Source organism: Zea mays, chromosome 1, assembly GCF_902167145.1.
Source record: "Zea mays cultivar B73 chromosome 1, Zm-B73-REFERENCE-NAM-5.0, whole genome shotgun sequence".
NCBI lineage: Eukaryota > Viridiplantae > Streptophyta > Magnoliopsida > Poales > Poaceae > Zea > Zea mays.
The window spans coordinates 185,687,938-185,760,026 of NC_050096.1; the positions used below are offsets into that span (position 1 = coordinate 185,687,938).

The 72,089-nt window shown below is 45.7% G+C and overlaps 2 protein-coding genes and 1 long non-coding RNA gene across 3 annotated transcripts in view; all 3 read left to right on the forward strand.

Moving 5' to 3' along the window:
- Window positions 1–8,884: 8,884 nt before the first annotated feature.
- On the forward strand, window positions 8,885–40,914 carry LOC103645104 (formin-like protein 16). The gene is made up of 7 exons (XM_020542828.1): window positions 8,885–8,891; window positions 9,674–9,892; window positions 10,476–10,528; window positions 12,284–12,600; window positions 12,685–13,079; window positions 13,166–13,397; window positions 40,633–40,914. Exons 1-5 carry the CDS (start codon window positions 8,885–8,887, stop codon window positions 12,758–12,760), a joined length of 672 nt encoding a protein of 223 aa, XP_020398417.1. The 3' UTR covers window positions 12,761–13,079; window positions 13,166–13,397; window positions 40,633–40,914.
- A 26,001-nt stretch (window positions 40,915–66,915) lies between these two features.
- Window positions 66,916–68,433, forward strand: LOC109943708 (phosphatidylinositol/phosphatidylcholine transfer protein SFH6). Its single transcript, XM_020547205.2, has 4 exons — window positions 66,916–67,008; window positions 67,097–67,196; window positions 67,360–67,624; window positions 68,323–68,433. The coding sequence occupies exons 1-4, from the start codon at window positions 67,001–67,003 to the stop codon at window positions 68,337–68,339; spliced, it is 390 nt and encodes a 129-aa protein (XP_020402794.1). The 5' UTR covers window positions 66,916–67,000; the 3' UTR covers window positions 68,340–68,433.
- Window positions 68,434–71,984: 3,551 nt separating this feature from the next.
- Window positions 71,985–72,089, forward strand: part of LOC109943473 (uncharacterized) — a 2,034-nt gene continuing 1,929 nt past the window's right edge. The window contains exon 1 of the long non-coding RNA XR_002266282.2: window positions 71,985–72,089. This exon is cut by the window's right edge and continues 843 nt beyond it. This is a non-coding gene — a long non-coding RNA (uncharacterized lncRNA).

Below are 72,089 nucleotides of genomic sequence, written 5' to 3' on the forward strand. Positions count from 1 at the left end.
CAATGGCAAGAAAACAAGAGTAGAAAAAATCAAGGGTTATATAGCAATATTATGGATTAGAAAACAACTACAATATAACATCGTCCTTACCGATCTAGTCGAAAACTTAACACTATAGAACTATCCTATCAACCTAACTAAGAAGTCTGGTAATTGATCCAAGGGATCCAAAACGAAACTTCTTGCAGGGTGGGGATAAGACAGAGAATGAGGCATCTTCAATAGCTTCAAAAGGGTTCCTTCAGGCGAACTTCGCTTCAAGTTCTGCAACCAAAATTTATCATCTTGTAGTGCTTCTAAGCAGAGTCTTCTGATAGACCAAAAATCAGACTAGAAGATTTGAAAATAAAAAGAGATGAGTTTTGATATAAAGTAAGTTTTTTTATGGAGGAAAATATATCAAGCTTTGAAAGACTGATTGGGCTTTCCATTTCTAACTAATCTAGCGACATACGGTCACATTGCCTCTGATACCACTTCTGTCACACCCGTTTCCAAGGGGGCAGAGCCGGGTGCATAGCATATGTGTGTCAGGATCTATTTCCACACATATGTTGAAGTCACAAGTGTAATATATCAAAAGAACATTGCATAAAAGCGTAAATAACGATTATATTAACATATTACACTTCGAACAGACATAATGTCTTAACCTTTATTCATCAAAGTACAGCAAAACATGGACATCCATCCATAGGAAGATGACCGGGGGTATCACTAGACTAGCATCCATGGAGCTCAGCATCATAACTTCATCTGCAAACTTCTGATCAAAATTAAGCAAGGGTGAGCTCACTTATGGTCAGGGCTCAGCAAGTGGGGGAAAATAATGCAAGTTTAACAAGGTGAGGCCAAGGTTGAGCAGTAAGCATTTTAGTTGGTCAACATTTTATTAACAACACATGTCTTACTAATAAGTGTGAATCCCAAGTATTCCCATTAAACAAAGGTATAAGAGTATATCAAAAACACTTAAGTGAAACCACTTAAGCAAACCATTGGCAAATCATCGTATCTCGATCTATTTCCATCTTCAAGTTCAATTATTATGTGAGGAGTCCAGGCTGCTCATAACCGTGAGCACGGCTGATATATCAGTTTTACACTCTGCAGAGATGGTACAACTTTACCCAGAAGCCGTGTATCCCCTCTAGCCTGGGTCGGCCAAAACCCGTAAACACTTCCGAGGTGAATGGCTAGGGATCCACTATGAGGCTTTCACAGAATACACTTAATACAAAGCAACCTGCTAAGGTTTCTAAGTCGATGGTGGAGGCCCTCTGGGTGAGGTACCTTAGCCAAGAATACGTCCCCATGTAACGTGAGCTGCCACCACTATCGCTCCCCCTCTTGCCCATATTTCAAGTAAGGTTGCTAGGCACTAAGCATATAAAGCTAATTACCAAAGCCAGAGCCATGATAGCACTCGTGGTTGCACTGTTTTCCCGGGTGGTCACTCCATATTCCAATTATCACAATATGATCTTGCTTAATCATCGGATTAACAACAATAATGTAACTTATTATTTGGAACATTGATATCATCAGTTGGAGTAACATCATAAATCTAGAGTTGTAGCAATAGCATAGCTACTTGATTAGATCAAAACCCAGGTTAACAAGGAATAAGGTTGGAAAGGTTAGGTGTATCTGAATAGGTAACCCATCAAATTATGCATATATATCTAAGAATAAACTTTATTAAATGTATTGTTTGGGATCAAACACAGTATGCAGAGGGAGAAGTCCACTTGCCTTGCTTATTGAAAATTTGAGGTTCTTCCACAGAATAGCACTTGATTCTCAACTATTAGATCAATCACTGAATATCACACAAACAAATAAGAAGAAACAAACACCACTCAATAACATACAACATTCACCATACGTAAAGCTAAAAGAAAGCCTAACGAAAAGAGCGTTCGCTTTTCGAAAACATTACACACAAGGGTTATAATAAAAAGGTATTATTTTCAAAAATGTGTGATCTATACTTTATAAAACAAGACATGAGCTTATAAATATCTTAATTAAAATATACAAATATTAGGTTCACCAATTTAATCTTTTATAAAACGGCGTATGTGATATGTCTAAGATTAAGGGTTTATAGGATGATAAAACACGTTATAACAATATTAAAACCAATTAACCTTTTAGAAAAGATATACGTTATATCTAAGGTTAATGAGTTACGAAACACATTATTAAACATTAATTTATGAAGCATTATGAAACAATTATAGAATATTGTTAACCAATCCCTTATGACAAATTAAGATATAAGTCTAAATAGGTTTTATGTGAAAAAATCATTATTATTAAACACCTATTTATGGAAAGCTATGATATATGCCTTAAATAAACTTTTATGCAAAAGACAATGAACAAACAACTATATTTTATTTTTATTAGAAAGTACATGTCCTATATTCTTTATTAAGAAAGCTATATACAAAACAATATATAAACTAACATTTTACTTATTATTAAAGAACATGAACGATAATTTCATTAGTTTATTCTTTAGGAAAAACTAAGTGATATATATATAAATAATATGGACTAAGTTTGATTAAACGATTAATTAAGCCTATATAACCAGTTGTGAATAATTTGAAATATAAATCTAATTAACTAGATTATGAGAGAACATAATTACTCTATTACTTATCTTTACCTTTAGTTTAGGAACATGTGACCCACATATTTAAAATGAATACTATATTCATCGGTATATTATTAACTATCATTTTAGTTATGATGGTGTGAGCACTTAATTAAGCGATTTTATCATTATTATAAAATTCTATTCTTTAAGTTTTCTCCTTTCTTTTCTAAATAGAAATTATACGTATAACTAAAAATTGTTTATTTATAATTCTTCTAACATTAATATTCTAAGAATTAATTGTAAATTACTAATTGGACTTTTAATAACATATTCATGGTTATTATGACATAAACAAGTATTTTACTAATTCTAAGTAATTAAGTGTTATACTTACATTTATCATGACTAGAAAAAACTATATTTTTATCTGACTAAACATATGTGGCCTAGGTGTAATGACTTAGCCAATTCTATAGAAATAAACTAATTATTACCTAATTATTTATACTATGAATAATGATCTCATTTTAGTTTTATCTTTTCTTTCTAAAAAATTGTCATTAATACTCAGAGATCAAAACATCTAATAATACATTAAACCACTGTTTATACTATAATATTTGTATTGGTATGAATTCTATACCACTTACTAATTATATGTTAAGAGAAGCTTTTCTTATCTGTTTAGTGGGTTTAAATGAACTTATGCATATAAACTTTTAGATAAATTCTCAAATTCGTCATAAACAAAATTAACTAAGATATTACTTATCTATTGTTTTCATCACTAACACATGGTCTACCAATATCACGTCTACTACAATTCACTAATTCATCGCACATATACTTAAAATCAATACACATATGAACTCCAAATCACAATATTCCAAAACACAAGTAATTACCAAATTCATGAATTAATTCAAACTGTGATTTGGGAGTTAATAAAACATTTGGGTTGCATTCAACCTTGCGACGAACGGCGAACGGGGCTTGGGCGCGCGTCTAGACGAAGGTTCGGCACGGCAGGTGGCGTTGCTTTAGCGAGCTGGGCACGAACGTGGCGAGGGTGTGGTGCAGGCGGAAGAACGGACATTGGCTGCTCGGCTTCGGGTGCGTGCGACACTGCTCCTCGCCGCGGGATGGCACAGTTTCGGATCCTAGCGTGGCAGGGGCGCGGTCGGCCTGGTGTCGCGGCGCTCGGTCAGGTGGCGCGGCTAGGGAAAGTTGGGCCCCTAGTGGGCCGGCTAGGGTTAGGTTAGGTTAGTTTTTTTCTTTTCTAATTCTTTTCTAATTTCAAAATAGAATTTTAAATAATCCTAAAATTCATAATGTTTAAACCAAAACTATTTATAAATAAAATATTTATTTTTGGGACTAATAATTATATTTTTAATTTACTAGGATTTGCATTTAAGAAGAAATGATATTCAATATCCAAAATTAATTATGAGCAATCGAAAAATCATTCCAAATGCAAATAAATAACAAACACTTAAAAGAAAATTCATTATCATAAATACCAGTAATAACTAAATGTATTATTTTTTTATTTAATAATTTTTATAGTGTTACACACTAATTATGCTGCATGGTATAGATATTTATGCATTGTGGTACAACGCGAAAAAAATTTGTTTCCTACTACATGCGCACATATTTAGGACGACAAGAATGTGCGTTGAAAGAAAATAGATTGACATGCATGGAAACAAAAAATCTGATTTAAATACTTAATTTTCTCCATAAATATAAGATCTTTTCTCCATAAATATCTTTAGAACCAGTTTATGATATACGATGAGACTAATTATTCTACACGTCGAAGATATTTATGCAATGCGACACACTGTGTGCAAAATCTGTTTACTATTACATGCACACTGTCGGGGACCATAATTAGGGGTACCCTCAAGACGCCTAATTCTCAGCTGGTAACCCCCATCAGCATAAAGCTGCAGAGGCCTGATGGGAGCGATTAAGTCAGGGATCAGTCCATACGAGCGACTCGATCATGCCTCGCCCGAGCCTAGCCTCGGACAAGGGCAGCCGACCCCGAGGGATTTCCGTCTCGCCCGAGGCCCCCCTTTAACGGCGGACACATATCCGGCTCGCCCGAGGCCTTGCCTTCGCTAAGAAGCAACCCTGACTAAATCGCCGCGCCGACCGACCGAGTCGCAGGAGCATTTAACGTAAAGGTGGCCTGACACCTTTATCCTGACGCGCCCCCCCCCCCCCCGGCAGAGCCGAAGTGACCGCCGTCACTTCGCCGCTCCACTGACCGGTCTGACAGAAGGACAGCGTCGCCTGCGCCACTCCGACTGCAGTGCCACTTGACAGAGTGAGACTGACAGGCAGTCAGGCCCTGCCAAAGGCGCCATAGGAAACTCCGCTCCGCCCGACCCAGGGCTCGGACTCGGGCTAAGCCCCGGAAGACGGCGAACTCCGCTCCGCCCGACCCAGGGCTCGGACTCGGGCTAAGCCCCGGAAGACGGCGAACTCCGCTCCGCCCGACCCAGGGCTCGGACTCGGGCTAAGCCCCGGAAGACGGCGAACTCCGCTCCGCCCGGCCCAGGGCTCGGACTCGGGCTAAGCCCCGGAAGACGGCGAACTCCGCTCCGCCCGACCCAGGGCTCGGACTCGGGCTAAGCCCCGGAAGACGGCGAACTCCGCTCCGCCCGGCCCAGGGCTCGGACTCGGGCTAAGCCCCGGAAGACGGCGAACTCCGCTCCGCCCGACCCAGGGCTCGGACTCGGGCTAAGCACCGGAAGACGGCGAACTCCGCTCCGCCCGACCCAGGGCTCGGACTCGGGCTCAGCCCCAGAAGACGGCGAACTCCGCTTCGCCCGACCCAGGGCTCGGACTCCGCCCTGGCCTCTGCCGAACGACTTCCGCCTCGCCCGACCCAGGAGCTCGGGCTCGGCCTCGGCCATGGAAGACAGACTCGACCTCGGCTTCGGAGGAGCCTCCACGTCGCCCGACCTAGGGCACAGGCCCGCCACGTCAACAGGAAGCGCCATCATCACCCTACCCCGAGCCGACTCGGGCCGCAGAGAACAAGACCGGTGTCCCATCTGGCTAGCTCCGCCAGATAGGCAATGATGGCGCCCCGCAAGCCCTGTGACGACGGCGGCTCTCAGCTCTCTTACGGAAGCAGGGGGACGTCAGCAAGGACTCAACCGCTCCGACAGCTGTCCCTCCGCCAGGCTCCGTTGCTCCTCCGACAGCCACGACATCACACCAGCAGGGTGCCAAGATCTCTCCGGCTGCCTCATTGGCATGTACTTAGGGCGCTAGCTCTCCCCCGCTAGACATGTAGCACTCTGCTACACTCCCATTGTACACCTGGATCCTCTCCTTACGCCTATAAAAGGAAGGACCAGGGCCCTCTTAGAGAGGGTTGGCCGCGCGGGAACGAGGACGAGACAGGCGCTCTCTTGGGGCCGCTCGCTTCCCTCACCCGCGTGGACGCTTGTAACCCCCTACTGCAAGCGCACCCGACCTGGGCGCGGGACGAACACGAAGGCCGCGGGATTTCCACCTCTCTCACGCCCGTCTCTGGCCACCTCGCTTCCCCCTTCGCGCTCGCCCACGCGCTCGACCCATCTGGGCTGGGGCACGCGGCACACTCACTCGTCGGCTTAGGGACCCCCCCGGTCTCGAAACGCCGACACACACAAATTTAGGATGACAAAAATGTGAGTTAAAAGGAAATGAATTGATATGCATGGAAACAAAAATATGATTTTCAATGTTTTATTTTGTACATAAATATAGGATCTCTCCAACAGCCATGCAGTTGGGCTCGTTAGAACCAGTTTATGATATATACTGATACTAATTATGCTACATGTCAAAGATATTTATGCATTGCAGTACATTACACAAAATTTAACAAACATTTACATAAAATGTGAATAGAAATATCATAAAAGCCTATTGATGTAACACTCTAGGTGTTTATATTCTGGTCGACAACGAGTATGGATTTAAGCGCGGGATATCAGTAAATAAAATGTACACTAAGTTCTAATTATCTTCGTCTATCACGATTTTTATATCGTGTCTGTCTCCATCTGTCTAAATTGTCCTAATTTATTTTTCATAATTCAGACTTTAGTAATCTTCCGAAACATTGAATCCAATATCGTTTGGGTTGAGCCATCGACGTCTTACCCAAACTCTAATCCTTGAAATCGGATCTGGTTCCTTAAACTTCGTTTGAAATTCTTTCACGCCTGCGTTGCACGTGTCTCTCTGTGTCCTGGCATCGTGGCGCATGGCAGGTGCTAACCGGTGTCTGGACAGCGCACAACCTCTCGCCACGTGAACGATGTGTGACGTCGCTTCTGAAAGGATCACAATTTCGATGCCGCATTGATCTCGCATATTTATTTAGCTAAATGTCGAGTCTTGTGCCTGTTTAAAATTTATGGATTAAGAGAACATGAATTTGGAATCCTGACTCACTCTTGTGATTTTTGACCCGAGTAAATTTTATTAGAAGCTCAGCGACAAGAGTGTTGATGCGAGATTAAATTGGATCAAGATAATTAGAGCCGATATTGAGTATTTTATAATTAATCTGTTTCCCTGTTTAGACCGCGGATAAATTGTCGGGGTTTGAATCGAATCAAATTAAGCACAATCTTAATATATCGACCCCGATGTCATTTGGTTTGATCATTGACATCTCGTCTAAACACTACTATCACCGACCCATATTGTGGCGGTCCAATTCTATTATACCATGTTCATACCGTAGTTCAGAGTTAGTATTTTTATGCTCTTTTGTTTAAAAAGAGAAGAACAAATAAGGAAAAGTCCATTTTTGCTTCATCCACCGTGTAACCCTCTCCCTTATCTCTTTATTGCTTTACTAGGTATGTACCCGTGCGTTGCGATGGAAGTAAAAAATTTGTATGAAACATAGATATGGAACGACAAACATGACTATAATATGTGCTAGGTAGATGATGTCTAGTGTGTTGTTCCTTCGTGTTCCATTTTCTATGTCACCAAGCATTGTATTTTTTCGCTTCCCTGTATAGCAGAAGTAGACAAATTTGTAATTGATTGAAAGGTAAACCCATAACAATGCAATCTTATAACTTGAGTATTTACAACAGCGATCAACAACTTAAACCTGCAATTTAGTTGGTCGTAAGCAAGAATGCGGCTCTTATAGCTAACTATGCAGTTCTCCACCATGGGCACCGCGACAACCTTGAACATGCCATCCTAATGGTTATCCTTGCTCAAATTTCAGATACTAAACTGCTCACATAAACTTCTTGATTGAATTTTGAGTCCGTCAAATAATCTCCCAATTAAGTCCATCATCCTGAACAACACGAAATGGAGAAGTTGCACATTTTTGCACAGTTAACACAAAAAAAGTCAGCAGAAGGAAAGAAGGGCGAATGCTAAATTGAGAAGCGAGAGTAACAAGAGGACCTGCGTGACATGTTCGTCTGTGTCAAGGTCGAAAGTGAATCAGGGCTCAGATGTCCAATCTAGGCAAGGCTCTGATTCTATTCATATCTAACGCACCGCGTCTTCCCCTGCAGCGACACATTAGTGCTGCTAAGCGACCGGATATGGACCGCAACCTACAAATCGGAGCAGTTAAGCGACCATAAGCATTCATGTGCTCGATGAAATGCTAATGGGCACAGCCCCGCGCGAGGAGAGCTCTGAGCAGCTCGGACTGTAGTCCAGATGACCGCTCAAGTGTTGTCTCGACCTTCACGACGACGAGCACGCCCACGAGACGCTCCTCACTTCGTGTTGGATCAGTGGGAGGGGGGCTCACCTTGACCTGGGTCAGATCTGTTACCGCGGCGCGCGTCGCCTCCAGACAGCCGCTCGAGTGCTGGCTCGACCTCCACGACGACGAGCACGCCCACGAGATGCTCAGCACTTCGTGTCGGATCAGGGAGAGGGAGGCTCACCTTGACCTGGGACGAAGCAACAACCTGCTCTCCTGTGTTGCACGGCGTTGTCCACGCGAGGGAGTCAGGCGGTGACAGAGGAGAAGGGACACGTTGCATGGGGAACCGTGCGACCGACAACCTGAATGTTCTCGTAGCGGCAGGGGTGGGGCAGAGGGGCATCACCATGGCTGCTGGATCGGGCGGCGGCAACCCTAGACGGAGAAGTGTTTGCTGGGATGCAAGCGCGAGGAAGTGCAGGGGACGCTGACATTAAGGGCCCACTTGTCATGGCCGGGGTGGGCATAACGAGGTGCGAGGAAGAGCCGCTTCGTCGATGGAAGGTGAGTGCCGGGATTGGAAAGGGATTGCGGGGGCAATGGAGTTGATTGCGGGGCGGCCGCGGACGTGGGAATGAGACCGTTGATGGCGGCGATGAAAGCGCGACCACCATCCGGGATCGGAGCGGAGGATGTCGGGGGTGGGAGGCAGAACCGTGCACTATACCGGTGTGGACGCCTACGCTCTGCTCTTAAGAAGTAGTAGAGATATGAGGATAGAAGGGGATGAGGCTGCGTCAGATGGCGGTGTGGGGGCGCGACATGCGGTTGCGTTCTGACGCTGCGTGAGCGCGACATGCGGGAAGGGCGAGCCCCACAAGGCAAGGCTGACGATGCATGCAGGGAGGGCGGAGCGGCATTGGGCATGCGCGGAGGCAACTTTCGTAGGGGAGGCGGGGGCACGAGAATGGTCTACACTATTGTATTAATAGTTAGTAGAGATTATTTTTATAATTATATGCCGCCTGCGCTGCTACACCGCCGGCTGCCCCCTCGTGCCTGTTTGTTTCGGCTTTTCGCAGCTTCTGGCCACCAAAAGCTGCTGCGAACTGCCAAACACTCAGCTTTTCAGCCAGCTTCTATAAAATTCGTTGGGGGTAAAAACCATTCAAAATCAACATAAACATATACTCGGTTGAGTCGTCGCAATAGTAGTAATCCGTCACTTTATACATCCTGAGCTTCATGGACAACTTTATCTTTCTCCGCACGTAATTTTAATGATACTTAGTTTCTCTACACAGATAAATTCTCTCTGCAGCTAAATTCTCGAAAAAGTTGGTAAGAAAAAAAGCCGAAACAGGCCTCGCGTGCTCGATTCCCATCTCCCCCTCCCTGCGCACAGCCGCACACCACCAACACCATTCACCAGACGCCGCCGCCGCCGCCGCCCCTCATCCCTGTCCCGTCCCGCGCGCGGCCGCCGCCCCTCATCCCTGTCCCGTCCCGCGCGCGGCCGCCGCATCCGTCCGGGCCTCCTCGTCTCCCCAGCCCCGCTGCCGCCGGTGAGCTACGCCTCCTCCTCGCTTTCTCCTCCATTTCCTTCCTTCCTGTGCTGTTTGGCGCCTCCTTCTCTCTTTATCGCTGGATTCGGCGCTGAAAATTCGATGGAGGGAAACGCCTTGGCTCTCGGGATGCCCGCGGATGCTACTTGTGCGTGCATGCGTTGCAACTCTGGCACCGATTCCGTTCCTTCCTTGCGGCGGCGGCGGAAAAACAGGAGCTTCTCCATCCTTCCCTTCGTTCGTGCTCTTCTTCTTGTTATTCCGTTTATCGGTCTGGCGCAGAAAGAAACAAGAGATGAGATCTAGTCTGCTACCGGAGTCCCCGTACGTACCCAGTGCTCCGCGGCTTCGGCAGGGGTGCTGCTGGCTGCAGACGCTGATCTGTATCCACCGGCCACCGCCGTTCGTGTTTCTCCATGTAAACGGTGGAGGATTTTGTGTCTGTTGGCTGCTGCTTCCAATGCGCTCCACGAGAGACGAGACCCTCTCTGCCAGTTCCCTTGTGTTTCAAAACATAGCTCGAGTTCAAATTGCTTATTTAGTTTCTTTTTTCTCTTCTTACTTATTGACAACTTGTTCACAGGGTTCATCAGCAGAAGCTGCTTGCTCCGCCGCCGCCCTCTTCCTCCTCTACTGGTACGCTCGCTCACTTGCATCGGTTTCTTCTCTTCCCACGCTTCTATTCAGAGCATAACAGTTGCTAATCCCCTTGTTGCGCTAGCTTAATCTTAGATTTTGCTTCGGGGTTCGGCTAAATTTCGTCGGATGGATATTGATGCCAGCGCCAGCGTCATGTGCCAGCTGCTGAGCCCCGAGGGAGACCCTCTAGGCTCTACGCTCACGAGGAAGACAGAAGAAGCAAAGCGACGTCCTCCTCCCCTGCTGCACAGAGTGGGCTGGGGCCACGGTTGCAGGCGCGAGAAGAAAGCAGTGTCCGTCAGTAGCAGCGGTGGAGGTGCTCCGCGGTCCTAGTTCAGTAGTTCTCCCCCTCCGGCGGTGGCAGCGGTCGGGTCTGCGTCGCGGCGGCGGAAAGCAGCCCCCCTGAGCCCGGAGCCGTCCTTCTGAAGCTCGGCGGCGGCGAGATCTGAGTTCGGTCGCGCGGAGAGGAGGTTTCGCTGTGCCGGCGTGGTGCTCCCGGAGCCGCGCGTGGAGGCGGCGCCTTTGCGCATTGCCGTTCCGTCCATCCCGTCCCTGCAAGCTCTAAGGCTTCCGAAGAATTGAAACCGGGTTCTTGGGGGCGCGACATGCGGTTGCGTTCTGACGCTACGTGAGCGCGACATGCGGGGAGGGCGAGCCCCACAAGGCAAGGCTGACGATGCATGCAGGGAGGGCGGGGCGACACTGGGCATGCGCGGAGGCAACTTTCGTAGGGGAGGCGGGGGCACGAGGATGGTCTACACATAGTCTTAATAGTTAGTAGAGATCTCTTTTTGTTGCTCACGTTTCTGGAGGCTATTCATTTTCCTTCGTTCACCACCATACCCAACCTCTTCTTCTCGATCCTTCTACCTCTCTCACATTCGGTGCTCAGGATGCCAGCCCTAGGGCTCGCCAACTTCATCTCCCTGCTCCAGCCGCTCCCTCCAGACTGCTCAACCGCTTGCTGGATTGCGCAAAGGTGTCAAAAGAGCTGCTGATAAATACAAGATGTCAGCTCAAAAGGCTAATGTCTCACCAGCCCCTAAGCAGTCCTGTCCCGCGCAGCATTCAGCACCTCCTTCTCCAGTTCAAGTTTTAGCTTCAGCAGCACCAGCGTCAGCAACAGCATCATCAGCAGCAGTGCAGCACCAGCTTCTCCAGTTCCTGCACACACAGCATCAGATTCTCCAGAAGCACCAGTTTCTGTTTGTCCTTCTGTTTTTTCTCTCCCAGCACCAGCTTGTACTGCTGTAGTTCCAGCACCACCACATTCTCCTCCTGCTCCTGTTACCTCAGCACCAGCTTCTCCCCTGCACCTTCTGCAGCAGCTCCAGATACTAAAGATGAACCAGTACGTTTTTTATCCGCAATGACAAAATATTAGTAACAATAATATTAACTTGGTAACAATTGTATTTTTCACTAGTTTTGCTTCTCTAAATATAATAATATGTCAGTAATTTTGGCTCAGTTCATTTTGGCAGTAGCAATTAATATTTTTAATATTTAATGTCAAACTTCAGTAACAATGTTTTTAAATCAGTAAAAGTTTCCCATTTTATTAGTTTTGTCTATTAATATCTCAGTAATATTTTTCATAGTTCACTTTGACAGTAATAATTAATGTTTTTTCTAGTGAGGTGCCATAGTGTGACAAATAAAAGCTAGAAATCAACATTCAGTAATTATCCATTAAACTCATTTTGATACAGTGTATTTTTCAGTAATTATTGTTTCTTTTTATGTTAACAGTTGCAAGATAAAACAGTTGAAGAAAGTACAGATGTTGTGACTGGAAACATATCTGGTTTTCCTGCCAGCCAATTTGATCATAGTGCATGGGCATACAAGGGTGCCATGGTCAGGAATATGCCAGATGACCCGTCCCAGTCACAACATCTCGTTCAAGAAGATTTAGTTGATGTATTTGACATTTTGGATGACCTGAAGAATGACCCTGTACAGCGTGATTTGTTGAAAGAAGTCGAGAAACACGATGTAAAGAATGTTTCTACATTTGGTTCTACTGAAAGGAGCATCCCCCTGTCCCAAGGTTTCACGATGCCCCGGTACGTGTGCCAGTAATAATCAGTAATTTTATTCTTTTAATATTGTATAATAGTATTCAGTAATAACCAATTCTATGTCAGCAGGTTGTACCTGATGACACTGACATTCAGTACACACCTCCTCAGCCACGAGCGACACGTTCTCAAGCTCAACCTCTGAAATCTTCGCTCCGTACCAATGAGACTAGGCAGATTAGGAAAGGCCAGAAGAAGCTCAAGAAGTCGCCTAAGAAAGTCTCCCAAGATGTTGAGCTTGATGACAATGGTTTCCCCATCATCGACTTTGCTGCTCTAGACCGTTTTGATCCTCCTCCACATCTTGCCGTGGATGTTGAGAGTTATGGTGGACCAGCTGCCTCAGGTTGATATGGTGGACTCGTGTCACTATTCAGACCTGAATGGCGTCGCAAAGTGGCTGCAAAGCAGGCAGCTTTGAGGATGGTGGCAGAAATTCTTGAGAAGAGGATTGCTCACCCACAGTAATATCTTGCAATCACGGTACATTTTTTTGAGCTTATACTTCCACCCACTCACATCCATTTTGTTTATGTCCATTCAAAACCAGGTTGACATACTTTACATATGTTGAAAAGTTCCTTCCTGAGGATGATCCAGAAGATGTGATTGCTTTGGAGTACAACCTAATTGGCAGTAAGCAGATTTATGAAGCATGTGCAGATGGCGAAATGAGAAGCAATGACCAAGTGTACTACTACACCATCTGCATAGCTAATGAAGACAAGCTCTTCAGGACCGAAGCTGCCGATTACAGAATTTTCCTTCCTACCAATCTGTCAGTAAGTAGTAGCATTTTTGATTTTTATAGTATGCAATATGCATTAGTTTTTTATACCTTTTTTTCTTTCTAAATTCTTCATTTATCAATATCTTTTCAGCACCAGCTACTATGTACAGTACAACAGGGCATGTCTTGCCCTTCTACTCATTGCCCTGCAGCCCTATATGGCCAGGCAGTAGGCACTTGAGGAGTTCTACCAACTCCATTGACTTTGCTAGAAAGAGACAAAGATAGGAGCTAAGCAATTACTCAACAATTCTTCCCCTAATTGTGATGCTCCTTCTTGATCTCCTCCACTCCCACCTTGTTCCTCAATTCCTGGAGCCAAAGACGCCCAAGGGGCTTGGTGAGAAGGTCACCGTCTCACCGAGCTGTCGAGCCGTCTCGACATACTCGATCTTGATCCGTGCTTCCTCAATGCAGCCCCTGATGAAATGGAACTTGGTGTCGATGTGCTTGCTGCAGTGGAGGATGGGGTTCTTTGCCAAAGAAATGGCAGACTTGTTGTCCACCAGCAGGACCGGCGCCCGGAGCTCTTCTCCGGTGAGCTCCTTGAGCAGTCGCGCCAGCCAAACTCTCTAGCAACAAGCTGTGGCGGTGGCAATATACTATGCCTCGTAGGTGGAGAGTGCCACCACCTTCTGCTTCTGGGATTACCATGAAATTGCGCACAATCTGAGGAAGAAGATGATGCTCGTCGTGCTGCGCCGCCCGTCGACATCTCCTGCCATCTCGCTGTCGCTGTACCCTGTCAGCTCCAGTCGTCCGCCTCCTCTCTTCGGATACACAAGCCCATGCTCGATCGTCCCTGCAATATAGCGGAGAAGGCGCTTGATCGCGGCGAGGTGGTCCTCCTGCGGATCCTCCATGAACCGGCTCAGATAGCCGATGGCATAGCCGATGTTCGACCGCGTGTGCGCTAGATAGAGCAAACCGTCAACGATGCTGCGGTAGCTCGTCGCGTTCACCCTTGGTGTCGGTCTGTCCTTTGACAGCTTGAGCTTCTCCTCCATTGGGGACAAGCACGACTTGCAGCCGCCCATCCCGCTGCGCTCTAGCAGTTTCACGACGTAGGCACTCTGCCGCAGGGTGATGGAGCGCGCCGTCTGCTCCACCTCGATACCAAGGTAGTAGCTGAGCAATCCTAGATCACTCATCTTGAACAACGCCGTCATCTCCCTCTTGAATTCGTCGATGAGCCGCTGCCTGGAGCCGGTGATGATCAAATCATCGACATACACGCCAACAATCAGGTTCCCCTACTTCGTCTTCCTGATGTAGAGCGTGTGCTCCGTCGCGCACTTAGAGAAGCCGAGGGACACCAGGCTCTCGGCGAGCTTGGTGTTCCAGGCGCGCGGTGCTTGCCGTAGGCCGTAGAGCGCCTTCCGCAGGCGGAGCACCTTATGCTCCTCGCCGGCGACGATGAATCCCGACGGCTGCTGCACGTAGACCTCCTCCTTGAGATCCCTGTTCAGGAATGCGGACTTTACATCCATTTGATGCACTTCCCACTCCTCGGTGGCCGCCAGTGCTAGCAGGAGGCGCACAGACTCCATGCGCGCCACCAGAGCAAAGACCTCCTCGAAGTCGACTCCTTTCTACACGTAGCCTTTCGTCACCAGCAAGCAAAGCACCATGCGAAGAAGCCATTGGGCCCCATAACCCCTGCAACACCGAGCGGAAACCAATATTTCCTTCTGTTGGTTGACGATTATAGTCGATACATGTGGATTGCTCTCCTTCCCTCAAAGGACAGAGCAGCGACTGCAACTAAGAGGATACAGGCAGCTGCAGAAAGAAAGAGTGGTGAAAAACTAGGAGCTTTGCACACTGACAGAGGAGGGGAATTCACAGCTGGAGAATTCACTGATTATTTTGAAGAGCTTGGTGTGCAACGGCAGATCACTGCACCTTACTGTCCCCAGCAGAATGGTGTAGTTGAGCGCCGAAATCAGTCTGTTGTGGCCACAGCTCGCTGCATGCTCAAGGCCAAATCTCTACCAGGAATGTTTTGGGGGGAGGCAGTGAATGCAGCGGTGTACCTCCTGAATCGGTCCACATCCAAAAGCACTGGAGGCAAGACCCCATATCTGCTTTGGGCCAGAAGCCCTCCACTAGTACATCATCTGCGCACCTTTGGCTGTCTGGCACATGTCAAGGTCACAACACCAAATCTCAGGAAACTAAATGACAGGAGCAGACCCATGATCTTTGTGGGATATGAACCAGGATCAATGGCGTACAGAGTGTATGATCCTTCTCACAATCTAATACATATAAGTCGTGATGTTATTTTTGATGAAGGTACATAATGGAAATGGGGAGAAGAGCAGGCCATGAATGATGATTTCTATATAGAGTTCATGGAATCAGGAGGGGTTGGGACACAGCAGCAGATGGATGCTCCACTGTCTGGTCCAACGGCAAGTCCGCAGTGCAGAGGAGGCACTGGAACATTCCCTGCAGCATCACCACCTGCACACCATCAGAATTCAGGAAGTCCTTCACATTCAGCTCCACCGGGTGGAACTCACGGGATGTCTGGTTCAGGGTCAGGTAACTCAGTCTCATCACCAGCATCGCCGGAACGATTCACATCCCCATCACCGCCACAAATTGCAGAAGAGGACCTCGACACAGACCATGGTTCAGAGGTACCACTTCGGTTTCGCCGTCTAACCAATATACTTGGGCCTACCGAAGTACCAGGTCTGGTAGAAAGGGAGCTCCATGAAGAACTCTTATTAGTTGAGAATGAAGAACCTGCAAGCTTTGTGCAAGCTGAGAAAGAGGAGGCTTGGAGACGAGCCATGCTGGAAGAGATCACATCTATTTAAGAAAATGAAACCTGGAAGTTGGTTGATCCCCCTGTTGGATATCAGCCAATTGGATTAAAATGGGTTTTTAAACTCAAGAAAGATGCTGCTGGAAGAATAGTGAAGCACAAGGCTAGATTAGTAGCAAAGCGCTATGTAGCTGGAATTGATTTCGATAAAGTCTTTGCACCAGTGGCTCATCTGGATTCAGTTCGTTTTTTTACTTGCACTTGCTGCACAGGAAGGTTGGAAGGCACATCATATGGATGTAAAATCAGCATTCTTGAATGGAATTCCACATGAAGAGGTCTATGTAGTGCAGCCACTAGGTTTTATTGTAGATGGCCAGGAGCACAAAGTTTATAGATTAAGGAAGGCTCTGCATGGGCTTCGCCAAGCGCCAAGAGCATGGAATAAAAAGCTTGATGCAACACTGAAGCAGCTGGGGTTCAGCCAGAGTCCATTGGAACATGGACTGTACACTAAAGGAACTGGTCAAGCACGAGTTCTAGTTGGAGTGTATGTGGATGACCTGATCATTGTTGGAGGAAACAAAGAAGTGATCAGTAACTTCAAGAATCAGATTTCATGGAAACGTTTGTGGAAATCCTGGGCTCCCCCAAAATGCAAGTTCTTTCTCTGGCTGGCGATAAGGAATAAGTGTTGGACTGCTGATAGATTAAGGAGGAGAGGGCTGCAACACCCGGTTGTTTGTGTTCTTTGTGACCAAGAGCAGGAAACAGTGCAACATCTTCTGTGTACTTGCAGTTTTGCCAGGCAATTTTGACATGCTATTCTTGTTCCCTTGTGTCTTGGGGATCTCATTCCTGCTGTTCATGAAATCTCATTTGCTGATTGGTGGAGGAAGGTGCTTAAGAAGGTGCCCAAAAACAGAAAGAAAGGCTTCAACAGTCTCATTATCTTGGGGTCTTGGTGCCTATGGCTGACTAGGAACAAAGCTGTTTTTGATGGTGTAAACCCTTCCCTGTGTTTTGTTAAAAGCTTATTTCTGAATGAGTTAAGTTGTTGGGAGAGGGCTGGGGCTAAACAGCTAGCAAGTTTTGGTCTTCCTGCTATTATGAGTAGGGTCTAGATTGTGGTCAAATGTTCTGTTTGCCCTACGGGCATTGTACTTTGGTCCTCTTGGACCTTTTTCCTCTCTTAATATAATGACGTGCAGTCCTCCTGCGCGTTCGAGAAAAAAAAACTTCAAGAATCAGATGAAGGACCAGTTCAGGATGAGCGATCTTGGATTACTGAGTTTCTATCTGGGAATAGAAGTTCACCAGGCCTAGGGAACTATAAGTCTGAGCCAAGCTGCATTTGCATCACAGATTGTTGAGAAAGCTGGGCTGGTGGGGTGTAACCCATGTGCTACACCCATGGAGCCTAGGCTTAAGCTGAGCTGAAATAGCACAGAACCACTGGTAGATGAAACTGCCTATAGGAGTCTTGTGGGGAGTCTGAGGTATTTCGTAAACACAAGGCCAGATCTTGGTTTTTGAGTTGGATATGTGAGTCGCTTCCTTGAAAGGCCTACTGAGGAACAACTGTTGGCAGTGAAACGGATCATCAGATATGTAGCAGGAACACTACACCATGGGTGTCAGTATGGAAGGGAGAGCAACTGGAAACTGTTGTATGGGTTCAGTGATAGTGATCTGGCCAATGGCGTCGATGATAGAAAGAGCACCGCTGGAGCAATGTTCTTTCTTGGTCAGAGTCCAATCAGCTGGATATCTCAGAAGCAGAGAGTTGTAGCTCTTTCCTCCTGCGAGAACGAATATATAGTGGCAGCCACAGCCGCTTGCCAGAGCATCTGACTGAAACGGCTGCTGAGTGATCTCAGAAATGCAGCAGCTGAAACTATTGATCTTAAGGTGGATAATAAGTCTACATTGGCCCTCATCAAAAACCCTGTCTTTCATGATAGAAGCAAGCATATTCAGACAAGGTACCACTTCATTAGAAAAGCTGCAGAGAATGGTGATGTCAAACTAGATTACATCTGCACAGGAGGGCAACTCGCGGATGTTCTGACGAAACCATTTCCACGTGATCGTTTTCAGATGGTGCGAACACAAATTGGCATGAGTGATTTTGGAGCATAAGCTTAGGGGTAGAATTGTTAGCAATTAACCTTGTGCTCCTTCAGTCTTTCTGTCAGGGCCTAAGGAGGCCCACGGAGGGGCTGCTGGCAGTAGCAGCAGCCATGGGCCCTCCAAGGGGGATTAGATAAGGATAGTTAGAGATAAGATTAGAAGATTAGTTGAGATTATTTAGGAGATTAGTTGAGATTATCTAGGAAGGTTATCAGTTAGTAGTTTGTTGAGAGTTTTTAGGAGAGTTTTAAGGAGATAAGGATCTCTAGCTAGATAGGGGCAACCAACTGGCCTATTTATGTAATCAATGGATGAGAAATAAAGCAGACAAGAATTAGAAGGAAAAAAAACCCTTCTTGCTCGGCCGTGGGCAGAGGCCCCCGGCCAGCGCCCTGTGAACAGTAACCGCGAGTACTGTTCACGCATGAACAGTACCGCCCCACCTCCACCAGCAGCTCCAACCATCAAATTCCCTCTCCAATCCCTCACCGATCTAGCGACCATAACATTTGGTATCGGCTAGCTTGGGTTTTGATCTGATCCCATGGCTTCTACTGCCAATTTCGCGGCGTCATCCTGGCAACCGGCGTCCCCATCTCCATGGACTGTGCCGTATGTCACCTTCGTCACGCCGTCCTGGCAACCGACGTCCCCATCTCTATGGGCAGCGTCGTATGCCACCTTTGTCACGCCATCCTGGCAACCGGCGTCCCCATCTCTATGGGCAACATCGCCTGTCAATTTTATCACCACATCCTGGACGCCGGCGTGCCCATCTCCAGGGACAACGCCAAATTTTGTCACATCTTCGTTGACGACGTCTCCGTCCCCATGGGCGACCCCACTAGGGGCAGCCACAACTCAGCAATCACCAGCTCCATCAATGGGGGACTTGTGGACCAACATAAGGGCTGATCTCGCAAAGATGCAAGCCACACTCCAGAAGGTTGAGCAAGGGCTGCTGCAAATCAAGGTAGCAGTGCAACATGAGCACCACCACCTGGCGTTGTCCGCACGCCTCCAGACGTCGGCGGCTGTGGGCATACAAGCTGCTGCTCGTGGCTTCCTTGCACGACGGAGAGTGCGGGAGATGCGCCGGCAGATGCTCGAGGCGGCCTTGGTGACGGTTGACCTCGGCACACGGGGGCGCGACCTCGCCCTGTCGGACGGCCATCAGCAGTGGCACCGGGCCGCTATCTCCAAGTGCGAGCATGGTACATATCCCACGGGCGACAAACTTAAACTCTACGGTAGCGGCAGTAAGGAAGGCACTCCCCTCGTCATCGGCAAGGGCGCACTATTCAGCGCCACCACATTCCGCTACCGGCCGCCACGAGGGCGCCTCCGATGGTTATTGTTGCGACCTATTCCAGGTGCCCGTCCATATGCTCCCCTTTCGTCTAGATGGCGTCCATGGGATCCAGGTGGCTGCACACGTGCAAGTCCAATGCGCGGAGGGTGTCCGCCTTATCTTATGGGGTGAAAAAAATTTCAGATTCGGAATAATTAGATAAGTCGAGATGTAAAAGACTTATCTTCTAGGTGTCTGGTTTTGGGTCAAGTAGACTCGGTCTTTGAGCACCTGTCATGCTGCAGCTCGAGGACGAGCTGCTTGTCCAGAAGGGGTGTAGTGTCAGGGCCTAAGGAGGCCCACGGAGGGGCTGCAGTAGCAGCAGCCATGGGCCCTCCAAGGGGGATTAGATAAGGATAGTTAGAGATAAGATTAGAAGATTAGTTGAGATTATTTAGGAGATTAGTTGAGATTATCTAGGAAGGTTATCAGTTAGTAGTTTGTTGAGAGTTTTTAGGAGAGTTTTAAGGAGATAAGGATCTCTAGCTAGATAGGGGCAACCAACTGGCCTATTTATGTAATCAATGGATGAGAAATAAAGCAGACAAGAATTAAAAGGGAGAAACCCTCTTCTTGCTCGGCCGTGGGCAGAGGCCCCCGGCCGGTGTTCCTGTCCATCGATACCCCTCTCTAATCCCTCATCGATCTAGCGACCATAACACTTTCCATTCCTTGTTTTCAGTTCAGTTAGTGTGTCCAGTAATTAGAACGCAGGAACGCACGAGGCCACGACTTGTGTGGAAGTCGTGCCATAATGTGAGGCGAGATTCGCTCGTCGCGTCCGAGTCGCTGGGCATGAACGGGAGACACGTTCTACGGCCATGGGGATGGACGTGGTCATCGGTGGAACGTGAGAAGCGCTCATGCGCATGTATTTTCCTTTGCTATATATATGAAATAAAAAAGAAAACGCGGTGGTCGTTGTTGCCGCACCAAAACTTTCTCTGTGTCCACTTCGTGTTCCAGTTCGCTTGGGTGATCACCCAGGCCGTCGTCGGTGCAAGTCGCCGGAGCAACGCTGTTAGGCTTGAGCACGAACGCGGCGTGACCGACAAGCTCGGTGAGGTGGAGCACGATGAGCGAGACGGGACCTCAACGCCTCCAGTAGGTCGATCAGCGGCGCCGATGGGCATGCCGCCGGGGAGCGCCAGCCCTAGCATCATGGGCCCGATCATGTACTTGAACCCGATCTCGTCCGTCACCAGCGCCGCGATGACGACGACAAAGGAACCCTCCGACAACAGTGACCCCGTCGGCGGGCGCTTGTACGCGATGTACTGACCCGCCGCGCGCGCCGCGCGCGAAGCCCACGAAGAGCACGAACGCCACAAATGAGGCCAGGATCTGTGTCGTGAACGCCACCGACTTCGCCTCGCAGACCAGGATGACCCCCGCTCGGTGCACGCACGGAGGAACCATGAGGTGACGTCGGTGAGCGCGATGCGGCCGAGGTGGGTATTGAGGAGGTCAAGGTCGGAGAGCGCGTCAGCGATCACGGGGAACAACGACAAGGACAGCCGGACGACGAGTTCCGTGACGAGGGAGGAGCCATGCAGGTCCTCGTGTTGTCGTAGCACGTCACATCCAGCGGTTTCACTTTCACCGTCGGCTCCAGCCCACCCGACGACAGGTTCGCCACCGCCGCCATTGATGGTTTTGATGTTAGTTAGAATTAGATGGTAAGTATTGGGCACACTAGCTAGGCAGCGTCTTGGATCTTTCTTGGCGTTGCTCTGTTTGTGGTGGCTCTGCTCTTAGATGTGGATGTAGAGGGACAATAGAGCGCCACCCCCTCCAAAGCTCTTCATGAACAACAAGGCCTGTTCATGAGGAGGCTTCACGTCTCCTGTGCCTGAGAGGCCCGCCGGTTCAAGAAGAGGCACACAGCGACACAGTCGTCCACCGTGGACGTCGGGTACTTACGCTGCCACGTTTGGACCGCACGCTTCCCATCCCTGAAATAGGAGTTCTGAACAATTCATCTACTCTACTCTAGTACTAGCTTGATAGCTTATGTCTGACAGGAAATCAAATGGAAAAAACCCCTACGTGACAGCATAAAGATGGAGCGATTAACCAAATCTCTTCTCCTTTCCAACAAACACTGTCAGACTCCAACAAGGATTGCATTTACATCACACAAATATATAATGCTGCTGTTTCATCACACCACCACACCCATCTTGATCTACCATATCCTGAGGCACCTTCTTCCCACACACACCTCCTACCTACTCCCTACCCACACATGCCAAAAGTCCAATGCGCACTATCAAGTCCCATCTTGGACAGACATCATACACCTTAGAGAATAATAACATTAGTAGCCCTGCAAACCAGTTGGAAACAGCCATCAGCAATTCAGCACATGGTGATACGATCATAACGACAAAAGATGCAAACAAGTTATAGCTCAAACATCATGTAGCAATATTGAATACATGAACAATTACAACTGAATGGGGGCTAACACCAAAAATCCCCAAAAAAAGCAAAAGCAAAATTATATCACACGACTGAACTATGGTAGTGCAGTTAAGATCAAGGAGAGACAGAGAATGGTGAACTGTTTCAGAGCATAGCTGATGCTTCATGTTTCTTAGCTTCTTTTTCCTTGGTACCTTAAATAAGTCCTAGTAATTTGTAAATTAATGTAACTTTGCAACAACCTGAGTTACTAGCCTATGTTTCTATGTAATTCCTATCCACAACCGTATTAATATGAAGAAGTTCCCCTCCCATTTTACCCATTTAAAAATATGGTATGGATATCTTTGATTTTTTTAATTATACCAAAAGCACACCAAAAATGAAATTACCAGAATCTGAGCGCAAATTAGATCCTATTTCTGAACATTTTGTGTAGGTACACTTCATATGAACAGTAAAGTTTTCTACATCCTTAAATCCTGCTAATGTAGTTTTCAGTTTTGTCCATTTATTACAATATCCTGTTTCTGAACATTTTTTGTTCCCCATTATGATGTCCAGAGTTGCCTATTTCTGAACAAAACTAGCCATTATTAAGAATTATTCAGAAATCAGAACCAGTGCTATAGTTGTCTACTTGTTCAGGTTTCCTAACACACGAGTGTTCCGTCGTGTGACAGATTAATCGAGGAGGCTTACGCGGCCTGTTGCTACTGCATGAGGAACCCGTGGTGCTGCAACGGACGATCCGGTACGTGCAGGCGGACAATTTTGGCAACTTCAACCTGAACCCGAACGGTTGTCCCTCGTTCGAGTTCCATGGCCGATCTGTGTTCAACCTGAATCATCTTTTTTAAATAAAATTTCAGTAGGGGCAAGCTCCTCCTGTTTTCCTTCGAAAAAGGAAAACAGTCAAGGTGGTGAGTGAATTTTGCTGTGTCACTGATGAGTGATAACTACCTTGATTTGATACATACTTGGTTACGTGACTTGCCAAAAAGTATGTGTCGGAAAACTTTGTACCCGCTGCGTAGCTCAAGTGAAGGTGCAACTGTTGAAGGAAGACAACAACACAGGAGGTTTGGGTTCTACAACTACTGTCTTAAATGTCATAAGGTTGCCAAAGAAGATCACCTCGGGCATTAGGATGTTATTATCCCTATTGCGTGGCACAAGGGAAAGTTGGTAGCATGGGTGACTGGCAAAAAGACTTGGTCTAACATATTTCATAATATTCAGGTAATTCTATACTTTAGACACTAAGTAGTAGTAAAACAAGACACCATAAAAGTGAATTTAATTGTTTTTACATGCTTACCTGTGATGCACACTTGCAGGGTCTTATGAGTTTCCGTTTTTCTATCGGTCGTCCAATCCTCCCGCACCAACCAAAAGGTTGTAGATGCACATCATGCAAGGATTTGATGTCTACTGAACAACTTTATGGTTGCTTAATCTCCTATTGCTCAATTAACTGCTGGGTGAGCTGGCTGTTCTGTTTGCAACATTACGATAATGCTTAGTAATGTTTAAATTTCTGCTAACTGATACACTACGATAATGCTTGCAAGATGAAGGGAGAGGGCGGTGAATTTGCTGAGGTGCAGGTCGCTGAGACACTGCTGACAACGGACTTCGAATGTTCTACATATGTTGTCTGCCTCACTTGCAGCAACACTTTCTCAAGCTCTGAGAATTCAGTGTGTCAAGTGAGACAGACAACATATGTAGAACACTCGAAGTCCGTTGCCAGCAGTGTCTCAGCGACCCGCACCTCAGCAAATTCACCGCCCCCTCCCTCCATCTTGCAAGCATTACCGTAGTGTATCACATAGCAGAAATTTAAACATAACTAAGCATTATCGTAATGTTGCAAACAGAACAGCTAGCTCACCCAACAGTTAATTGAGTAGTAGGAGATTAAGCAACCATAAAGCTGTTTAGTAGACATCAAATCCTTGCATGATGTGCATCTACAATCTTTTGGCTGGTGCAGGAGGAATGAGCGATCGATAGAAGAACGGAAACTCATAAGACCCTACAAGTGTGCATCACAGGTAAGCATGTAAAAACAATTGAATCCTCTTTTATGGTGCCTTGTTTTACTAATACTTAGTGTCTAAAGTATATGATTACCTGAATATCATGAAAGCTGCTAGACCAAGTCTCTTTGCCAATCACCCATGCTACCAACTTTCCCTTGTGCCACGCAAAAGGGATAATAACATCTTGATGCCTAAGGTGCTCTTCTTTGGCAACCTTATGACACTTAAGGCAGTAGCTGTAGAACCCAAACTTCCCTGCATTGTTGTCTTCCTCCAACAGTCGCACCTTCACTTGAGCTACGCAGGGGATACAAAGTTTTTCAACACATAATTTTTGGCAGGACACACAACCAAGTATGTATCAAATCAAGGTAGTCAACATTCATCAGTTAGCAAAATTCATATTCACTACCTTGACCATTTTCCTTTTTTTTGAAGGAAAACAAGAGTGGTTTGCCCCTACTGAAATTTTACTAAAAAAACATGATTCAGATTGAACACAGATTGACCATGGAACTCGAACGAGGGCCAACCGTTCGGGTTCAGGTTGAAGTTGCCAAGATTGTCCGCCTGCACGTACCAGATCGTCCGCTGCAGCACCATGGGTTCCTGATGCAGTAGCAACAGGCCGCGTAAGCCTCCTCGATTAATCTGTCACACGACGGAACACTCGTGTGTTACGAAACATGAACAAGTAGACAACTATAGCACTGGTTTTGATTTGTGTATAATTCTTAATAATGACTATTTTTTTTCAGAAATAGGCAACTCTGGACACCATGATAGTGAACAAAAATGTTCATAAATAGGATATTGCAAAAAATGATCAAAACTGGAAACTATATGAGCATGATTCAAGAACGTAGAAAACTTTACCGCTCCATATGAAGTGTACCTACACAAAATGTTAAGAAACATGATCTGACAAGAAATGACCAAGAACTAAAAACTATGAAAAATAACTCTAAAATTATTCAAATGTACAACAGACAGAATTTCGAAAGAAATGGGAAGGCGAAATGGACAAATTTGGTCAAGAATTCCTCCCATAAGCAAACAAAATGCAGGGGAGCAAGGATTGAAGAATCCAGAAAACTCTACTCTTCCATATGAGCTTTACCTACATGATTTCAAAATTCCAACCACAGAAGTGGGTAATCTTGGCACAAATTTGATCCCAAGGGAATGTTATCATCAGTCATCACAAAAGCTCTAGTTTTGAATACACATTGTAGTGGGAACAAGGTGTTCAGAAACAGATAACTCTGTCACACGACGGAACACTGTGTGTAAGAAAATCTGAACAAGTAGACAACTATAACACTGGTTTTGATTTCTAAACAATTCTTAATAATGGCTAGTTTTGTTCAGAAACAGACAACTCTGGACATCATGATGGGGAACAAAAATGTTCAGAAACAAGATATTGCAAGAAATGACCAAGAACTGAAAACTACATTAACAGGATTCAAGAACCTAGAAAACTCTACTGCTCCATATGAAATTCAAAAATCCAACCAGAAAAGTGGGTAATCTTGGCACAAATTTGATCCCGAGGGAATGTAATCATCAATCATCACAAAAGCTAGTTTTGAATACACATTGTAATGGGAACAAGATGTTCACAAACAGGCAATCAACATTGATTGTGATCAACCAAGAGATACTGAATCAAATGTACAACACACCGTTATCTGACAAGATCAACATATGACAAACAATAACCATTGTTGAGTAAGTTCTCAAGAAGGCACGTAAATTTTAGGTCTCCGAATGGGATGGGAAGGTAAGAAGTACTAATTTGGTTCAACATTCTTCCGTAAAGCATACCAAAGTGCAGGGAAGCAAGGATTCAAGAACCCGGAACCCTACTGCTCCCTACATAAGAGACCCACACGACTTCAAAATTTGCCTGGAAACTTTTTTTTGAGAAAGAATTTGCCTGGAAACGGACACGTACAAGAAACACAATCATCACATTTTTGCAGTTCTTGTAAAACCGACACAGACAATAAACATCCAGCGTTAGTGCTCCAAAAAGGCAAAACCCCTGCTCCCGCCCAAATCAACGCAAGGAGAGCCAAGGAATGTGGACGGCGAGCTCACTAGAGTTGAAGGCCGAAGGACCGGCGGGGCGGGTCTCGGTGTGACGGCCTCGACCATCCAATGCATCATCGTGCTCTGGTTGTCGAAGTCGTCGACGGAGACGCTCGAGTGCTAGAACCAGAACCTACTGCGGTTGGCGCGGAGGAGGCGGTTGGAGACGTGGCGCAGGAAGACGTAGCCGGCGTGCCCCGGGCCGATGGGCTTCCACAGGATGGGGTCCAGACCCCACTCGCCGTATCCCCCTGGACGACGCGGTGGCCGCTGTGCCCCGACGGCGCCGGGTGGGCGAGACCGCGAGGTACCGGCCGTAGGTGGCGCTGTGGAGGAGGACGTAGGTGGTGCTGTCATGGAGGATCCGCTGCACCTGCCACACCGCGTGCACCGACCTGTGGCGGCGCCAGCGTAGGGACACACCCACCCCGTCCTCGTCGGCGTGGAAGTACCCACCGTGCACCTCGCTCCGCAGCCGCACGTACGCCCGCTCCGGGAACTGCTGCAGCGTGTCATGCACCTGTGCAGCAGCGGCGACGACTATCTGGCGGCGAGCGGAGGCTTCTCTATTACCTGCTTGCTGCTGTGAGGCAGAGCAAGTTCGTTGGACGGTTACGCTTAGGCAACAGGGCAAGGGACGCCGAGGCTGGGGCAAGGAATTTCAAGGCGGTGGGCTCGGTTGGAGTTAAATTCTCTCAGAGGAACTTTACTTCTCTCAGAGTTAAATTCCTTTCATTCCCTGAATGTATGAAAAGGAAGGTGCGAACCACAACCACATCTACTATCCAAATCGTTGAAGCACACGATGCTTTTAGCAATTTTGAAGTTTTTTTTTCGAAAAACGCAGGAGAACTGCGCCTCATTATATTAAGAAGCAATTTTGAAGTTGTGAAACACCTATGTCAATTCAAGCACTGCAATAAGGCAACGAACCTACTACCAAAAACAGAAGGCTTGTTGAGTTTTCTGAACCTATCGCAACAAAGGAAGTATAGTCATTCCTCATCTCATTCTAACAGAAGCAACAACATGTTCGGTTTTCTGAAGATATGAACTGTGATGTTGTTGACAAAAGTCTCACTTTCCCTATTCCTCTACATTGCATCAACATTGGGCTGCTGCAACGCCGAAGCACCTGAATTCACAAGATGACAACATAGAGTTAGGCACTAACAACATATGCATTGTGGCACAACAATTACAAGGGTAAAAAAGACATTCGACAACAAAGTCAACACACTGGCTGGCAAGTGACAAACACAACTGGATTCAAGGGTAACAAGGAAAAACTGTGATACTGATACAGTTCAGTGACAAGATCAATAGGTTGACAATTAACTGGCAGCTTCAGTAACAACGGAGGAACACGGATCATCAAGTCTCATTAGTTGGCGTCTTCGTGCAAAATGACTAGGCAAGAATGCAAGAACCATGAGCTGCGTGTCTGAAGCATCCCGATCCTTTGGGACTCAAATGTGATACAATTACTAGTCCTAGGAGGCTAGTAAACACATTCATTTCTTCAAATAGTAAAGAGTCTCGAATAATAGTTATTACAATACCAAAATACAAGCTCTAGCGAGCTTGGAAACATAGCACAGTGGAAGATCATCTAGCCCAAGCCACAGACAGACTGGGTGCATACACAACCCCCTTCTAGTCGAACATAGCAGAAAAGAAGTCTTCAGCTGCCGAAAAACATAGATAAATCTGGGTGAATACACTAGGTATTCCGCAGCCCATCCCGCCTGTAAAGAGAGAGAGGCCTATATGGTACATGCTTGGTATGGTGGAGATGAAGTCACTCATTTCTTTTTCAGAGAAAGGCGATACTTGATGTTTTACCCAAAAGAGAGGAGAAGCACATTTTCACACTCGACCACCACTGAGCTTCCCGCTCCCGTGGCTTAGTTTTTATTTCCAAAAACACCCACACACTTTCCCTTTTACGAAGATCAAAACACTAATTGCCATACCACACTAGACTCGTCCATACCAGTGGACACAGACTATTCGAATAAGTTTCAAACTTTACGCAGAGGTGTACACTTTACCCACTAGTCTGGCTCTGCGGTCTCATGGCCAATGAGACCCGAATTCGAAACTCTTTCCTTCCTTTCACGTCCTTACCTTAATGATTATACCGGAAGGAGTCAGGCCACCACCATGCCCAAACCGGACAAAACATTCCCCTTCCTTATCCTCCCGGTGCTCCCCAGCCATCATAACCTTGAGGGTTTGGACCGTACAAGTTCAGATTTAGTGACTGTCCATACAGTCTCGAGTGGTTGTACTTGTCATGAGTACAAGTAGTGAAGGATGACAAATCGGTCCTTATATGAGGGGACGATCCTTCATGCTCACACCTAACCCGGCTGAGCCAACACTTGAGGCCCTCCCCTAAACCAGGGAGTCCCTGATCATCCCACTCAGTTGGTGATAAGGGTGAATACCCTTCATCATACACTTCTTTGAAAACATTTCTCTTTTTAGAAAAACCACTATTGCCTCGACCCACGTTTTTGTACCCAAAAGATATTCTTTAATGCAGACTATCACTCGTCTCACAATGCATAGATTCCAACCCGTATTCCTGGCTTAGGCAGTGGTAGAAAGAGTAGGTAATTTATGCATCAAGGGAAGAATAAACTTGCCTTCGTCGAAGTTCTCTTGGCACGAAAGATCTATTTCCGGGAGGTCGGGCTCCTGCCCTTCTTCCGGAGCTACAATTTCCGGAGGGTCGGACCCTTCTCCGCCTTGCAAAAACAGGCAATAACAATACATCAAACATTTTTGGCTAATATAGTGTGTCAAGTTCTAAGTATTATTATTTTGTGACTTAAAGAATTTTTAGTGCATAAAATATCAACATATATACATATATGTGAAAATAGGAAAAGGAAAAAGAGAGGGGATTCTCGGTTAGCTGGGCCGGGGGGGATTTCGGCCCAGCGGCGGGCACGCAGCGCCGCGGGCGAGCTAGTCCAGACGGCCCACGAGGAGGGGAGACGGCGCGGGCGGACGCCGCGGGCGCGGACCCACGCGTCAGAGAAAGGGGGAGGGCCGATGGCGTCGGCCGGCTGACGGGGGGGGGGGGGGTCGGGGAAAATCGACCGCCGACGAGGTTCCGCGTCGGTTCTCCGCCGTGGTTCCGGTTCTCAAGGGTCGGGGAGGTGGGCTAGCGCGGCTAGACCCAGGCGAACACGGCGGCGGGACAAATTTAGCTGGTGGCGCACTGGGAGGGACTGACCACGAGGAGGTGGCGGGCTTCGCGGCGACGTGATCGCCTGTGAGGCCACTAGGCGTGACGGGGGAGGCGAAGTGGTGCCTCGGGATCGTGGAGAGGTGGTAAAGTTCGTGAGCTAACTTAATTGGACCTTAGGCTACTAGAGAGGGGAGGGGGAACTCACCGGAGCGGAGGGAGAGCGCGGCGGCGCCGGCTCGATTGAGCTCGGGGGAGGGGTGAGGGATGGCCGAGGCCGGTGCGAGGAGATGAGGGGCTCGGGGCGACCCTTTTATAGGCGTCCGGGAGGAAAGGGTGGAGGCCGTCGGGCACCGGCGAGGCACGCTGAGGCGGCGATAATGGCAGTACAGTGGTGGCGACGGGACGGCTCGGTGCAGGCGGTGGCGAGTGGTCACCCGGTCACAGTGCGTGGGGATGCAAGGCGCCAAGTCTTACTTGTGAGCGAGTAATGGTGAGGAGACGGGGCGGATGGTGGCCGGCGACGATCGCGTCGATGGCCGATCTCGGGTGAGGGAGAAGGGACTGATGAGCGGGGCCCGTCTGCCAGTGGAAGAGCGGGCGCGAGGAAGAGGGGGCGGGCGTGGCTGACTGGTGGGGCCGAGCGGTCAGCGGGAGATGGGAGAGCGCGGCGCGAGCGCGGGCGGATGGGCCGCGTGGGCCGCAAGCGGAGGGAGAAGTGCGGGCGCACAAGAGAGGGGGGGGGGAGCTTGGGTCGGATCCGGCCCAGCCAAGAGGGGGAGAGGGATTTTCCTTTTCCTTTTTCTTTTCTCTTTTCTTTTCCTTAATCCCTTTTCTCCTTTAAACAAATATACATCTATATTTGTTAGGTACCAAAATGAAGTATTATATGTTAGTTACTAGTAATCATGGTGTATGCATATGATGAATAAAATGCTTCATGAGATGAGGTCTTAGGAGAAAATAATGGGGGGGGTTAGGAGTTTAGGGTTTCTAACCTTGGGATGAAAACTGGGATGTTACAGCGCCCAAATCAACAGAAGGGATTGCAAGGAAAGTGGACGTCGAGCTCACCTCGGTTGGGCGTGGAAGGGCCGACGACGCCTGTCTCAGGGTGATGGCCTCGACCTCCCACTGCATCATCGTGACCGCGTTGTTGATGTCTAAATAGACGGGGGATCCCAAGGTGGGGTCCCAGGGGGTGGCGCGGAGGAGGCGCCGAGGCGGTTCGAGACGTGAAGCATGAGGACATCGACGCCAACCACCCTGATGTCCAACGCCACCCTGACGGGCACCCAGAGGACGTCGCCCTGCTCCACCGCGTCATAAGCTCCCTGGACGGCGGCGTGGCCGGCGTAGACTAGCGACACCCGTTGGGGCGAGAGCGTGAGGTACCGAATGCCATGCTCACATTGCTCCGTTCTCACTTGTTGCAATTCCTGCTGCAAACTTATTGCGATTCTTCCTGCTGATCAGCTGCACGTGCAGGTTTAGTTGTTCCTGTAAATTGTATCTTTGGGTAGCAAATTGTAGTTGTGCTTGTAAAAGCAACAAGTTATCATTTGGTCGCCTGACATCAACTGTGTACTTGTTTGTCTCAAAAGACAGCACAGATTACACGTTCTAAAAATGTGCACTATCTGTCTAGTAATCGTGTTTTTTCAGCATTATTTTCCTCTCATTTCCTGACGGTAAATCGAGAAAAGGTCGTAGAGCTGCGACTTTCAGTTCATAAAACACCAGTATGTATCAGTATTCACCAAACAGAAAGGTAGCAATTACAACCAATGTCACTGTGCAAAATTGATCCAGCATTGTTTCCATGTAATGCTTTCAACAGTTCTGAACTGTGCAAAATTGATCCAACATTGTTTCCATGTAATGCTTTCAGCAGTTCTCAATTTCTCAAACTGAAAGATCAACAATCGAACCTACTACCAAAACCTCACTGTATCCGGAGCAATGATACATTCGATTTCTGAAGAAGATGCACCTTGATGCTATTGTCAGAAGTCATGCTCTCGTATTCCTCTACGCATCAACATCTGGATACACCAACTCCTGACCCTGAGCAACAATGGAACAAGGAAAACATAGGGACACAGTTAGGACTTAGGACATAGGTGCTAGGCCACATGCATTGTGTTGCAACGGCTGCAACAGCTCAAAATAAGCAATTCAGTACAGGATCAACAAATTGGTTGACAAGTTATAAACAGTTAAACTTCTGGGCAGTGAATCAGTGTATTGGCATAATTTTTTTTTGAACTGACATGGTACCAAGTGAATTCTCTTGAACACAAATCGAACCCAAAAAACCCAAGTACATCATACTACCTGAAACAACTGCGTTCTCAAAACTTATAATCTAAAACACAAATTCAAAGCTACAGAGGTCTCTCAACATCTGAACTACAGTCACAATAAGGAGTTACAAATTCAGTTGTCATCAGTACAACACTTGGTCTATTGGTCATGTAACTTGCAGGAACAATTTTACCAACTTGTTGCAGCGAACACCAAACTTGCAAATGAGCAATACTACACAATATTGAAGCTAGTTATCTACCCTGTTGTCATCAGTACGATCAACTGATAGAGAAACAGAACAGGTGCTTCAGTGCACGCTGCACAGGTTACTGAAGAAAAGTGAAAACTGCAAGGCTCTCACCTGATTACCCGGCGGTGAGGACTACGATGTCCATGGTCCGCTCGTTAGCAAGAAGGTCGATGAGGAGTATGCTGATATTTCCCACCGCTTGAAATACAGCTTGCCCTCAAGCTGTGCTTTGCATGACCACTAGGATCTCAAACAAAGTTTGTGAAATTATCTTGGCCACTGGTGACAGCACCCAGACCAGAGGTAACAAGGCCAACAGCCACACCAAGCCCTGACCAAATGAGAACAAGGCCAGTGCCAAAGTCGGTGCCCACAAGTCCAACACCAGAGCCAACTCCATGTCACACCCGGGTTTTAGGGGCACCAAGACCCGGGCGCGAACATAATCACCAGGTGTGCTGGGACCAAGTCTCACACATATGATGAATCATGACACAGGATCGAATGTCACATCTTTACTATATAATAGGAGTTTTATACAAAATAAATAAATAATTACATTATAAGGAGACAACGGTCCAGCAACCCAAAGTTGACTGGGAGACGACGACCTAGACCTCTCACGAACTCGTCACAGCATCCTCCATGCGCCTCATCCTGTGGTACCTGTTCTTGACCTGTGGGGGGTGTGAGACAGCAAGAGTGAGCTCACATACGTTCATCGCTCAACATGTTGTGGGGAATAATGTGAATAAACTCGCCAAAGGTGGGAGCTCATGTGTAGTGTAAGGCTTACCAAAGAGGATGGTTAAAGCTGAGCATTGCTTTTAAAGTTGGACAAAATTTTATTAGCAATTACTAAGTATAAGTAAATACCAACTCAATTAAGTAGTAGAACAAAAGTAACAACATCACCTGCGATGCAATGCATATGACAAATTGAATTTAGTTCCATAATTTAATCATGTGAGGGTCCGAGCTGCTCATCACCGTGAGCACGACTAGTATACCAGTTTTACACTCTGCAGAGGTTGCACATCTTTACTCACAAGTCATGTTACCCATCTGCCAAGGGATTGCGACTTCCCATGCACCTCTACCGAGGAGGCGAGGCAGGGTAACACTACAAGGCCTTTACAAAGTTCCACTAGCTTCAGAAAACCCGCTACAGTTTATAGGAAGCTCCAATGCAGGGTTCTTGCCTGACCGCCATCGCAGCAAAATCAACCAAGGACCTCCCTACACTGACCACTCCCCTACTGCCCTTGCCCCTTTCGGGTAAGGTAGTCCTCCACTAGCTTTCCTAATTAATCAGCCAAGGGCGTCCATAAACCCTTGTGGTAGCACTGTTTTCCCGGGTGGTCGCTCCATGTTCCAATTAACATAATGATCTTATCATGAACAATGATAATAAACAGATAATAAAAGTGTGATCATGAATAATGTATCTTCATACCCAAAACCACATAAAGCACTAGCAAGTACTACCCAAAAAGTTCAGTGGTAAACAAGGTATAAAGATAATCAAACTAGGGTAACGTATTGGGTCCCATCAAAATTAACCTATGCAGATCGTTATGATTAATTAGAACATAAGTGGGTAAAAAGAAGCGATCAAGGGCACAACTTGCCTGGCACTTGAGATTCCAGTTACCAGGGTGATTCTTCAGATCCTCGAAACCTCGCGCTAGACGTAGCAATACGAACAAACATGGTATAGACAAAATTAACATCACACCAATCATAATAATAAAATTGTGTAATAATGATCTACGCATTTTTACGAGACTAACGCAACTTGGACAGATCAAATCGGATTTAAAACGAAGAAGTTATGAATTTCCTAAGGTTTCATGTATTTGATACAAGATTAATTAAGAAATACATTTTTAAAGTGGCTTTCATAACAAATCAGTGGCAATAGGTGATAAACAATATTATTACAAAATTATAGAAATTAGAATGGATCCATTTGGAATTAAAATGAATTAGATATAAAATTTCCAAGTTTCTAGAATTATTTTTGTGATAAAAAATCAGTTTCTAATATTACTTCTCAGTTTTTACTGTTTTTGGATTGTGCATCAAAATTCAGGAAATGCAGGGGCCCTGGCGCAATTTGCACTAAGACACAGGCAACCACAGGACGGACTGCGGGTTGGTTTCCTAATTTTAGGAGGGCTCTTATGCAAAGTCGTCGGCCGAAGGGGTATCGGTGGAGATGAGCCGTTGGATCCGATTTGGATGGCTCAGATTAGATCCGACGCCCCTCAACCCCGCGAGTGACCCTGGCCATCGGATCCTCGATGGATGATTCAGATTTAGTAATGACCAGATCGAATAGCTCCCGCCAGATCTGAATCGAACGCCGCAGATTGACTCGGTCGAATCAGTATCTAGGGTATAATCTCGACCGTAGAATATCAGATCGATGGCCACAGCGTTATCTTCTTCCCTCCCCCGAGCTGGGCGACGGCGCCATGCCCCAACCACAGCTGCGCAGATCCGAGCACCCAAGTTTCCCCTGCCAAGCACGAGACTATGATCCAAAACGTGCTACGTGGTGTGGAGGTTAGGGCGAACATGTGAATGGTGGGTTTAGCGTTGGAGGTGCTGGGATTTGGGCAGGGCTCACGGTGTTATGCAGCACCGCGGCGGCGCCCAGGCTCCGGCCACAAATTGCTAGCCCCAAGCGCACTACGATCTACCGCACTCGATGCTAAATCACGTAGAGGTGAAGGTAAGGGCTGTGAGGGGATTCTCACCGGAGGATAGCAGTGCGGTGACCCAGACCCCCGTGACGGTGCGCTCCGCCCAAACTCCAACTTTCGACGAGTCCTCAAGGTCACAGTCGCCACCTCGTGCCCTCATGAGCATTCCGGGAGGTTCGTGACGATGGGGAGCCACCACAGGAGCACAATGGCGCGATGACACAACCGAATCGCGCGACGAAGCTCGAGCGACACCGGCGATGTCCGGGGTCTTGCAACGACGATTCCCCCCCTCCTGCGCATGGTTATGTCTATGGTAGTCGAACCTACGAAGAGGGCAGAGAAGGGGGAAACCAGCTGCCCAGCTTATAGATTCCACGGGGTTGGGTCGGACTCCCTAGCGATCCGTGGCAAGGAGCGGAGGTAGTTGAGAAGGTCCGGAGTCACCAGCGGAAGACCCGGTTCGCGCGCCCCGTTGGTGAGGATAGAGCCGACGATAGGGGCCCACAGTCAGCGGCTAACAGAGGGGCTGCGTTGTCGGTGCACACGGTGGTGTGGGCGCGCGCGGTGCGGATGGTTTGTCTGACACACGGGGCTCGCATCGCAGTGGCAGCAACGAGCCGGCGCGCGTGGTGAAGTGGGATTTGGGCCGAGAGGGGAGACTCAGCCCAAGAGGGGGTTTTCTGTTTTTTTCTTTTTCCTTTCTCTTTCTTTTCCAGTATCCTCTTTCTATTCCAAATTCAAATTTCCAGTTCAGTTTATCTTTCATTCAAAAATTCAAATTCTTTTAACTGCATGAGCTATAATTATGTATATATATATATTTATTTTTTTATTTACTTATTTCCCTAAATTGAGTATGCACAAAGAAGGGTAATTCAATTAATTCCCAAAACAATTTTTATATGAATGCACACATTTATTTATTTTATTATTATTATTATTATTTTACCTTATGCAAATTTTAGGGCTTTACAAATCCTACCCCCCTAACAGAAATCTCGCCCTCGAGATTTGTAAGAAAAGGGATACCATATGTTTGGTTTCGAATTTTAGTTTCTCGTTTGGTTTTGGGAATCAAAATTTTGTTCAAGTTTTTATATAACTGTTAGTAGACGACTTAGAAAATATGAATATTGTATGTCTAGCCATCTATTAGTTCAGATGAGGTACGGTTATGGAAAGTATAGGTTGTGGCAAGGGTGTATAATAAGGAAAGACTTCATCCTGAACTCTGGATCTTGATTCCTCTGGCGATCCAACTTGATCTTTGAAGACTTGAGTTGATGCTTATCCTTTTTTTTGGACGTGGTTGGTCATCTTTGACATTTCTTCTTGAAGTTGCCATCCGAGTTAAGTACATATAGTTAGGATAGCCGAGGTAGGTAGGTTTGAGTAGAGTTTTACTTTGCTTTTTGAACAAATGGGTTAGGCAACCTATGATGTAGGTTAGGTTGTTGTTTACGGACGAGTTAGTCCAAGGTATTAATTTAGGGTAAGATATGTTTATAGAATTAAGGCCTAAGTTTTATCGCCAACATTATCTAACTTATTTAAGTAACTCAAATTTGGATTAGATCAGGGTTGTTATTCTGGAGTGGGATCAATATGCTAATTAGGGCAAGATGAATCCATAAGGATAAGGTAGAATCTCTTGAGGTCAGTTAAATTTGTTAGGATAAGATAAAATCTTTTCAAGATAGAGTATCTGTTAAGATAAGATGGATCTATGAGTGTAGGATAGAATCTTTTTAAGATGAGATAGATATTGTTAGGCTAGATATTTTAATGAGGGATAATCTAGTTTGTCTAGTTAGTTTTATAAGCATTATATATATGTAGATGTAATTGTGGACATTACTCCACAACCCATCACACTCAATCAAAGATCCAAATCATACAAGTATCATAAGAACAAACACTCAAGTACATAAATATTTATAAAAATAGTTTTGATTTTTTTCCCTAAGAGTAGGTCTCCTATTCCTAAAGGTCACTTTAGGTACAGGATTTCAAAGTGTGAAATCCACATTTGTATTTAGAAAGAAAAGGTAAGAATAATCAGAGTAAAGCGGAAATAGATGAGAAAATATTAAGAAAAGTTTAGAAAAGAATCAGAGTAGCAAAGGTAAGTAGACAATGGTTGTCCAGTTCTATCTAGGTTTCGTCCTACAGTCAACATTCCTCTGATACCACTTCTGTCACACCCGGGGTTTAGGGGCACCAACACCCGGGCGCGAACATAATCACCAGTTGTGCTGGGACCAAGTCTCACACATATGATGAATCATGGCACATGATCGAATGTCACATCTTTACTATATAATAGGAGTTTTATACAAAATAAATAAATAATTACATTATAAGGAGATAACGGTCCAGCAACCCAAAGTTGACTGGAAGACGACGGCCTAGACCTCTCACGAACTCGTCACAGCATCCTCCATGCGCCTCATCCTGTGGTACCTGTTCTTGACCTGTGGGGGGGGGGGGTGTGAGACAGCAAGAGTGAGCTCACATACGTTCATCGCTCAACAAGTTGTGGGGAATAATGTGAATAAACTCGCCAAAGGTGGGAGCTCATGTGTAGTGTAAGGCTTACCAAAGAGGATGGTTAAAGCTGAGTATTGCTTTTAAAGTTGGACAAAATTTTATTAGCAATTACTAAGTATAAGTAAATACCAACCCAATTAAGTAGTAGAACAAAAGTAACAACATCACCTGCGATGCAATGCATATGACAAATTGAATTTAGTTCCATAATTTAATCATGTGAGGGTCCGAGCTGCTCATGACCGTGAGCACGGCTAGTATACCAGTTTTACACTCTGCAGAGGTTGCACATCTTTACCCACAAGTCATGTTACCCATCTGCCAAGGGATCGCGACTTCCCATGCACCTCTACCGAGGAGGCGAGGCAGGGTAACACTACGAGGCCTTTACAAAGTTCCACTAGCTTCAGAAAACCCGCTACAGTTTATAGGAAGATCCAATGCAGGGTTCTTGCCTGACCGCCATCGCAGCAAAATCAACCAAGGACCTCCCTACACTGACCACTCCCCTACTGCCCTTGCCCCTTTCGGGTAAGGTAGTCCTCCACTAGCTTTCCTAATTAATCAGCCAAGGGCGTCCATAAACCCTTGTGGTAGCACTGTTTTCCCGGGTGGTCGCTCCATGTTCCAATTAACATAATGATCTTATCATGAATAGTGATAATAAACAGATAATAAAAGTGTGATCATGGATAATGTATCTTCATACCCAAAACCACATAAAGCACTAGCAAGTACTACCCAAAAAGTTCAGTGGTAAACAAGGTATAAAGATAATCAAACTAGGGTAACCTATTGGGTCCCATCAAAATTAACCTATGCAGATCATTATGATTAATTAGAACATGAGTGGGTAAAAAGAAGTGATCAAGGGCACAACTTGCCTGGCACTTGAGATTCCAGTTACCAGGGTGATTCTTCAGATCCTCGAAACCTCGCGCTAGACGTAGCAATACGAACAAACATGGTATAGACAAAATTAACATCACACCAATCATAATAATAAAACTGCGTAATAATGATCTACGCATTTTTACGAGACTAACGCAACTTGGACGGATCAAATCGGATTTAAAACGAAGAAGTTATGAATTTCCTAAGGTTTCATGTATTTGATACAAGATTAATTAAGGAATACATTTTTAAAGTGGCTTTCATAACAAATCAGTGGCAATAGGTGATAAACAATATTATTACAAAATTATAGAAATTAGAATGGATCCATTTGGAATTAAAATGAATTAGATATAAAATTTCCAAGTTTCTAGAATTATTTTTGTGATAAAAAATCAGTTTCTAATATTACTTCTCAGTTTTTACTGTTTTTGGATTGTGCGTCAAAATTCAGGAAATGCAGGGGCCCTGACGCAATTTGCACTAAGACACAGGCAACCACAGGACGGACTGCGGGTTGGTTTCCTAATTTTAGGAGGGCTCTTATGCAAAGTCGTCGGCCGAAGGGGTATCGGTGGAGATGAGCCGTTGGATCCGATTTGGATGGCTCAGATTAGATCCGACGCCCCTCAACCCCACGAGTGACCCTGGCCATCGGATCCCCGATGGATGATTCAAATTTAGTAATGACCAGATCGAATAGCTCCCGTCAGATCTGAATCGAACGCCGCAGATTGACTCGGTCGAATCAGTATCTAGGGTATAATCTCGACCGTAGAATATCAGATCGATGGCCACAGCGTTATCTTCTTCCCTCCCCCGAGCTGGGCGACGGCGCCATGCCCCAACCACAGCTGCGCAGATCCGAGCACCCAAGTTTCCCCTGCCAAGCACGAGACTATGATCCAAAACGTGCTACGTGGTGTGGAGGTTAGGGCGAACATGTGAATGGTGGGTTTAGCGTTGGAGGTGCTGGGATTTGGGCAGGGCTCACGGTGTTATGCAGCACCGCGGCGGCGCCCAGGCTCCGGCCACAAATTGCTAGCCCCAGGCGCACTACGATCTACCGCACTCGATGCTAAATCACGTAGAGGTGAAGGTAAGGGCTGTGAGGGGATTCTCACCGGAGGATAGCAGTGCGGTGACCCAGACCCCCGTGACGGTGCGCTCCGCCCAAACTCCAACTTCCGACGAGTCCTCAAGGTCACAGTCGCCACCTCGTGCCCTCATGAGCATTCCGGGAGGTTCGTGACGATGGGGAGCCACCACAGGAGCACAATGGCGCGATGACACAACCGAATCGCGCGACGAAGCTCGAGCGACACCGGCGATGTCCAGGGTCTTGCAACGACGATTCCCCCCCTCCTGCGCATGGTTATGTCTATGGTAGTCGAACCTACGAAGAGGGTAGAGAAGGGGGAAACCAGCTGCCCAGCTTATAGATTCCACGGGGTTGGGCCGGACTCCCTAGCGATCCGCGGCAAGGAGCGGAGGTAGTTGAGAAGGTCCGGAGTCGCCGGCGGAAGACCCGGTTCGCGCGCCCCGTTGGTGAGGATAGAGCCGACGATAGGGGCCCACAGTCAGCGGCTAACAGAGGGGCTGTGTTGTCGGTGCACATGGTGGTGTGGGCACTCGCGGTGCGGATGGTTTGTCTGACACGCGGGGCCTGCATCGCAGTGGCAGCAACGAGCCGGCGCGCGTGGTGAAGTGGGATTTGGGCCGAGGAGAGGGAAGACTCAGCCCAAGAGGGGGTTTTCTGTTTTTTTTCTTTTTCCTTTCTCTTCCTTTTCCAGTATCCTCTTTCTATTCCAAATTCAAATTTCCAGTTCAGTTTATCTTTCATTCAAAAATTCAAATTCTTTTAACTGCATGAGCTACAATTATGTATATATATATTTATTTTTTTATTTACTTATTTCCCTAAATTGAGTATGCACAAAGAAGGGGAATTCAATTAATTCCCAAAACATTTTTTATATGAATGCACGTATTTATTTATTTTATTATTATTATTATTTTACCTTATGCAAATTTTAGGGCTTTACACTCCATGTGCCCGTCACCTTGTTCACTGTGCTCGGTGAAATTAAAGTTCCATTGTGCTACCCTCTGCATTGCAACATAACCTCCAGTTGCGGACGCCCGCAACAGATTCAGTGTAGCTGCAGCCTGTGGGTATACATTTTTCATGCGGTGTGGATATGGTAATCTTGACTTCTCACCGAATGCATCCGCGTTGATATTGTCCCCTCTATAGCATGGCAACTTCAGCCCATCCCACTCCTCAAAACCATTTGTTCTTGGCTGTGCAAAATGGCAGTATTGGCACACGAGCGTCCTTTGTGGGCATTGTACGCCTGTATGAAGGTCCCAAAGCTCACGTTCTAGTTCATATCCAATACACATACAATTAATACATACTCAGATTCGGAATTAAAAAATAAAATAAAAAAACAGAACCTTTTCTCGCAGGGAGCAGAGGAGCAGTTGAGTCCGCGTGGAGATCGACATCAAATGGAGGCATTCGTCGTCTGCCCCTTTAGCACCCAACGTTTCTATTTTGATTCTCGGTGTCAACCACACACACTGGCCGTATTTTATATTCCATCCAGGTTTGTGGCTGTTTTCAGTTACACAGTCCATCCACAAGTAATTTTGCTCAAACGGTTGACTGATTGCCAACAATTAAGGGCTAATCTCTTGAATATATATCTACCTTTATTTTCAATCGATTGATGGCAAAATTTGAGTTCAGTGCGGATATGCTAATCTGACACAAATCTAATATGAGAAGTAGCGAGGCAACCCGCTTTATAAATCTAATACTAGGAAGGTGGCTCGCACAAAATAGTACGGGTAGCTAGGCTTTTATAATATTTTTGCATTTTATTTATGAATATACATATATAAATGATTGTGTTTAATTGTCACGCTATAGTGCAGCTAAAAATCACAATATTAATTAAAAAGAGAAGAATATACATCATTAAATTGTACGAAGATCATGTCCAATATGTATACAATTAATACATACTCAAACTCGGAATTAAAATTAAAAATAAGGAATTAGAACACTATTTCAAGGCGGAGCAGCAGTTGATTTCGTGACAAATTGAGCATGCATCTCATTTCTACTTCCGGAAAGACAACGGTTCATTGGTGCAAGTTCTGTGTGCTGTCCTGAACTTGGTAAGTACTTAAAAAAACACGTTTTTGGAAACTGCAATTTCTATTTCTGTTGTGTGTGCTGACACTATAAGCGGATTCATACATATATCAACCCTCTTATTTTCTAAATTCTCAACTACTCATGTAAGATATGTAGGTGTGATCTGATCTCACACACGGGCGCAAGACTACAAGGTGTGAGTAAATATTGGGGCAAATTGTCCGTTTTGGTTTTGGTGCACTGACGATATAGTGGCGCACGACTACACACACCAATAATAGCATCTCTACCGAGCTATAAGGAAGGAAGTCATCACGTACGTAAAGAGAGCTAGAAATCAGTACATTGATTTTTTTTAAAAAAATAAGAAATTTAGTAGTTATGTTTACTCGTATTGGAAAAGTAAAATACTTAAATGATAATATAATTAATAAGTTAAAAAACTTCATATGATGGGTATTTATTAGTTCTCCCGACTAATACTAATCAGGTACTTCATCAAATGACAATACAAACATATCCGTTCAAATATACTCAACCTGCATTGTGTTTCTCTTTTCTATTTTTTCCTTTGTGGGTTTATGTGTGAAAGGAACAACGACAATGGTTAATACTAATTATTGAATGTTTTGGTATACATATAGGTTATCTATAGTCTTTGCTAGATTTATGAAAATAAGCTATATTAATAATAATGAGTATTAAAAAGCAACCACATCTATCAAGACTAAGACTGGACGTTCGTGTTACCCGTTTAGTTCGGGTCGGGTAGTTTGGATTTTGATAAATTCAGGTAATAGATATTGGTACCCGATATCAGCCTTGAAATAATGATATCCGCAATTTCGGGTACCTGCAATTTCGGGTTCGAGTATGCCCAATTTACCTAAAATAACATTTAGAACGAAGTTCCAAGAAAAACCATCAATTCAAGGTGCTCATCATGTGGGGATTCAATAACTTGATGATCCAACTACCTTCTCACGTGTTCCAGCACAGATTTTCTTTGAAATCCCATTCCAAAATCGCAGCATGAAGATAAACAAAGTAGCTCGAAAATTGCAAGAAAAACAAGAAAACAACACGAAAATATCAACTCGAATACCAGAGAACAACTTGTTCATGACATGACCTAATTATTACAACGTCTGGTCTTTTCTAAGAAAGAGTCTTTCATCTTCGATGGCCGCAGCGGCTAGCAGCATTGATCCGTTGACCTCGACAGTTGGGTGAGCCAGCGAGGTGAGTGAGGCTGTGAGGGGGAGGATAGTGGTGGACAAGTGTTGTCGAGGACTCGAGGCTCTAGCCTCCGGGCTCCAAGAAGGCGGGCACTGCCACCGAGGAGAGTGCAGAAAGACGTCTGGCGGCTAGGTTATGGAGGGGACTAGGCAGGGTAACGTCGGGCGTTGGGCCGTCCCACCGAGTGAAAGCATCTAGGCCCCTGGTTGGTTTTAGTGATTAATGACAACGTAATATTATATGTGACTAACGTGTGTTTTGCAGAGACAAATGGTAAGTTAGGTCACATGACAGGTAAAAGCACTACAATGTGAAAGCAATCCCGGAGATAAGAACTCGAAGCGACGGCTAAAACGACGGAACAAAAGGTGAAGGTCTACGGAGTCCGAGTGTCAAGGAGATGTGGACACTCGCGATTTAGTTAGGTCTTTTATTCTCTTTTAGCCGTACTATAAAGAGGGGTTGTCGATGAGTAGTTTGACCAAGAGAGTTCTAGTGTAGTGTTGGTGCACAATCACACTCATACACAGTGCTAGGTGTCACTCTAGAACTCACATACAAGTTAGAGCGAAAACCGATTTGAAAATCAGCTGAAAAACAAGACTTAGGGTTTCTGGCTTTGGGGCACCGGACTGTCCGGTGTGCACCGGACTGTCCGGTGCACCCTCTGCCAGGTGGGACCAGGCTGGTTCACAGCAGAGCCTTCCCAGTCGCAGAAACCCGAGAGCGCTGCCTTCGGAGATGAATTTTAGTGGCACACCGGACATCGCACCGGACTGTCCGGTGTGCACCGGACAGTGGACTGTTCACTGTCCGGTGCGCCATGAGTCCAACGGCTCTGTGTCAGAACTAGCCGTTGGAAGTGACCGTTGGCGCACCGGTGGCGCACCGTTGGCGCACCGGTGGCGCACCGGACTGTCCGGTGCGCCATCGCGCAGCAAGTTTCCTGTAACGGCTAGTTGGTGGGTGAGGGCTATTTATACCCCTTCCACCCACCATATTCAATGTCTTGCACTCCACATTTATTCCAGCACTTTGGTAGAGCATTGCAAGCACCAAAAGCCTAGTGAGGAGATTAGAGAATCATAATCCGCGCTTGTTCCTCATTAGCGCTAGTGAGAGCCACCTAGAGCACACACCACTTGCATTAGGCTTCTCTTGGTCAAGCGAAAGTCTATGGCTTGTTACTCTTGGTGATCGGCATCACCTAGACGGCTTGGTGGCGTTGGGAGCTCGGTGATCACCGTGAAGATCTTGTTGGTGACCCGACTCAAGTTTGTAAGCGGTCTCGAGGGATCCACCGCGCCGGAGTGGCAAAGGATCATCTCGTAGTGAGCACTTGGTTCTTGCGAGGACCAAGGGGGAGCGATACCCTTGCGCGGGTGCTCCAACGAGGACTAGTGGAGAGTGCCGACTCTTCGATACCTCGGGAAAAATTGGAGGAGTCTTCTAAACTTTGCTTTACATTCCGCACTTAATTCAAGCTATTTACTTTGTGTATTTGTTTAGCAAGTATTTGAAGCATTGTTTTAGCCTTGTTACATTTCTAGTATTATTTTCTTAGTGCTAGTTGTTGGGGTGAAGTTGGGCTCTTGTTTAGCTCTTGCTTAGGTTTTAATTAGTGTTGATTTTTAGAAAAGCCCAATTCACCCCCCCTCTTGGGCATCGTGATCCTTTCAATTGGTATCAGAGCCTTGTTGCTCATAGATTAGCTTAACCGCTAGAGTTACGATGTCCGGTGGGGATGGACCTCCTCCCGTTTTTGATGGTGACGATTTTCCTTATTGGAAAATTCGTATGGAAGCATACTTAGAGGCTATAGACATTGGTGTCTATAAAGCCGCCACACAAGGGTTTCCCCAACCTAGAGATCCCACAAATCTTGTAGGTGATGAGTTCAATTATGAGAAATGGAATGCGAAGGCCAAAAACACCCTTTTTAGAGGCCTTTGCAAAGATGTGTTCAATAGAGTTCGGAATCATAAAAATGCTCATGATTTGTGGATGGACATTTGTGCTCTACACGAAGGAACTAGAAGTGAACGTGAGGAAAGATATCACATAGCTATGCGAAAGTTAAATTCTTTTGAAATGCTTGCTAATGAAAATGCAAACGCTATGTACTCACGACTTAATATTCTTGTAGAGGAAGTCAATGGATTGGGGCTTACTCAAATCTCACAACCGGATGTTGTGAGGAAGATTCTCAGTGTCCTCCCAATAGACAAATATGGACACATTGTCACTGTGCTACATCAAATGGATCTTTCGGTTACCACACCTACACAAATTTTGGGAAAGATCAATGCCCATGAAATGTACATGCACATCAACGACAAAGAAGAATCATCTTCCAAAAGAAAGGATTTGGCCCTCAAAGCAAATCATGAAAGAAAAGGAAAAGCAAAAATACAAGTTGAGGAAGAATCCTCAAGTGATGATGACCTTGATGCAAACATTGCCTTGATGGTAAGGAAGACCACCAAGATGTTGAAGAAGCTAAATAGAGAAGGCATCAAATTTGATTCAAGGAAGAAGAAGTTCTTTTCCAACAAAAGAAAGCCCATCTCTGAGATGGACTGCTACAACTGTGGTGAGCTTGGTCATCTTGCTCATCAATGCAACAAGCCCAAGAAGAACAAGTTCAAGGGCAAGAAAGAAGATGACAGTGATGATGAAAAGAAGGAAAAGAAATTCTTCAAGAGGAAGGATGGGAAGCAAAAGAGGTTCCACAAGAAGAAGAATGGAAAGGCCTATATTGTTGGTGACTGGCTCACCGACGTCGAATCATCAAGTGGATCTTCTTCAAGTGAAGAAGAGGATGATGAAAAAGTTGCGGCCATCGCCGGGGACTTCTCTTCACCACCACCATCGCCATCATCCACTTCTCACCTGTGCCTTATGGCTAAGGGTGAACGAAAGGTACAAAATGATATTGATGATGATAGTGATAGTGATAGTGATGAAGAATTTGCTTCACCTTCATATGATGAGTTAGCTGACTTACTTAAAGAATATACTCAAATCATTAGAAAGTCAAAAGCTAAATGTGATAGGTTGAAAAATGAAAATGAATCTTTAAATGCCAAGTATGACATAGTTATAAAGGCTAGTGATGAAATAAAAGAAGAAAATAAAACTATGTCATCAACTGTAAATGAGCTCACAATCTCCCTAAAAGATGCTAAGGAAAAATATGACAAATTAAATGAAGCTAATAGGGAGTTGCAAAATAGACTAGTTAAGATCAAGGAAGACTATACTCAAATTAAATTTGATCATGACAATCTTCTTGTTGAAAATGAACTTTTATCTTGCAAAACACATGAGGCTATTAACCCTGTTGTTAAGCTTGATGTAGCTACCTCATGTGATGATTTGATTCAAGAAGAGCAAACTAGTCTACATGCTGAATTGACTGAAAAAGTTGAAGTCCTGACTTTAGACAACCAAAAATTGAAGAATTATTTGACTGATGCAACTACTAGAGGAAAAGTTGCTATTGAGAACAATGATTTCAACAATGAGTTGGCAGTGGATAATCAAAGGCTTAAGAATGAGGTCAAGAAACTAAAAAGTGAAAATGAACATCTTGCAACAAGTGTGCAAAAGTTCAACAAGGGTCAATACCTCCAAAATGAGCTGCTTATGAACACTGTTATGAAAAATAACAAGAGTGGTATTGGATACAATGCTTTTGTGCAAAAGAAATCTATCACTCAATACAAGCCAAAGCAGACTCACAAGCCTATCAAATGCTTTGAGTGTGGAAATGAAGGTCATTTTGCCCACAACTGCAAAGCTAAACCACCAACTCCCTTGCCTAAGCACTCAAGACCATTTGCTTTCAATGCTCACTATGTTCTAAGAAAGGTTGCAAATGGAAAGATTAAGGTTACATTCCTAGGTCCACCAAATAAGAGTAGACCTAGACAAATCTGGGTGGCAAAGTCCTTAATTGAGAGAGTCACTGGTCCTATGCAATATAGGGCTCTCAAAACTCAAGCTTGAATTGTCTGTGAATGTAGGTGAACTACAAGACCGGTGGGAGCCATTGGGTTATTGACAGTGGATGCACACAACATATGACAGGCAACCCACGGATGTTCACCTCATTAGATGAGAATGTTGATGGTCAAGATAAAATCACATTTGGAGACAACTCAAAAGGAAAAGTACAAGGACTTGGCAAGGTGGCAATCTCAAATGACTTATCAATATCAAATGTTCTCTTAGTTGCACCTTTGAGCTTCAATTTATTATCAGTGGGACAACTCTGTGATCTTGGACTTCAATGCTTATTCACTCCATCAGAGGTTATTGTAACAAAAATGGATGATGAATCAATGGTATTCAAGGGTTTTAGATACAACAACCTCTACTTAGTGGATTTCACTTCAGAAGATGCAGACTTAAGAACTTGCCTCTTCACCAAAGCTTCTCTTGGATGGCTTTGGCATAGGAGGCTTGCACATGTTGGGATGAGCACACTCAAGAAGGTATTAAAGAAAGATATGGTTAGAGGATTAAAGGATGTGGTATTTGAAAAGGACAAGCCATGCAGTGCATGTCAAGCTGGAAAGCAGGTTGCTAATACACATCCCACTAAAGCTTTCATGTCAACATCAAGGCCACTGGAACTTCTTCATATGGATTTATTTGGACCTACAAATTATGTCAGTGCCGGTGGCAACCTCTACTGTCTAGTGATTGTTGATGACTTCTCAAGATACACTTGGGTGTTCTTTCTCCATGACAAATCTGAAGTTGCATCTATATTCAAGAAGTTTGCCAAGAAAGCTCAAAATGAATTTGATTGCAAGATTAAGAAGATTAGAAGTGACAATGGCAAAGAATTTGACAACACCAACATTCATGAGTACTGTGATGAAATTGGGATCAAGCATGAAGTATCTGCCACATATACACCTCAACAAAATGGAGTTGTTGAAAGGAAAAATAGGACCTTGATCACTCTTGCAAGAACAATGATTGATGAGTATAACACACCGGAGAGGTTTTGGGCCGAAGCTGTCAACACTGCTTGCTATGCATCAAACAGGCTATTTCCTCACCGGCTACTTGCGAAGACTCCTTATGAACTGCTAAATGGGAAAAAGCCAGACGTCTCTTTCTTCCGGGTGTTTGGGTGCAAATGCTACATCTACAAAAAACGCCATCATTTAGGGAAGTTTCAAAGACGTTGTGATATTGGTTTTCTTTTGGGTTATTCATTAAAGTCCAAAGCATATCGAGTATTCAACCACGCCACTGGCGTGGTAGAAGAAACATATGATGTGGAATTTGATGAGACTAATGGCTCCCAAGGAGCACTTGAAAATCTTGATGATGTAGGTGATGAGCCACTTAGGGAAGCAATGAAGAACATGCCTATTGGAGCTATCAAACCAAAAGAAGATGAAGAAGAGGTGCGAATCATTGACAGGCCTTCTTCATCAAATGTACCACAAGATGATGAAAAAGATGAGAGGCATGCAAATGAAGATACTTTTGTCTCTCATGAACAAGCAAGGGTACAAGCCGAAGATGTTGATGCTCCAGGATCTTCTTCTCAAGTGGTTAACAGGAGAAACTCATCACTACTTCAAGCTCATCCTCAAAACCAAATCATCGGGAGTCCTTCACAAGGGGTTATTACTCGATCACATAGACATGCTAATTTTATTGAACATCACTCTTTTGTTTCTTGTGTTGAGCCTACTTGTATAGATGAGGCGCTACAGGATCCGGACTGGGTGAATGCCATGCATGAAGAACTTAACAACTTCACCCGTAACGAAGTTTGGACCCTGGAGAAGCCCCCACAAGATGCAAGAATCATTGGAACAAAGTGGGTGTTCAGAAACAAACAAGATGATCAAGGTGTGATTGTAAGAAACAAGGCAAGACTTGTCGCAAAGGGATTCTCTCAAGTTGAAGGCTTAGATTTTGGAGAGACCTTTGCACCGGTTGCTCGACTGGAAGCCATCCGTATCCTACTTGCATATGCATCATGCTATGATATAAAACTTTATCAAATGGATGTAAAAAGTGCATTTTTAAATGGTTTCATAAATGAACTTGTATATGTTGAGCAACCGCCTGGATTTGAAGACCCTAGATATCCTAACCATGCTTACAGGTTGTCCAAGGCGCTATATGGGCTAAAGCAAGCTCCAAGGGCTTGGTATGAGCGTCTTCGCGACTTCCTCATCGAAAAGGGCTTCAAAATCGGGACCGTCGACACAACTCTCTTCACAAAGAAACATAACGGTGATATTTTCATTTGTCAAGTATATGTTGATGATATAATCTTTGGCTCGACAAATGACTGTCATTGCAAGGAATTTGGTGAGTTGATGTCAAAGGAGTTCGAGATGTCAATGATTGGTGAGCTAACATACTTCCTCGGCTTTCAAGTCAAGCAAATGAAAGATGGTAACTTTCTCTCTCAAGAGAAGTATACCAAAGACTTGTTGAAAAGATTCAACATGGAGAAATGCAAACCAATCAAGACCCCCATGCCTACAAATGGACATCTCGACTTAGATGAGGGAGGTAACCCGGTTAATCAAACTCTCTACCGTTCTATGATTGGTAGTTTATTATACCTTACCGCATCTAGGCCCGATATTATGTTTAGTGTCTGCATGTGTGCTAGATTTCAATCGAATCCTAAGAAAGCTCATCTTCGCGCTGTTAAGAGAATTCTTAGGTATCTCAAGCACACCACAAGCGTTGGTTTGTGGTATCCCAAAGGAGCTACTTTTGATTTAATTGGCTATTCCGATTCGGATTATGCCGGTTGCAAGATTGATAGGAAAAGTACTTCTGGGGGATGCCATCTGCTTGGCAGATCACTAGTTTCATGGACATCCAAAAAGCAAAATAGTGTTGCCTTGTCAACTGCCGAAGCGGAATACATTGCCGCAGGTGCTTGTTGCACACAGATTTTATATATGAAACAAACTCTTCTAGACTATGGTGTAGTTCTAGAAAAAGTACCTTTGTTGTGTGATAATGAGAGTGCTGTTAAAATTGCTAATAATCCTGTACAACACTCTCGCACCAAGCACATTGATATCCGTCATCACTTCCTTAGAGATCATGTTGCTAAAGGAGATATTATTTTAGAAGGAGTGAGGTCGGAAGATCAATTAGCGGATATTTTCACTAAGCCACTTGATAAGACCCGCTTTTGCATGTTGAGGAATGAACTAAATATCCTTGATCTCAGAAATTTTATGTGAAATGTCAAATGGTGTTGTCACTTGCATTGCATATTTAAATTCCTTGTATTGCATCTAGGGCTTGTCTAACCTAGTTGAGATAACCGCCAATAAAGCGAGTGAAAAAGCTTAACTCGGGTCAAACTTGACAAGTCTTAGTTTTAAGCTTTTAGCACTTAAATTCTTACTTTCAAGCAATTATTGATTCTTGAAATATGCATGAGGTACTGCACTTAGGGGGAGTATTCAAAACTCAAATCACTCATGAAAAACCCCTAGTGCAAACCAAAATGCAAATTTCACCATTTGCCTATTTTCTCTAAAAATTATCTAGCCTATGGCAAAATATTTTGAAAAGTATATGAGGGTGCCAATACCTGTCCCAACAAGTGTTCTTTTGTGTGATTATAAGTTGGGATTTGGTTTGGTTAGGAGTTAGATAGAAAAATTCAAAATTTTCCAAACTCCCCTCTGTCTGGGCTCACCGGACAGTCCGGTGTGCACCGGACACTGCACTGTGCAATGTCCGGTGCACCGGCAGCCGCGCGCGAAGTTCCTTTTTTTTCTGTGCGCTGTCCGGTGGTTCACCGGACATCTACTGTGCGCTGTCCGGTGTGCACCGGACAGCCACTGTAGACTGTCCGGTGTGCCCATCTCGCGTTTTAAAAAAATCGCCCCCAGCCCGACCGAGCCAGGGGCTCTGTCTCATTTCTTCTCCCAGCCGCAAGCTCTCTGTCTCCAGGCGCCTCGTCTCTGCTTTGCGGTAGTCCGGCGACCTCTCCGGCGGCCACCATCTCCGGCCATCATCGCCGGCGACCTCGCCTCTCTCCATCTCCCCCTCGGTGAGCAGCTTCTCCTCTCCCCTTCTCTCAGTTCTTCTCTGTTCTTGGTGGGCAGTAAAGCTCTTCCCTCTCTCCTTTTGTGGTTAACTCAAATTTCTGTGAAATCCTGTGAATCCAATTGGTGGTTTGTGCTCTAATGTCTCTGTTGTGTATCCCTGCAAACTCTTAGCTCCTTCGGGAGGGCATTCCCACCTCAAATGGCCATATACCTAAAACCCTAAATCCCCGCCCACCAAGTGCTCGGTGAAATGCTCAAACCAGCCAAACTTGCTCCAATTGAACCCAAATTTTTCAGGCACCTTCACCACACTTCCAGTAACCTACTTGCCAAATTTCACGCCAATCCGAGATCCCAGGCTTAAATTTAACCAAAATTCTCGTTTTGCACGATCGTTTCCGAGCCGAGTGCCCAAAACCCTATTTCTTCGCCTAAATTCAAACCAAGCACACACTTCACTCATATTGACCTATATAAACCTATTCGTGAAGTATCGGCTCAATCCCATATCGTTTTGTGCCTCAATTTGAATTCCAATCATCCTATGTCTCTATTTGTCCGTCAAACGTCGTTTTCACGGCTTTTGACTTATCGATCGTCCCATCTCGTGCCATATCTCTTTGTGTATGTATTTATTCACATTTCATATGCTTATGACTATGTGACTAATACGTGCTCACCTCTTCTGTCATTTCAGTGACCTTGTGTGACCGTGTGCCGTCTCCCGTCCTGCCTGGATCGTCACCTCTCGTGTGACCTTTCCAGGTAGACATCTCACTCTTTGCTAAATATATCGGTCACTTTTGCTCTGTGCTTAGTCTCTCTATCTCGTTTGCAGACTTTAGTTCAGGATGTCGCGCACGAAGAATGCGTCGGCATCAGGGGGTGGCGACGATGAGGACCCTCGTCGCCCCTTCAGGCAGGTGAAGGGCAAGACTGTGTATCTGGAGCAGCAGGAAGGCCGCAAGAAGCGGCGTTCAGACAGAGAGGCTCGCGCAGCAGCAGCAGCTGCCGCAGCCGCTGCACAGGCAGCACTTGGAGATCAGCCGGATATTCCATCAGATCAGATTGCTTTCCGTGCTCGTCGTCTCGCCTCCCGGTCTCGCTCCTCCACTCACACCTCCGCTTCCACTCCGCCACCCACTCTGCCTGCTCCAGTCACTCCTATTGCTCCATCCACCTCCTCCGCCATACCCACTACCAGCACTACGCCAGCTTCCACTGCTTCCCCTGCCCCCGCTCCCGCTTCAGCTCCTCCTGTCCCTCCACCTCGCTTCCGGGAGCGTGATGAGACTGAGGTCCGTCCACTTGTTTCGGATCCTCGTCTGTTTGATCTTCAGCGTGCTACTGCAGCCCGGGTACGTCGGTTCAGGTACGTACCCGTGGAGTCTTGGCTGCCAGCTCAGAGAGACCCAGCAGCAGGAGTTCTTTTCAGCACGCGGATTCAGGAGTCATTCTTCAGGGCTCAGTTGTCTGCTCAGATTGCGCTGCGAGTGCACCGCCTATTGGATCTTCCAGCCTTCTTGCTAGCAGCCGGTGCTGAGTCTGAGGCTCATCTCACCTATTTGCCAGGGCTTCTGTCCTTTCTGACTATCAGCGGCAGATACGTTGAGGAGTGGGTCCGCGTCTTCTATGCCTCTGTTTGGATTGACCCGGATCATCATTGGATGAGGTTCCGCTTTGAGCGCGAGGATGTCACAATCACTGCCGATCAGATCCGACAGCTATTTGGCTTCCCTGTGTCGACGACTCGCCTGCACAGTCTCTGCTATGGCACTTCAGATCCTCCACGTCGCCCTCACGGCGGTGTGGCTCCAGGGACAGCTCACGTCGCGGCTCTGTTCCGACCGCCTTTTTCAGATGGGTCGCGACGTTCTCCAGCAGACTTCACTACTGCAGCGAAGTACTTGTATGAGCTCGTCAGACGGACACTCCTGCCTCGGATGGGATACAGGGAGGCTACTACTCATATTCAGCTATGGCTCCTTGGTGCCCTGGTATCCCACTCTGAGTTTGATGTTGTGGACTTTCTGATCTGTGAGATTGAGGACACTGTTCTGGATGGGATTCGTGCTCGACGACAGCTGCCCTATGCTCACTACTTGTGCCACATCTTTGCGCAGCTGATCCAGCCACCTCGTTTTCAGAGTACCCTTGAGGCCTCACGCCTTGTGTTTGGATCTTACCGTCCTGCTCCTGAGATTCCAGTGCCAGCTTATGCTCCTATGTTTGACACTCAGGCCGAGGATGCCGCACTTCGACAGTTTGACACCCAGGGTGCAGCAGATGATGATGATGATGATGATGATTTTGGGATTCCTCCTCCACCTCCGCCTCCTATGCCTCCACGCTCTCATGATCATGAGGCTGGGAGCTCTAGTGCTGCCCCTGCTACCCCTCAGGCTATGGACCCTGCTCTAGCTTCGATTCTTCAGACTCTCACTCAGCAGCAGGCTCAGCTGGCAGCCGAGCAGGCCCGTATGTCCGAGAGGATGCTCTCAATGTTTCAGACTATGCAGGACAGGCAGGATTCACTTCAGCAGCAGCTTATTCAGGATAGGGCAGAGAATAGGGCATTCATGGCCCTCATGCTTCAGCATTCTGGTATCTCAGCGTCTCCAGTTCAGTCTGCTCCGCCTTCTTCGCTTCACGCTCCAGTAGTGCCTTCGATCTTGTCTGCACCCCCTGCTGTTACCTCTCCGCTCCGGCCGGTCACCTTGGCGTTCACTTCACCAGTTCTCAGCTCTGTCTGCCCGCAGCCGCCAGTGCCACCAGCATCTGCTGTTACCACTACCGCTGTGGCAGTATCTGTGACTGCTTCTGCTCCGGTAGCTCCTGCAGCGCTGCCTGCGTCCGAGTCAGTACCAGCTCCAGCTTCTACCGCAGATCCTGGATCCGAGCCTGACTCTGACCCTCCGTCGGCGTTTGCTCTGCTACCTCGACCTCGACCGGATGCGCCCCCGTCGCCTCCTCCTGCATCCGATGTTTAGGTCCCTTTTGGTGTTTGACGCCAAAGGGGGAGAGATGAGTTGTGAGAGCTAGGGGGAGTCAGAGAGTTAGTAGAGAGTCAGTGTCCTTTTGATGTAATATTTGTGCCTGCTACTCTCTGTACTAGCTTTATGTTTTTGGCTCACAAACTCGTCATATACTCTCGTTGCTTTTGGTTGACTGTGTGTATTACGTTTTCACCTTATATCATATCTCCAGTCTTCTAGTTCTTGTTTCATTAATTTACTTTTTCTTTTATATGAACAAGAATCTTATGATGTGTATGCGCTCACTCTTATTATTATGGTACACATTCTTTCTGTCAAATATTACTAAGTATAACTAACCATTCTTTCAATTGACAGAATCTTCAAAACAAACTACTCTCACAAAACTTGTAGGGTTGTCATCAATCACCAAAAAGGGGGAGATTGAAAGCATCTAGGCCCCTGGTTGGTTTTAGTGATTAATGACAACGTAATATTATATGTGACTAACGTGTGTTTTGCAGAGACAAATGGTAAGTTAGGTCACATGACAGGTAAAAGCACTACAATGTGAAAGCAATCCCGGAGATAAGAACTCGAAGCGACGGCTAAAACGACGGAACAAAAGGTGAAGGTCTACGGAGTCCGAGTGTCAAGGAGATGTGGACACTCGCGATTTAGTTAGGTCTTTTATTCTCTTTTAGCCGTACTATAAAGAGGGGTTGTCGATGAGTAGTTTGACCAAGAGAGTTCTAGTGTAGTGTTGGTGCACAATCACACTCATACACAGTGCTAGGTGTCACTCTAGAACTCACATACAAGTTAGAGCGAAAACCGATTTGAAAATCAGCTGAAAAACAAGACTTAGGGTTTCTGGCTTTGGGGCACCGGACTGTCCGGTGTGCACCGGACTGTCCGGTGCACCCTCTGCCAGGTGGGACCAGGCTGGTTCACAGCAGAGCCTTCCCAGTCGCAGAAACCCGAGAGCGCTGCCTTCGGAGATGAATTTTAGTGGCACACCGGACATCGCACCGGACTGTCCGGTGTGCACCGGACAGTGGACTGTTCACTGTCCGGTGCGCCATGAGTCCAACGGCTCTGTGTCAGAACTAGCCGTTGGAAGTGACCGTTGGCGCACCGGTGGCGCACCGTTGGCGCACCGGTGGCGCACCGGACTGTCCGGTGCGCCATCGCGCAGCAAGTTTCCTGTAACGGCTAGTTGGTGGGTGAGGGCTATTTATACCCCTTCCACCCACCATATTCAATGTCTTGCACTCCACATTTATTCCAGCACTTTGGTAGAGCATTGCAAGCACCAAAAGCCTAGTGAGGAGATTAGAGAATCATAATCCGCGCTTGTTCCTCATTAGCGCTAGTGAGAGCCACCTAGAGCACACACCACTTGCATTAGGCTTCTCTTGGTCAAGCGAAAGTCTATGGCTTGTTACTCTTGGTGATCGGCATCACCTAGACGGCTTGGTGGCGTTGGGAGCTCGGTGATCACCGTGAAGATCTTGTTGGTGACCCGACTCAAGTTTGTAAGCGGTCTCGAGGGATCCACCGCGCCGGAGTGGCAAAGGATCATCTCGTAGTGAGCACTTGGTTCTTGCGAGGACCAAGGGGGAGCGATACCCTTGCGCGGGTGCTCCAACGAGGACTAGTGGAGAGTGCCGACTCTTCGATACCTCGGGAAAAATTGGAGGAGTCTTCTAAACTTTGCTTTACATTCCGCACTTAATTCAAGCTATTTACTTTGTGTATTTGTTTAGCAAGTATTTGAAGCATTGTTTTAGCCTTGTTACATTTCTAGTATTATTTTCTTAGTGCTAGTTGTTGGGGTGAAGTTGGGCTCTTGTTTAGCTCTTGCTTAGGTTTTAATTAGTGTTGATTTTTAGAAAAGCCCAATTCACCCCCCCTCTTGGGCATCGTGATCCTTTCACCGAGGAATGAAGGTCAGATGCGCCTTGATGGACCGTCGCACAGTTGGACTGGACTGTGGACTCCACAGTCCGTGGAGTCCACACGCCAGGTACTTCGGGGTAGTATGGGTACTTCGGGTACCCGGTGATGCTACCTAAATTATCCAAACTAAATTTAGGTAATAACGTTTACTATCCAAACTAGATTTCGAGTTCTGTGGGTTTGGGTATTACGGGTCCAGATTCGAGTATTTCGAGTTCGGATATCGGGTAGCGGGTAATATGCCCAAACTTAATCAAGAGACACATAAAAAATTATCATGTTAATAAAAAAGGAAGAACCTAATCTAACAATTGAACAGAAGACCGTGCCTAATACAATTCAAATGAAGGATTATGCAAAGTAATAGTTCAATATCCGTGAAAAAGTAATACAAAAAATAATAATTTACATAAAATGTAACAAAAATGTTACTTGATTTTTTTTCTTTTCAAAATATGATTTAGAGTAGACGTTAATCAACCCTATGAATACATGCACGCAACCCTACCTATGAGCGCCTCCGAGAGACTGAGCTGTAAATTCTCGAGATTGATGAAGTCATCGCTAACGCCTCGGTATGGATGAGCATGTTGCTTGCAACTAAAAGAATAATATTAATTAAATCCTAGAACAAATCCAAAAATATTAGCACCAATGTTGAGCTGATGACTCAAACAAATGAACTTTATCAGTTGTGCTGTAACTTTCAATTTTAAAATATTATAATGTTAGTTGTAATTTTTTAATAGATATGAGCTAATTATAAATTAGGTCAAAATTATATTTATATTTTTAGTGAAAGATAATTTAGTAAGTTGAATGATCATGCAATATAATTGGTATGAAAAATTCTATATAAACTTGATGAACCGAACAAGTTAAACTAAATTGTCTACATAAAAATATAATTTTTTATAGTATTGAAATGGTTACTTCAAGTTAATAATATAATAAATCTGTACTATTAAGAAAGCATTGTAGACTGCCTCCGCCCCCTATCCAACGCCCCCGCTACCGCACGCCTCCCCGCGAAACTCGCCGCAATCGAACGCCCCACGCCCGCCGCCGTCGCGAATCTCGCCCGCACGCCCGCTGCCGCGAAACCCCCCGATACCGCACCGGCTCTCGAATCTCGCCTCGAACACCCGCTCGATCGAGTCTATGACCTCGCAGCCCCTGCGGCGCCCCTCCCCGACTCCTTGTCATCATCCTCCGCGTCCGTGCCGGGCTTCTTGTGACCCTTGCTGCCCCTCTGCTTGAGCTCGCTTGCGTCCACGACGACGCTGCTGGTGGCACCGCCGGCGGCGCCACCTCTCGCCTGCTTGTGGGCGGACGCCATCATCTAACGATCTCTCACTCTGATGTGAACGAAACCGATGGGCAATACATAGGCAGAGGCAGTCACCACACCACTCGCCCAAACAAATCTGCAGCCTTGGAAGCCTGGTTACAGCAAGAAAAGACGTGCTCGTTGTCCTGTCATCGCTGCTGCTCATCGTGATCTCAGGGCAGTGGATCGATCTCACGGCGGAGGCGACCTTCTTAGGCGCGCCACCGCCATCCGAGCTGAGCCGCAACGATCCAGATACAGGTACCCCCTTTTGGACCGCCCCTGCCCCTCTATCCCTCGCCCCATCGGCGTCCGCGTGTCCTCGTCCCCTGAGACGCCACCGTCGTGGAGATGGAGTGACGATCCGATCAGATCTGATTGCTCGTTTTCTCCGAGAATCTCTCCCCCTTTTATCGGTTGTGAGCTCTGAAAGTTGAATATGCCCTGTTTCCCTCCAATCCATCCAGTTGGCAGCTTGTTTGCCGCGTGGTGGAGTTCGTACTGATGTAGGTGAGTTGGTCCAACTTTTCGATTTTATATGGGTGTTCAACTGAGCCTCTTATAGCCCTCGTTTTATCCGCCCGCCGCTCTGGAATGTAATACACTCCGAATTTGATGTGAACACAAACTCTGTGAATTCCGACATGTATTTATGATCCGCTGTGCTGGGGCTGCCTTGTGCACCGAATCAGTGATCGGGCAACGTAATACAAAGAGGGAGCGCTTGATCATCTGAGCTGGTTTTGTACAGAATGTCAGGTATAGCCAGGTGCTCGTTGTCGTTGCTTCAGTTTTAACGAGTCGGTCATGCAATGCAGCTAACGTTCTGGCATCGGCCATGCTCTGTTGCAGAGAGTAATGTGGATAGCATCCAGATATCTGTTAGTAACGATGAGAAGAGGAATAGGGCAGATGCTAAGATCTCGCAGGACGAGCCGAGGCACACCATGATGCGGTCACTGAAGAAGAAAGCCTTGCATGCATCGACAAGACTGAGAGCACCTAGAGGGGGGGTGAATAGGTGATCCTGTGAAACTTGAAAACTTAAGCCACAAAACTTGGTTAATCGTTAGCACAATAATTGCCACGTGGCTAGATAGGAATCCTCAACAAAATACAATAACCAACAAAGATCAATCACAGAGATGACACGGTGGTTATCCCGTGGTTCGGCCAAGACCAACGCTTGCCTACTCCACGTTGTGGCGTCCCAACGGACGAGGGTTGCAATCAACCCCTCTCAAGCGGTCCAAAGACCCACTTGAATACCACGGTGTTTTGCTTTGCTTATCTTTATCCCACTTGCGAGGAATCTCCACAAATTGGAGTCTCTCGCCCTTACACTTAAAGTTCACAAAGAAGCACGGAGTAAGGGAGGGAAGCAACACACACAAATCCACAGCAAAATGCGCACACACACGGCCAAGAATCGAGCTCAAAAGACTATCTCAAAGTTCTCACTAGAACGGAGCTCGAATCACTGAGAATGACAAACGGATGCGCAAAGACTGAGTGTGGATGATCAAGAATGCTCTTAGGTTGCTTCGTGTTCTCCTCCATGCGCCTAGGGGTCTCTTTTATAGCCCCAAGGCAGCTAGGAGCCGTTGAGAGCAATTCTGGAAGGCTGATCTTGCCTTCTGTCATCGGGTGCACCGGACAGTCCGGTGCACACCGGACACTGTCCGGTGCCCGATTTCTTTCCTTAAACGGCGCAGCCGACCGTTGCAGATCTGGGAGCCGTTGGCGCACCGGACAGTCCGGTGCACACCGGACAGTCCGGTGCCCCCTTCCGACCGTTGGCTCGGCCACGTGTCGCGCGCAGATTCCGCGGCCGACCGTTGGCCCGGCCGACCGTTGGCTCACCGGACAGTCCGGTGCACACCGGACAGTCCGGTGAATTTTAGCCGTACGCCGTCGGTGAATTCCCGAGAGCGGCCACTTCGCTCGAGGCAGCCTGGCGCACCGGACACTGTCCGGTGCACCACCGGACAGTCCGGTGCCCCAGACCGAAACAGCCTTTTGGCTGTACACAGCCAACTCTTCTCGTTTCTTCTTCTTTCTGTTTCTGATACTTAGACAAGTATATTAGTACACAAAACCAATGTACTAAGACTTAGAAACATACCTTTTCTCTTGATTTGCACTTTGTCCATCCATGGGCATAGATTCACATTTAAGCACTTGTGTTGGCACTCAATCACCAAAATACTTAGAAATGGCCCAAGGGCACATTTCCCTTTCAATCTCCCCCTTTTTGGTGATTTATGCCAACACATCATAAAGCAACTAGAACAAGTGCAATATCACTTCAAATAAAACTTAAATTTATTTTGATTCAATTTTGGCATATATGGATCATCCTTTGCCACCACTTGGTTTGTTTTTGCATATCAAACTCAAATCTCTATCTCTAAGTCAAACACACATGTTGAAGCATAAAGAGAGTCATTCCAAAAGAAAGATTTCAAAAACTCCCCCTTTTTCCCATAATTAACACTTCTCCCCACAAGAGGCCAACTTTTGACAAAAGAGACAACAAAAGAGATTTGACAAACCAAAAACTCTATTCTACTGTTTTCAAAATCTCTCAAGTGGTAGCTGATCCATTTATCACTTTGGCCTTTATTTTCTCCCCCTTTGGCATCAAGCACCAAAACGGGATCAATCTTGGCCCTTTAACCCCATTGCCTCACCAAAGTCTTCAACTAAGAGCAAATAGGCAATAAGAGTATAAAGATGAACTTGGAAGAGTTACTCTTTTCATCGGAGTGCAGTGGAAGTCTTGCATGGTCCAAGTCCACCTTTTCCCTTTTAATTCTCCTTTGAGACTAAAACAAGCAAACTCAAGCATACGGTTAGTCTCAAAGGGTCAAGTTGTAACACATCTCCTCCTAAAACTGTGCATCACTTTGCAACGGACTTGTGAGGTCCAGGGAGTGTTTGTACAACTTGAGCACCACAATAAGCAACAAAATGCAGAATGAACATGATCAAAGGCATAAACACATGTATGCTACAATTCAATCCAAGTTCCGCGAATCTAAGACATTAAGCTCACTACGCAACCTGCAAAAGGTCTTCTCATCTAGAGGCTTGGTAAAGATATCGGCTAGCTGGTTCTCGGTGCTAACATGAAACACTTCGATATCTCCCTTTTGCTGGTGGTCTCTCAAAAAGTGATGCCGGATGTCTATGTGCTTTGTGCGGCTGTGTTCAACAGGATTTTCCGCCATGCGGATAGCACTCTCATCATCACATAGGAGTGGGACTTTGCTCAGATTGTAGCCAAAGTCCCGGAGGGTTTGCCTCATCCAAAGTAGTTGCGCGCAACATTGTCCTGCGGCAACATACTCGGCCTCAGCGGTGGATAGGGCAACGGAGGTTTGTTTCTTAGAGTTCCACGACACCAGGGACCTTCCTAAGAATTGGCACGTCCCTGATGTACTCTTCCTATCGACCTTACATCCAGCATAGTCGGAATCTGAGTATCCAACCAAGTCAAAGGTAGACCCTTTTGGATACCAGAGCCCGAAGCAAGGCGTAGCAACCAAATATCTTAGAATTCGCTTCACCGCCACCAAGTGACACTCCTTAGGATCGGATTGAAATCTAGCACACATGCATACGCTAAGCATAATATCCGGTCTACTAGCACATAAATAAAGTAGAGACCCTATCATTGACCGGTATGCTTTTTGATCAACGGACTTACCTCCTTTGTTGAGGTCGGTGTGTCCGTCGGTTCCCATTGGAGTCTTTGCGGGCTTGGCATCCTTCATCCCAAACCGCTTTAGCAGATCTTGCGTGTACTTCGTTTGGGAGATGAAGGTGCCGTCCTTGAGTTGCTTCACTTGGAACCCAAGGAAGTAGTTCAACTCGCCCATCATCGACATCTCGAATTTCTGCGTCATCACCCTGCTAAACTCTTCACAAGACTTTTGGTTAGTAGAACCAAATATTATGTCATCGACATAAATTTGGCACACAAACAAATCACCATCACATGTCTTAGTAAAGAGAGTTGGATCGGCTTTCCCAACCTTGAAAGCATTAACAATTAGAAAGTCTCTAAGGCATTCATACCATGCTCTTGGGGCTTGCTTAAGTCCATAGAGCGCCTTAGAGAGCTTACACACGTGGTCGGGGTACCGTTCATCCTCGAAGCCAGGGGGTTGCTCCACGTACACCTCCTCCTTGATTGGCCCATTGAGGAAAGCGCTCTTCACATCCATTTGGTACAACCTGAAAGAATGGTGAGCGGCATATGCTAGCAAGATACGAATTGATTCTAGCCTGGCCACAGGAGCAAACGTCTCCTCAAAGTCCAAACCTGCGACTTGGGCATAACCTTTTGCCACAAGTCGAGCCTTGTTCCTCGTCACCATCCCGTGCTCGTCCTGTTTGTTGCGGAACACCCACTTGGTTCCCACAACATTTTGCTTGGGACGAGGCACCAGTGTCCAAACTTCATTGCGCTTGAAGTTGTTGAGTTCCTCCTGCATGGCCAATACCCAATCCGGATCTAGCAGGGCCTCCTCTACCCTGAAAGGCTCAATAGAAGAGACAAAGGAGTAATGCTCACAAAAATTAACTAATCGAGATCGAGTAGTTACTCCCTTACTAATGTCACCCAAAATTTGGTCGACGGGATGATCCCTTTGAATCACCGCTCGAACTTGGGTTGGAGGTGCTGGTTGTGCTTCTTCCTCCATCACATGATCATCTTGTGCTCCCCCTTGATCACACGCCTCCTGTTGATGAACCTGTTCATCGTCTTGAGTTGGGGGATGCACCGTTGTTGAGGAAGAAGGTTGATCTCGTTCATCTTGTTCCTGTGGCCGCACTTCTCCAATCGCCATGGTTCGTATAGCAGCCGTCGGAACATCTTCTTCATCTACATCATCACAATCAACAACTTGCTCTCTTGGAGAGCCATTAGTCTCATCAAATACAACGTCGCTAGAGACTTCAACCAAACCCGATGATTTGTTGAAGACTCTATACGCCTTTGTATTTGAGTCATAACCTAACAAAAACCCTTCTACAGCTTTGGGAGCAAACTTAGAATTTCTACCCTTCTTCACTAGAATGTAGCATTTGCTCCCAAATACACGAAAGTAAGATACATTGGGTTTGTTACCGGTTAGAAGCTCATACGACGTCTTCTTGAGGAGGCGGTGAAGGTAGACCCTGTTGATGGCGTGACAAGCCGTGTTCACGGCTTCCGACCAAAAGCACTCGGGGGTCTTGAACTCTCCAAGCATCGTCCTCGCCATATCGATGAGTGTCCTGTTCTTCCTCTCTACCACACCATTTTGCTGTGGTGTGTAGGGAGCGGAGAACTCGTGCTTGATCCCTTCCTCCTCAAGGAACTCCTCCACTTGAAGGTTCTTGAACTCGGACCCGTTGTCGCTCCTTATCTTCTTCACCTTGAGCTCAAACTCATTTTGAGCTCTCCTTAGGAAGCGCTTGAGGGTCCCTTGGGTTTCAGATTTATCCTGCAAAAAGAATACCCAAGTGAAGCGGGAAAAGTCATCAACAATAACTAGACCATACTTACTTCCTCCTATGCTTAGATAGGCGACGGGTCCGAAGAGGTCCATATGTAGTAACTCCAGGGGTCTTGACGTGGTCATCACATTCTTGCTGTGATGCGCTCCTCCCACTTGTTTACCTGCTTGACAAGCTGCACAAGGTCTATCTTTTTCGAAATGCACATTAGTCAAACCTATCACGTGTTCTCCCTTTAGAAGCTTGTGAAGGTTCTTCATCCCCACATGTGCTAAGCGGCGATGCCACAGCCAGCCCATGCCAGTCTTAGCAATTAAGCATGCATCTAGACCGGCCTCCTCTTTTGCAAAATCAACTAAATAAAGTTTGCCGTCTAATACACCCTTAAATGCTAGTGAACCATCACTTCTTCTAAAGACAGACACATCTACATTTGTAAAAAGACAATTATATCCCATATTGCATAGTTGGCTAACAGATAGCAAATTGTAGCCAAGAGACTCAACTAAAAACACATTAGAGATAGAGTGCTCATTAGAAATTGCAATTTTACATAACCCTTTTACCTTGCCTTGATTCCCATCACCGAATATAATTGAATCTTGGGAATCTTTATTCTTGACATAGGAGGTGAACATCTTCTTCTCCCCCGTCATATGGTTTGTGCATCCGCTGTCGATAATCCAGCTTGAACCCCCGGATGCATAAACCTGCAAGGCAAATTTAGGCTTGGGTCTTAGGTACCCAACTCATGTTGGGTCCTACAAGGTTAGCACAAATATCCTTAGGGACCCAAATGCAAGTTTTGTCTCCCTTGCATCTTGCCCCTAATTTTCTAGCAACTATTTTCCTATCCTTTCTACAAATAGCAAAGGAAGCATTTAAGGCACGATAAATTGTAGAGGGACCTTTCATAACTTTTCTAGGAACATTGACAACATTTTTCCTAGACATATTATGAACAACATTTCTCCTACCAATATTTCTATCATGCACATAGGAAGAACTAGAAGCAAACATAGCATGAGAATCAAAATCATCAAAAGCATTATAACTCCTATAAGCATTTCTAGTTTGTCTCCTATCATGGTACATAAAAGCATGGTTCTTTTTAGCACTACTAACCATAGGAGCCTTCCCTTTCTCCTTGGCGGAGATAGGAGCCTTATGGCTTGTCAAGTTCTTGGCTTCCCTCCTGTAGCCAAGTCCATCCTTAATTGAGGGATGTCTACCAATTGTGTAGGCATCCCTTGCAAATTTTAATTTATCAAATTCGCTTTTGCTAGTCTTAAGTTGGGCATTAAGACTAGCCAATTCATCATTAAGTTTGGAAATTGAAACTAGGTGTTCACTACAAGCATCAATGTCAAAATCTTTACACCTATTGCAAGTTTCAACAATCTCTACACAAGAATTAGATTTACAGGCTACTTCTAGTTTAGCATTTAAATCATCATTAAAACCTTTTAACTTAGCAATAGTTTCATGACAAGAAGATAATTCACTGGAAAGCATTTCATTCCTCTTAATTTCTAGAGCAAGAGAATTCTGAGCTTCTACAAATTTATCATGCTCTTCATACAACAAATCCTCTTGCTTTTCTAAGAGTATATTCCTATCATTCAAGGCATCAATTAATTCATTAATTTTGTCTACCTTGGTTCTATCTAATCCCTTGAATAAGCATGAGTAATCTATCTCATCATCACTAGACTCATCCTCACTTGAAGAAGCATAAGTACTAGTGTTATGAGTGCTTACTTTCTTTTCCCTTGCCATGAGGCAAGTGTGACGCTCGTTGGGGAAGAGGGATGACTTGTTGAAGGCGGTGGCGGCGAGTCCTTCATTGTCGGAGTCGGACGAAGAGCAGTCCGAATCCCACTCCTTGCCAAGATGAGCCTCGCCCTTTGCCTTCTTATAGTTCTTCTTTTTCTCCCTCTTGTTCCCTTGATCCTGATCACTATCATTGTCGGGACAGTTAGCAATAAAATGACCAAGCTTACCGCATTTGAAGCATGAGCGCTTCCCCTTGGCTTTGGTCTTGCTTGGTTGTCCCTTGCGACCTTTAAGCACCGTCTTGAATCTTTTGATGATGAGAGCCATCTCTTCATCATTAAGTCCGGCCGCCTCAAACTGTGCCACCTTGCTAGGTAGCGCCTCCTTGCTTCTTGTTGCTTTGAGAGCAAGAGGTTGCGGCTCGTTGATCGGTCCATTCAAGGCGTCGTCCACGTACCTTGCCTCCTTGATCATCATTCGCCCACTTACGAATTTTCCAAGGACTTCTTCGGGCGACATTTTGGTGTACCTGGGATTCTCACGAATATTATTCACCAAATGAGGATCAAGAACGGTAAAGGACCTTAGCATTAGGCGGACGACGTCGTGGTCCGTCCATCGCGTGCTCCCGTAGCTCCTTATTTTGTTGATAAGGGTCTTGAGCCGGTTGTATGTTTGTGTCGGCTCCTCGCCCCTTATCATCGCGAACCGTCCAAGCTCGCCCTCCACCAACTCCATTTTGGTGAGCAAGGTGACGTCGTTTCCCTCATGAGAGATCTTGAGGGTGTCCCAGATCTGCTTGGCATTGTCCAAGCCGCTCACCTTGTGATACTCGTCCCTGCACAAAGAAGCTAGCAACACAGTAGTAGCTTGTGCATTTTTATGAATCTGTTCATTAATAAACACAGGGCTATCTGAGCTATCAAATTTCATTCCACTTTCCACAATCTCCCAAATGCTTGGATGGAGAGAAAACAGGTGAGTACGCATTTTGTGGCTCCAAAATCCGTAATCCTCTCCATCAAAGTGAGGGGGCTTGCCAAGTGGAATGGGGAGCAATTGAGCATTTGAACTATGCGGGATGCGCAAATAATCGAAAGAAAAGTTTGAGTTAACCGTCTTTCGTCTATCGTAGTCGTCGTCGTCCTTTTGGGAGGAGGAAGATTCGTCGCTGTCGTAGTAGACAATTTCCTTGATGCGCCTTGTCTTCTTCTTCCTCCCGTCTTTTCTTTTGTGGCCCGAGCCTGAGTCGGTGGGCTTGTCATCATTGGGCTCGTTGACGAAGGACTCCTTCTCCTTGTCGTTGATCACCATCCCCTTGCCTTTAGGATCCATCTCTTCGGGCGGTTAGTCCCTTTCTTGAAGAGAACGGCTCTAATACCAATTGAGAGCACCTAGAGGGGGGGGGGTGAATAGGTGATCCTGTGAAACTTGAAAACTTAAGCCACAAAACTTGGTTAATCGTTAGCACAATAATTGCCACGTGGCTAGATAGGAATCCTCAACAAAATACAATAACCAACAAAGATCAATCACAGAGATGACACGGTGGTTATCCCGTGGTTCGGCCAAGACCAACGCTTGCCTACTCCACGTTGTGGCGTCCCAACGGACGAGGGTTGCAATCAACCCCTCTCAAGCGGTCCAAAGACCCACTTGAATACCACGATGTTTTGCTTTGCTTATCTTTATCCCACTTGCGAGGAATCTCCACAAATTGGAGTCTCTCGCCCTTACACTTAAAGTTCACAAAGAAGCACGGAGTAAGGGAGGGAAGCAACACACACAAATCCACAGCAAAATGCGCACACACACGGCCAAGAATCGAGCTCAAAAGACTATCTCAAAGTTCTCACTAGAACGGAGCTCGAATCACTGAGAATGACAAACGGATGCGCAAAGACTGAGTGTGGATGATCAAGAATGCTCTAAGGTTGCTTCGTGTTCTCCTCCATGCGCCTAGGGGTCTCTTTTATAGCCCCAAGGCAGCTAGGAGCCGTTGAGAGCAATTCTGGAAGGCTGATCTTGCCTTCTGTCATCGGGTGCACCGGACAGTCCGGTGCACACCGGACACTGTCCGGTGCCCGATTTCTTTCCTTAAACGGCGCAGCCGACCGTTGCAGATCTGGGAGCCGTTGGCGCACCGGACAGTCCGGTGCACACTGGACAGTCCGGTGCCCCCTTCCGACCGTTGGCTCGGCCACGTGTCGCGCGCAGATTCCGCGGCCGACCGTTGGCCCGACCGACCGTTGGCTCACCGGACAGTCCGGTGCACACCGGACAGTCCGGTGAATTTTAGCCGTACGCCGTCGGCGAATTCCCGAGAGCGGCCACTTCGCTCGAGGCAGCCTGGCGCACCGGACACTGTCCGGTGCACCACCGGACAGTCCGGTGCCCCAGACCGAAACAGCCTTTTGGCTGTACACAGCCAACTCTTCTCGTTTCTTCTTCTTTCTGTTTCTGATACTTAGACAAGTATATTAGTACACAAAACCAATGTACTAAGACTTAGAAACATACCTTTTCTCTTGATTTGCACTTTGTCCATCCATGGGCATAGATTCACATTTAAGCACTTGTGTTGGCACTCAATCACCAAAATACTTAGAAATGGCCCAAGGGCACATTTCCCTTTCAAAGACTCACACACTCCCTGAAGAAGAGGGGGAAGATAAAAGTGGACTGCAGAGTGCCAAGGATAGCTATAGAAGATGTCAGGGATGCTGAAGAAGAGCAGGCAGTGAACTCGTTTCGGGAGGTTTTGTTTGCTAGGGACTTGCTACTAGTCAAGCATGATAATTACCACACGATGCTTAGGTTGAGATCTGACACCTGAGGAAATATGCTCATATTGTTATTTTCAGCTATATAATGTTAGTTGTTGATTTTCAGTTCTGTGTTGTAGATTTTTAAAAGCGAGGAAGTTCGATTTTGAAAAAGCAGCACAGATGTGGGCGAACATGCTGCAGTGGAGAAAGGAGTTCGGTACAGACACAATTTTTGAAGTAGGATGTTGTCTACTCTAGAAAGTTGATCTCAAAGTTATATGAAACTCTGCTGATATATAGATGTATTTACATGCACTCTATGGCTTCTAAGATTGTTCATCATATGATTTTGCAAAACTATGCCATGCCTTTTAACAGTAGCTTACTGTACTCGTTGAAGGATTTTGAATTTCATGAACTAGAGGAGGTCCTGCAATATTATCCTCATGGTTACCATGGGGTTGACAAGGAAGGAAGGCCTGTCTACATTGAGTTGCTTGGGAAAGTTGAACCCAACAAGCTTATACAAATCACAACAGTTGAGCGCTATATTAAGTATCATGTACATGAGTTTGAGAGAGCTTTCCGGGAGCAATTCCCCGCATGCTCAATTTCTGCCAAAAGACATAGATACTACAACGACGATATTGGATGTCCACGGTGTGGTATGTTCGTTGTCTAAATTGTTTTGTTAACATTACTTATCTTGATTCTTGAAAGAGATACACACAATAAAATTAAAGAGAAGAGTACTCACTGCTTTCCTTTGCAATATTATCCCTATAAATTCATTTGCAAGAGTCTTCTTTTTAACATCGTTATTGTGCATGCCAGGTGTATCTTATAGTTCAGATATGAGGTTACAACATTACTTTTGCTATCAATTTCAGTTCGTACAAGATAGTTTGCCATGATAAACAAGCAAACTTTGGTTAAATTTGCAATTATCAGAAGTCTCCAAAATACAGATACTGTTTAAACCATCTCTGTAATTTGATTGCTTAGGATGTTTTAGTGTTTGTGGTAAAATTGACCCTTGGAGAGAAAAAGGACCAACTCTTGTTTTCCAATCCCTGTATCCCACTTCAACTAGATATCTAAATCACACCTACTCCTTTTAGAAAAGCCTATGCAGTGGATTTAGTTCTGGTATTTTATTTACTTTCCAAATGCGTGGATGTAAATCCATCGATCCAAAAAAGAACCATCTATGGAATTCTGGAGGTTAAGATCATCTGAACTATTGATGCAGGCATAATTGCATTTTATCTTTGTTGCTTCATTTGTTTTCTATAAGCACGATGTAGTTTGAAAAAACTCAGATATCTAACATGACATTTTCCTTTTCTGTTCTTTGTTATAGGGCTGCAAAAACTTTAGCAAGATTGCAAGGGATTTGGTGCGTTGTATGCAAAAAAATAGATGGTGACTATTATCCTGAGGTTAGCCTCAGTATAGAGATGATTGAATGTAGCTTGGTTTGAAACCATTCTTATCGAAGAGATTTTTCTGTACTAACTATTAAGGAGGCATTGTAGACTTCCCCCGCCCCTATCCAACGCCCCCGCTACCGCACGCCTGCCAGCCCCGCGAAACTCGTCGCAACCGAACGCCCCCAAATATAAGATCCGATCAGATATGTGTCGATGCTCATCCCAGCGTACTCCCGTTGCAACGCACGGGCACACACCTAGTAATATAATAAGTATGTAATAAATCTAGTCGCGCTATTAGCGCGAGCCACCATTCTAGTTTTGTATATGAGGAATGAGGATATGCAAAAATATCCTCTCTCACCTTGAATGCATATCGTGTGAAGTCACTGATAGATAGGTGTACTTAGATCACCAGCACCTACACTCATATGATAAATGAGCTGCCTTCTAACTTATTTTACATCTCGCATGCACTGCTATGCGACAACATAAATACACATTTACATCATGATTTTACCAAAGCCCGTTGGGGTCAGTCATACACCAAAATGAGACAAGCAGACAACACACCATGTTACAACAAAAGCCCACTAGACACTCATATCGAAAACGCCCACCACAATTCACGCCCCTATGGACACGAAACCCCTGCATTGTAGGCCAAGCCAAGGACGACAGGAACAACACATGCAGTGGCGTCTTCCCGAGGAGACGAAAACGTTCACGTCTTCATGAGCAACCGGTGAACTGGTGTCCATTGAATGAAACTAGAACATGAGGCGAGGGAGAGGGAAGCGAAAGCCTAGTTAATTGTATCATCAACAAATGGTATGACTCATTTGTTTGAAGAATAGCAGCTCCCCAAACCACTGTAGTTTATTGGTGGCAGTGTGCTCCTGGTAAAAAGTAGCAAATCTTTCAATAAACTAAAACTATGGGCTATGGTGTTACCGATTAAATGTGATACTTCCAAATATCAAGTGCTGCACATAGTTGGTTACTGTGATCACATAGCAATCTAAACGAATTCCATAATTCACTAGTCTACTTTTTTACTCTGCAATTGAAAAAACACATGTGAATAGAGCTGGGATTTTTTTGCAATTGAAATATCATATGGCTGTTATTATTTACTTTATTAAGATCATTATCCCTTGGTTCAAACATCTCCAGAGGTAACCTAAGCCAAAACCTGAGAAAGAAGCAGAAGAAAAAACAATCCGACATAAGCAAACGTGAACATATGTAAAGTACCAGAATTAGGAGTGGGCGAGGAGGACATTACATGCATATTGGTCAGTCCTTGCAAAATTTGATTCAAAGCTCTAGCACAATTGGCAGAAGAAGATCTCCTGTGGGCAGGCAGAACACTTCTGCAAGTGTGGCAAAATTTAAAATTTCTTCAAAATTCAAATTTCCTGGAGGGTTGTATTTTCCAAAGTTCACTCGGCCGGGTGTAGAATTAATCCCAGATGAGGTTGCTGGTGCCAATGTCCCAGAAGTAATCACAGTTTAATTTTTCCTACTTGTGGACAATCAGCAAAATATAACCCAAGCTCAAGTAGTACCAGCAGGCTAACTGCTTTGTTTTTCCACACTAAACTTAAAGTAAAAAATGTAATGGAAATTTCTTTGTCTGGTATACCTGGGGTTAGGGATTTCCAGTCATAGTTTGTTGACCCTATATAAACATCATTTTTATCTGATATCCAAACTTTTGCATGCACAATGCCACTCTCTTTGTCAAATTCAGGAGCAAATCCAGAGCACTGCAAAATCCTGAAATGATCCATCGGGAGCGAGCAGTCGGGGTGGAGGAGAGCAGGGCGGTGGAGACAGCCGTGAGGGAGAAGGTTAAGGGAGGGGAGGCGAACGGGGATATTAAATTCAAGTGTCAGACTGAATTATTGCATGATTTTGATCTGAAGGCTTTCTTGCTACAAGAACATAAATTGAAAAAAATCCACACCAATTGGCAATATGCACAGACTGGGCAAATGCCTAACAAAATTAGTTGTAGGCAATTCAGAAGTAGTTTTCATTGTCAGAAATATTAACATGGATATGTGATAGGCATAAAGCATGGGAGAGACAAGCACATCATACATGCCAAGTCTCGTATAAAATTTAACTACCAATATAGAGGTCCTATCTAGTTACATCCTGGCCTAGCCAATAAAAATCAGGCTACCGTCATAACAAACTGCATCTTGGCGTAGTCAATAAAATCCGGCATAACAAATCAGGCTATTGAACATGTATAAAAGTCTAGCATAACAAATTAGGCTATTGAACTACAGTTCCTATATACTTTAGAACCAATATTGACACTGAGTAGTAAGTAATATCTTTAGTATGTCACCCAAAAAATCAATCCTTGCTGGAAAACAAAGTTCCCTTAAACTACACCAAGAAAGCAAGCAGACAAGCTTCTTGATTTGTTTCACACAAAAGATATAGAACGCCCTACATATCATGCTTCGGCTCAAAGCATGTTGTTGGATCAGAAGGTATTCTCTAGCTAGTAATTTGAGCAGTGAGCTAAATCTCAATACAACTACGTTAGATCAATACCTATTTTCCTATAGAATGATACATGTAGATATGATGAGTGCTTGTGCGGGGTAGTTAAGATTGGCCTTAGCCCAAGGAAGGGTACGACAGCCGACTAACTGTAGCACACAAAATTTTAATGCAGACCAGAACTATATGCAAGATTTCAACCCAAATCATTTCATAGTCAAACATTTTGGGAGTTATAGCAGGTTGCTTGTTATTTACTTTTAAGTCGTCAGAATTTATTTTTTTTGTATTAAATTGTACGAAAAGAATTTATTTCAGTTACATCAAGTAATACAAGTTCATTAGTAATTTCATACAAAAGAGGTCAACCATCCCTCTTAGGTGAAACACGTGGCCTGCGAAAGGCGGAGAGAAAAGGAACACCCAACGAGTTTTAATATAAGAAATGTAGCAAAATAACTTAGTTGTTCTCAATGGAGAAGGGGAGAAAATTTGTACAAATGCTAGGAATTTTGTGCAGTAATATTTTTAGGACTTCTTTGATTTAAATCATGACAATTTAACTGAAAGCAGTAACTAAAGTCTTATTTGAAATTCTGTAAAAAGAAATATACTGCAATGGCTTCGGATACTCGATGGCCTCATGAAGCATGGATGCCTTGTCAATCTGCAGATCAAGAAAGCACAACAGCAGAAACATATTTTTTAAGCTCATACCCAGAACGAACACAACCCCTACTAGGAGTGAAAACAGGTGGGGTACCGAATACGGATACTGATTCAGGACCATTTTACGGATACATATATGTATATTTTTTATGCAGGACGAATATGAATACTACCCGGATAAATACCTGGTAAATACTCAGGGACTGGCGGGCGGATACGGGTACCTCGCTACCGGGTATCTGGTACCTTTTCACCGGCCTAGTGTTTCACGGTTTCAATATTTGACACTTTGCATTGCCAGTCCATATGCGGTCATGTGTGGCCCATGGCAGAAGCATGAGGCTGAGGCCCGTTGATAATTGTTAATTGGAGATTTGGAGTATGCGGGACGCACTCACGCACAGACCCACGATCCAGTAATCCAGTTCCAGTTCCATTGATTTCCCTCGGCGTGATCGGGCGCTAGGGCAAGGACAAGGCGCCGCCGCAGGCCTCGCCGCAC

What these genes read in the sequence shown, in the direction of transcription:
- LOC103645104 (XM_020542828.1), top strand. An exon ending in CCCCAGCCCCGCTGCCGCCG is followed by an intron (nt 9,893 to 10,475) that starts GTGAGCTACGCC and finishes ACTTGTTCACAG; the next exon opens with GGTTCATCAGCAGAAGCTGC. An exon ending in GCCCTCTTCCTCCTCTACTG is followed by an intron (nt 10,529 to 12,283) that starts GTACGCTCGCTC and finishes TTATGTTAACAG; the next exon opens with TTGCAAGATAAAACAGTTGA.
- LOC109943708 (XM_020547205.2), top strand. An exon ending in GTACAGACACAATTTTTGAA is followed by an intron (nt 67,197 to 67,359) that starts GTAGGATGTTGT and finishes TACTCGTTGAAG; the next exon opens with GATTTTGAATTTCATGAACT.